We start from the raw sequence: 70,068 nt of genomic DNA, 5'->3' as shown, positions 1-70,068 counted from the left end.
GTGTGTCCTTTTTGATACTGCCACTGGGGGGGGTCCTAAATGAATCAATTCGACACACTTTAAAAGTTTTGTTTATGCTAAAAATGTTTCATATGTTTACGTATTTTATTTTAATTTTATTTTATTATATATCAGTCTTCATCAGATTCAGTTTTTGACTTAACTTTAATTTAACAGTGGTAACGTATGTAATTCATTTATTTATTTTTATTTAAGTGAAAACTAAATCTGCATGAACCTTCTTTTGTGTTTAAAACACCACTAGTTACATTTTAAAAGACTCTATATGGTCATCATGCTAAAGATAGTCTTCATTCAAAAAAGCTTTTATAAAGTGTCCTCCTCCACTTTCTTTTTCTCCCACATAACTTTCCAAGTGGAGTAGATATTTTGTAGAGTTTATTTATAACAAGCCAAGGGAAAGCTAGCTTGTTATCGTATAACTTTTCCTGTTGCTTTCTTGGAAGCAGCCACACATACAGTATGCACCATACGGGGGGTTTGGTGGCCTTGCTCAGGAGCACGTCGGCAGTGTGTGGTGCAGTCAACGCCGGCAACAGCTTCCCCACCTGTGGGAGAGGGGGAAAGCCACCGATGGGAATGGAGTGAGGTGAAAATATACTAGTCAGATTTCGGGAGGAAGGTGTCAGAGATATGAGCAGCACTGGAAAAAAAAAGAGAGTGTCTAAGAGACAGAGAGGCAGTAAAAGTTAATCCAGCGAGGGACAGAAACTTTTACGAGCAGGGTGGGGGTTAAGGGCTATCCCCGAATTAATTCACACAACCAAGCACATGGTGGAAAAACCCCCCCATTATACACATTTTCCCTCCCCTTCTCTCTCCAATCCAGCCAACATTAATTATTGAAGCCTTTTCCAAAAAAAAGTCAGAATGGATTTCACCGTTAAACCCAGAGCAAGTCCACTATTGGACACCTGCCAAAACCTATTGTGCGACGCCTGAATGCTTGGTCATCGGCCAACTGCAGATTTATCCTGGATTACCATCTCAAATATACTGGCATTTATCTATATGTAATGCTACCCACCCTCCCACCCACGGGCCCCCACCCACCCCACCCCACCAAACCAACCACCCCACCCGTCTGTTCATCACAGGCCACAAGGCTCTGAGAGAATGTTTTATTTAGGTCTGTTCGGGAGAGAGAAAAACACAGGGCCCTTGTGCTGTGTGAACTCATAGTCATGAAGACAGAGAGTCGTCTTAACTGAAAGGTGCACACAGTAATTGCTGAGCCTCCCACCAATCTGATTCAGACCTACTCTGCCTTGAAGACTAGACCGGGAAACACACGGAGAGCTCATATCGCCCCGAAGGCTGCACAAAATTCTAGTTTTGTTACTTAAATAAAAGGTAAATGTTCAGAAATGTTCAATGTTGCATCTGGATTTGTATTTTACACATGGTGATAGAGAATCAGCCGATACAATCATGTGGCAGATGTTTGGTTTTTTTTGCACACAAGTGCAGTGGTTCGTGAGAAAATATCCCAAAGTAAAAAACCAGAATACATGTAATTTCAATCAAATCGTGGTTGGATCAGGAGGAGGAAGATACAGGTTAAATGAATCAAGTAGACCTCAAACACATAAAGATTTTTTTGACTTGTTTAGCGTATAACAAGAGATAGATGAACAACACAGCGAAACAGGATTAGAATATGGAAAATGTATTCTTCATTTCACTGTCTGTGAGAAATGCTCTTAAAATTCCTACGTATGCCCTTGAATCAGGGTCCTAACGAAAAAATAAGCCCTGGTTCCTTGGCCAGTGGACTAGCATTTCACAAAATATCCTAAAATATCCTGGAGCAAACACATAATCACCTTAGTGGAGGTAATCAAGACTCCCAGCCACATATGGCAAAAAAGTGCTGCTTTCATACATGTCTCCATATAAGTTTACTTCTTTCCACAGTTCAAAGTGTGACATCAAAGTAGGTATTTTCCATTAGCTTTGAAAGGAAAAATAATATCTGCAACATCGCTGACTGGTGCATGGACAGCAGATAAGAGGGCAGCGGGCCAGAGGACGTCAACCCTCTGATTGGATGACTGACCACCCCAGCGTGGCTGAGCCAAAGGGAAGCTGGGAGCTGTGTGATTCGGTTTCAGTGCACGACTCTTTCCAATTAAAAAGCAAAAAAAAAACCCTTGCATTAAAGTTGCATTAGAGCATATCTTAACTCAAACCCAAATTCCCTACAAAAACTTTGGGGGAAATCATTATACCTCAACGATAGAGGAGCAGGCCCCGGAGCGCAGGGTTGAGTCTCTCAGCCAGCCGGGAAAATGTGAAACGGAACAATAACTCAGCGACACCCTGTCTTTCTTCTACAATGACCACTGAGATGACCTTGAGCAAGGCACTGGTTTTACAGGGCAGCTCGCCTGTGTTAATGTGAAGCAGGGCTGTGCGATGCTGATAAAGTACACATGGTTAGTTGACCTTGACTGGAAAAATAAAAACTCAAACCATTATAGCAGTACAAGTAAGTATAAAAATTCTAAATATATACAAGTAACCTTCAACATGTGAACTAAACAGAGGAATGTTTCCACGATGGGACAGATAGCTCTCTGCGCTCTCATCCGAACCTTAAGACTAAACAAGACAACACTGATCTTGCCTGAGCACTTCCCGTACTGTTAACATCTGTAATCCCTCTCCGTGTGTAAAGTCAGAGAGCCGCTCCCACGGGGTCTACGTCGGAAGACAAGGACGTGACAGCAACAAGGGCAACGAGGCAATGAAATTGACGCAACGGATTAACGCTCCACTACCAGTTCCCTCCTCACCGTATTTCAGACAAGAAATATTAAAGTAACGATCCGTGACATAAAGGAATGCTTTACATACCGCCGCCTTTGATTGATAAAACACAGACCAATTTTGGTTCAGCTCTCCACTTCAGATGCTCCATTAAAACACAGAAACAGTGGAAAATTTTTCCAGGACTCAAACTGAGGTGAGGAACACGACAAAAGCAATAGAAAACAACACGCCCGGTGCCGCTGGCGAAGGTTTAGCTCATCTTCGGAGCTTAATAAGCTTAATTGCACTCGGCATTGGTGCCAAATGGATTGGATTTTGCTTGATCTAAACACCACTGAGTGGGATTTTGCTGGGAAATAATGCATTCGATTTGGCGTTGACACTGGTGTGTTTTTGAACGAACTGAAGAAAGACTCTCTAGTTAGCAAGGACAACTAGTGTCACGGTGGAAGAAAAGAGCTGCAGCAGCAGAGACTTAGACGTCGTCAACAGAAAAACACATGGAAAGGGACGTCACAGAGATGGGCCCCATTTATGGCGCTCACTGTTGTGAAAAAGGCGGTGATACAATAGCCACTGTTGAAAACACTGCAGAGTTTCATGCATGACTAGATGGAATTGCAGTGGTATAGTGTAGAATTCACATTCACAGCTGTAATCGTAACAGGAGTAGTAGTAGTAGTATCAGTAGGGGTAATGGTAGCAGCACTAGTGTCAGGGCACCCAGGTCTCCCCCTTCCTCCGCTATTTACAGCTCTGTCACATATTAGCCCGTAATTTTGTGTCAAACCATTACAGACCCTGTCATTCCTAGCACGCCTGCAAGTTGCACCCATTTGGTTTCCTGCTCTGTCACCTGATCCCGCCGACTGCACGCTCACCTGTTCTGTACCGGTAAATCAGCCGCCCCCGGCGCATACAGTCCAGTTCGCCTCAGCTCGCAGCTCCCTGTTCGTCAGACCGTCTACGTCGCTCCAGCGTTCTTTCCTGCCCGCTCGCATTTTTTAAGATGTGTTGCCCTGCTTTTCCTGCCCGGCGGTAAACCTGTCTGAACTCTGGGTGAAGCCTCATTTTAGCACCTCATAAATGCCTCAAGAGTCAGCATTCGAGCCCGAGCCCCGTCCAAGCCCTGTAAGAACCAGTAGTAGCAGTGATAGTTACAGTAACAGAGTTATGAATGTGTAAAACAGAGACGTATTTGCGGTGAAGCTCTCCCGGGTGGTATTTCAATAATCTTTTCCATTTTGCTTGATTAAAACCAGCTGAATAAACCACAAAATAACCATTAGTTCAGTCTTTCAGGTCTCTTCATTCTGTGGTACCTATGTCAGCCTGTATTACCTGGAAGACACGCAGTGGCGCTCCCAAGGTGAAAGTTTCTACTAAGGTGCTCCCATCTGGGGTGAACTGACCTTCCTGATGTTAAGTTTAGACATGATTCCTCAAGATCTTTGTATCACCGTATCTTTCTCTACCCGTCATTTGTGTTGATAGGCAGTAGATCAAACCACAGAATCAAATGGAAAAATGAAAAGTCACAATCTCACAGTATTATTTTCTAAACCATTTTAAAACACATAAATCTTTAGGCTTCGTAAAGAGCCACAGTCCTGCGAGGAAACGTGAGCAGGGCGGCCCTCTGAGACATTTACCTGGGTTATTAACACAAATGGATCAAAATACAGTTAATTGCAGTCACGCTTGCCAGAAGGTTAGAAAGTCAAGCTTGTGAATATCTGATCACTAGGTTGATTCCGGGGTCAGTCGGGAAAATGTGAGTGGGTTGGTGAAAGGGTATTCTCCAGCTGCTCCAGCGGAGCCGCTCATTGGCAAATGGATCAGAATGTGGTTTTTCTGGGCTGCTTCCAGGTATGAATGTGTGTGATTGTTAGGGAGGTTGTTCCTTAAAAACAGCAGTTGCGTTCAGCTAATCCGAGCTGGTTTTCAGCTTTTTTCCAGGTCAAACAAGTTGGGACGTAAAGATCAAGTTGTGTACAGCCCTGCATTTTGCTGGGGTCAGTGCGGTTGTTGGTATTTTCTCTCTCTCTCATTTTGTCAGTCCAAATCAAAATCGTTCATGTTGAAGTGCTTATTAATCATTCATCAGAACTATCAGTTACGGTGTGTTGTTACATGTGAGACACATCATCTTAAAATAAGTGTCAAATGAGGGACAAAAAAATTGTATCCGTGAAATGAAACCATGTGATACACTGAAACATTTATAGAATTTTTTTTTTTTTTTTTTAAATAGTCCGCTAATGTGCGCCGAGCCTGACAGTCTCCCACTTCCAGCCAGCTGCAGCAGAAGGTTAACACCTCTTCCCTTTTCCTCTTCCTCCAATTCTATCACCTCTCCGTCCGATGCTTGCCAATGGATTTATCTGATAAGGTGATGGTCAGCATACAAGTGGTCCACAACGCTGGGGCTGAGCGACCAAAAAAAGAACATAGGAAGAAAACAAAGATTAGATTGACAGGGCCTGTCCAGCTGACAGCTGTTAGGGAACTATGACTGTGTGAAAACAGGCTCTGCTGGATCATTTGACCAGTGGAACATTTGATTCAAATGTTCGTCCTTCCCCGATTGTTCATCGTTTCAGTTGGGAGACTTTAATCTCCTCTGCGGAAATAATTGGGAGGCGGTGAGGGAGTTAATTGTGTTTTCCACTGATGAATCATCAGGAAGTGTTCGGGAACCCCACTGACCACACAGAACACACACACACAGAACACACACGCACACACACACACACATGCAGAAGTATACACGGGCCAACTGTACGCAAATCCATAGCCTACATATTAACACGCACACTCTCACACACATGCACATTATTTCACACACGTACACACACGCGCACATATATACTGACCACACACCCCTACACAGAGAAAACCCAGTCACATCCACATTCACAGATTCACTTACACAGACCACACGCACACACTATACACACTTGCAGAGACCACATGCACAAGTATGCACACCGTACACTCCAACACATAAGCGCAGATTGCTACAGTGCATAACCCCCCCCTCTCTCTCTCTCTCTCTCCAGATCATTTTCAACCTCTCTCACCCTCTCTGCTGCTCTCTTTCGCTGCTATTTCAAAAGATTAAGAGGCCAATTAGCAAAGCTCTCACGGCAGTTGTTACCATGCTGGGAACTGGAGAGAGAAGAAATCCCCTTCTCTCCTTTTCCAAAAGAAGGATTTCTCCCTCATTGTCGACGGGTTGAGAGCGAAGGATGTGGAGTGTATTTGGAGGGCTGCTGATGTGGTGATTTTGGCTTGGGAACAATGCTACGCTGTCTAAAGAAGGGTAACGGAAGGGAAGTAACGGAGGTGGTGTTTGCCCTGTGAGTGTGTGTGTGAGTGTGTGTGATACACACACTCACAGTGAGCTGACATCATGGCATCCCTCTGAAGGCCACGCTAGCTTCCAGACGGAGGCCGCATCGTATTAACTCCGAATCAGAACGCTGACACGGCCGCCTTGTGTGATCGCGGTGAGAACCAGGAAAGACAGAGTGGAACGGAGAGTGAGGCTGTTCCTGGTGTGAGTGTGCTGAAGTTACTGTGAGGGTAACACCGACCCTAAATACCTTGCAGTATTTACTTTTACATGACGTTCTCTGCGGAATCAGAGACTTGGCGCGATGCATCGAATCCATTTGAACTCAGGCATCATGGAGAGAAGGACACAACAGCATTGTCAGTTGTTCTCTGTAAAATGACCTTGAGAACGTCTGCTTTTAAAATGTCATGAAAACAGGACAGAGGGAACATTTTGTCAGATCTAATACGTTCATTTCCCACAATCCACCCCATTTATATCAATGAGGGAAAGCTAAATGACAGAAACACCTCTCTTTGAAATACAATACAGTTCAACACCACCACAAACTACATACGGTTGTATCAACCCTGCCCTAAAACAATTTCAACTAAAACAATATAGAACTTTACGGACTTCGTGAAGGTAGGATTTATTGCGGGACACTTGTACTAGACTGCAACAGTTTTGGCTAGGTGTTCCTAATAAACTGGCAGTGGAGTGCGTGTTACTGAACGTACTGCACTTCTTTACATTTTGCAAACGTGCGGCAAAAAACCAAACAAACTGGACAGAAAACATAACCCCCTCGCTGATGGCAATGACACGCTGTGTAACAGGACTCCAAAGCCGAGAGACGTCTCTCATCTCTCATTTACTTCAGTGAGCAGTACACAAGGCATTACCAGAAATGGCCAGTCAGGAGCGAGAGCCAGGTTGTTACACAAGTATGTGTGTTCACAGTCAACATAACATCTTTGTTGCAAGGCTGCCACTAATGGCTTTTTAATAAAGCATGACGCTCACAGGTATTTCAAATTAAAAAAACAAAAAAACCAATGCCAAAGTTTACACTGGAATGCAGTCCCAGACACAGTATTATTTTAAAGGCATTTTTGGCACAGAGAACCAAACTCAAGCATACTTGTGTGTGTCTATGTGTTAGTTATACAGTGTTGTTATTACCTGCTTGCCAACTCTCCGGCAGGTGATGGTGGGAAGACAGAACTTCTCTCTTGCGTTGAGATAGGATGTAGCCTGGCTCCGCACTCCTTTTCATCAGCCCGCATTACTATCCTCTTTATCTCTGCGGAGAAGTTATTAAAAGTCCAGGGTGAGATAGAGACAAGTGCTGAACAAGCCCTGAGCCGGCAGGGCTCAACATTATAGTGGGTGGAGGGTGAACCACAGAGGGGAAACTTATAAAAGCTGATGAGGCTTTGCCCTGGTATTAAGAGGCTCTACTTCTTACTTTGCCTTATTAATCCGTCTGGTTGAGTTTGGCACTGAGACCTGCTTGGAGAGAAGGCCTCTGTTAAAAGTTGATAGTACACTTGAAAGATATCTACACCTGAGAAATAGCAGTACTGAGCGAAAAACCGAATAAGTCACACTTTTGAAATGAACTGTTAATGTTAATTAACCCGTAAAAGCCGATCTGAGACTGAAAGTTGCTCTGATCCGTATTTTTACACTAACAATAGATCGAATGACTTAAGGTGCAATGTGAAAGGGTTCATTCGTAGTGATGAACCAACCCAACTCTGCAGTTCCTCTCTATGGAACATTTTAGCTTCTTTCAGCTCATTTTTTTCATGGCTCGCAATTTTACTGTTTCGATTAACTCTCAGTGTTCTGACCTGTGATGTTTTCGGCCAAAGCACGCAGCTGTTTTCATCGGGAAAGTCCTAAAGAACCACTGTGTGCTACCTGCTTTGCATCAAAAGGCAAATGGACAGAAGTTGGCAACAAGCTCCTGAACATAGTGTAGCATTTAGCAGCTTAAGAGCTGAATTTTTTCCCCTAAAGAGATGGCGGAGAGCAGAACAAAGCTAAAATAAGAGTGAATATTAACTTTACATTTGCCAGGCGGCCACGAACATGACTCCACATAAATGTTAATGTTGCTCTGTGCCTGCTCAACGCATCAATAGACCACCTCTTGCTATCATGTTCGTTATATCACCTTTATAAAGTGATAATGTGTCAGTGTTGTCTTTATGGCTTGTTGCACTTCTCCCAGGTTGCCAAAAATCTATTCATACCTATTCATACCTACTTGTATATTATTTGTGGTAACAGAACAGAAAGCTTTCAAAAGTTTACAATACATAATCGAGCAACAATATTATCTACATAAGAGTCTTCCTGGAAAGGCTTCTGAGAAATCATGATATTATAAAACTTCAGTTTATCTCAAGAAGTTATCAGTTGGTCTCTTGATAAGATGAGTTCACCTTGAAATACTGATAAACTGTATAAACAGATGTAGATATGCTATTTTATTTTCATGTTCTTTTTCAATGTGCTCACCTGCTGTTAGCATCGTGGCTGTGAGGCCAGCATGGCCAGCGTGCACAAAACCTGGGTCCAAGCACTGACGCGCTTAAATCTAATGTTTTGAATGTATATCCTGATATTTTTATGATAGCACCGTATCAAATGACAATGTGAAGGAAATGCGTCAGTGTGAAAAGTGTCACTCACAGTGGTAAACCTACAGAGAATCGTTACCAATATCTGCAGCTCCACTTGGCAGAGATTTATGGGATGTTTCAGCTCATTATTGGCTGTCTGCCCCACAGCTTTACCCCTTTGGTTCACTCTCACAGCATCGTTTTCAGCAGGCAGGCAGCTGTTTCTGGGTGTGAAAGCTCTAAAAACCCGCTGTGCACCACCCGCTCAGCACCAAACAGCAGACAGGCACAGTTAGCAACTAGCAGGCGAACATAGTGGAGAATTAAGCTGCTAAAGAGCCAGATATATCCCTCAGGAGTTGGTAGTGACCAAAAACAGAGCTAAAAAGAGAGTGAACATTCAAATTATATTCAACAAGTGGCTAGAAACACTATAAAAAAAATATTATACTGTTGGTTTGTAACTTCTGGATGTGTAAATAAGCAACTGTTTGCTAAGAAGTTTCCCATGTCAACTTAAAAGGTGATGCTCTCATATACCAAAAAAGGAACTTGTTTCCGCAGGCGAACACAATAATGATAATGTTGTGTGTCCTTGCTTATTTGCTGCAATTATGATCAAATTCATAGCTCTTCTCTCCAGTCCTGGAAAGTTAATCCAGTGAATACATTTAATATATTTCATTCAATTTAATTCATTTAGATTATTACCCAGAGGGCAGCAACCTACTTGTGCTAAACAAAGAACCAATGAAGAACTGTATTAAGTTTAAACCCCGGTAAGATTAACCTTAACTCAGATGCTGAATACCAACAACTTCACAACTTAGTGGACTTCTTAGTCACTTGGTATTGAGCTGATAACAGGAAATGGACTGTCCAAATAAAGTGGGACATATATTCAGTGGTGTGATGCATGCAAAGCATTAACGTTGGTCCCAGGTTCATACAGTCGGGTCTTGTCATACTGAGCAGCATTTGAACAATCAGTCACCTCTCGTTTTCTGTCCCACATCTGTTTTGTTAGAGGTTGTCAAGAATGCTAGTGTGTTTTACTGGTATACCCACAGTTAAAACACTTGAGTCATGTTAAAACACAAGCAGGCTTATAGTGGCTGGATGCTCATACATGACAGTTCAGCTTTTCAGCTGCTAAGCTGCATTAATAACTGTGATCCATTTTACCAGGCTCCATTGTTGTTCTACACTGTTTTCCACACTGACACGATGGTAGTAAAATAAAGGTGATTAATATGCTTGTTTTTTTTTTACATACACACATTTACTTAAACTGTTGCCTTCATTATGATGAATCTGTACCATACAAAATAGTTATTGTAATTACTGACCTGCACAATACACAATATTTATACAGGCGTATAAAATGTCTCAGGCATTTACCAAAGCACCTCATCTTCACATAGCCTGCCTCTCTTTTACTGCACAGACGTCTCCCACGCAAACACACGCACCCACACACGCAACCACACACACACACCCACACACACACACACACACACACACACACACACACACACACACACACACACACACACACACACACACACACACACACACACACACACACACACACACACACACACACACCCCATGGCCTTGCCTTGCTTGCAGAGGCTTCCTGTTTCTTCACTATGTTATGACTGGGCACTGAGCAGTTCTGTGCAGCTGCAGCGCTATGGTTGACAGTTAAATATTAACCAACTCACACATGCATACACACACACACACACACACTGCCCTTGTTCTGGGTATAAAGCATTTTCTCATATTATCTGTTGAATTTTCCCCCTCTGATAGACTGAGAACAGGCACATTAGAGGAGAGATTTCTGATCTTAAAACACATTTCCCACAAACTGGATTGTATCAGCTAATCGGGTAAACAGTGGGAAATGCTATTGAATACACAACCTGCAAGGCTGTTGAGAAAAGGTGACCAAATGCCTGAGATTTATTGTACTCTGATTTTGTCTCACTGACTGCCAAATCTCGTGCAGGGATTGTGTGCTGTAATGATGGCGCCCTCCGAAGGAGGTACTCAAACTGCTAAAGAGCAGAAAGAGGAGTCAGTCATCGTACTGGATGTTTTTTGTGAACTGATGAATGTATACCATTTTGTCTCTATATACATAGCAGACAAAAACACCTTGTTGATGAGAGAGGTCAATAGGAGAAAGGCCGGACTGGTTGGAGCTGACAGCCTTGAGGCGGATGGGCCACAACAGCAGAGGACCACGATGGGTTCTTCTTCAGCCAGGAACAGACACCTGAGGCTGCAGTAGGCTCAGACTCACCAAAACTGGACGGTTGAAGACTGGAAAAACGTAGCCTAGTCTGATGAAGCTGGATTTCTGCTGAGGCACGCAGATGGTAGGGTCAGAATTTGGCATCTGACAGCATGAATCCATGGACCCAACCCTTCGGGAATTTTTTCTTAGCACACTTTGGGCCCTTTAATGCCAATCAATCATCATTTGAATGCCACAGCCTATCTGAGTATTGTTGCTGACCATGTGCATCCCTTTATGGCCACAGTTTACCATCTTTTAATTGCTACTTCCAGCAGGATGATGCTCCAAGTCACAAAGCAAGAAATCGTCTCAAACTGGATACATTGACATGACAATGGGTTCAGCGAACTTCAATGGCCTCCACAGTCACCAGATCTGAATCGTGGTAAAATGGGAGATTGAGTTGTGTTTTTCTGGGTTAATAAAGAATAATATAAAATAATGATCATTTTAAACTGTGAGAAAAAAAAACAAAGATAAACAAACAAACATAATAAAACATAAATATGATACTATATGTCATTCACGTGTATGTGTCAAATTGTAGAAAACTGTTGAATGACTGAAAAATCCAGTGGATTGCACATTTATTTATGTAAAAGTAGAAGAAAAAGATAAAAGATGTTATTAGATATAAATTCTAACAAAGTATACTATCATTATTCATTGATTAGCATAGAAATGCAGGAAGTATAAATCATTCCAGCTGTTTGCCAATGAAAACGTCTGATAAAGGTCTTTGGGGACAAGAACCGAGCACGTTGCCTTAAAAGGCTCATCAGTGGATCTGCCCCTGCTCAGCAGAACATCCCATTTCAAGCATCAACTGGTTCACTGTACACTGGAATGGCTACGAGTGTGTCCCGCATGACGTCTCTGCATACAGATTTAACTACTACTGTAACTTACAACATGTCTGAAGAGAGTAACTTCTAAAATTCCTCCTTCTAAAGAAGAAATTTCAACAAACCCCTTGCACAACATTGAGTCATACTGACAGGGCGGTAGGTCCTGACTGGAAAGGAGCCAAAAAAAATCCCAGACATTTTTTGGTCACTTGTACTCATTTTCTTAGAAACAGACTCAAGTATCAGACTCAAGCTGCATTAAACTACAAACCAGAGGTTTTAAGCAAGTGCATGACTGCAGCAACAAAAGCAGCAAATCACTCATGGATACATCTTAAGTAAATATTAATATAGTTTATTACCAGACCAGTATACACTTCAGTAATTAATCCAGATACAAAAAACATATTAAATAATTCGTTTCCTCAAGTTTACGTTGTGCAAGTAGCAGTGAGTCTTCAGTTTCTTTGTCTTTCAAGTAAGTTGATAATTCAAGTCTAGTTTCCAGTTCCGTTGTAACAGTAAGTTAAATATGTGCCCAAGACTCATTTACAATACATCAGTAGGATGAGACACTTCAAATTGTGCAAGCAAGTTATCAGTGCATGTGAGGTTAAATATTGGGTTTAAAGTCAGTATAAATAACTTACAAAGGCATGAAAATGTGGTGATAGGAAAGGATACAGTACAAATTTGGGTCCCAGACACATAAGGCAGAACTTTTTACCACCATCCATCATCCAAGCCCTACAGTATAATGCAGATTTTGCAGTGGCACTGCAGGGTCGCTTCGATCATACAGCCTCATGCAAAATGCCTGTATACTGAAAGTCTTTTAAGCTACTTTAAAGGATGACGAGGAGTGTTTTCGTTTTATCGCAACCAATAAGAATTGGATTCGAACATGCTCTGACTCTATTTGTTACCAAACACTATGGAGAGGGGAAAAACCACCATTAGCTGACACTACCACAATCAGTGTGTGCTACTTTTTGTTTGATTTGAGTGATACCATTTCTTGGTACATTTACCCTGTATTCACATACTCACGAAGGTAGACTCTACACTCACTGGTTTATATACAACAGTAAACGTGATAAACCACGATAATGAGAAGTTCAGTGATAAGGTCACATGATGCTACATTACTTGCAATACGTCTCGTATCAACGCCTCGTCCAACCACTCTTGTCTCTGACTCCACTCACGGGCCTCCCCTTTGATCTCATATAGGCCATCACTTCTGCTCTCATAGTCCCATCTTCGCGGCCTCTGCTTGTGATTTTCTTGTGCTTTCAGTTGTCCAGTAGCAAATTTGCTAGGGATTGGAGGATCTCTCTCTTCTCATATAGGTACATCTGGGTTTCCCACAGCATGTTCACCAGTACCGCGTCACTCACCTCATCCAGCATCACCTCCTGTGACAGCTGGGGGCTCAATCTGCACAAAAGACAATGAACACAGTGATTTGTTAAGAGTTTCAAGGTACTTTAAAGTTAATAGACCATAACAGGTGATTGCAAATGAGACAAATACTAAAGATAAGAAGAACAAAATTAAATGTATGCAAGCCCGTAGAATCGTGTTTGAATAAAAGGATTTACGCACTTTTAATTTGGTTAAACTGAACTTAATGGCACTGAGAATGAAACAACTAGTACAAGTTTAACAGTCTATGATGTGATAAAGCTGCAGTCATATCTTCTCTGAGCCAGGTGCATAGCAGACAAGTGGATCTCCGATTCCCAAATAGGTTTTCTGAATTAGTGCGTTAACATTAGTCCAGAGGACTGACACGCTCACATTTGACTGCTGTTCTGTGCTCCCAACCTCTTCTGGCAACTATGAAACATTTGCTCGTATTTGAACTAATGTCAGCTATAGCACCTCAATGTTTGCTCTCTGCAGTAATCACTTCCTAATGCAACACGTCCTAATTATTTGATACACTGCAGGAGGAAAGTGTGAGTGTGTGAGAGACAAAGAGAAGTGAGCCAAAGGGGAGATGGAGTGATTCCGATGTTTAGTCAGGAAAACGGATGAGGGCAGGCTTAATTAGATGAAGAATTAAAGACAGAGAGCGGAGGTGGCAGTACATAAGAACCGAAGCGTAGCAGGTTCATAGTCAGCAGACCTGTGATAGATGGTGTCGATCATGTCACACCAGGATCTGGCCCTGTCCACTGCACAGCCATCAGAGTCTGTACACTGTTCAGTCAGAGAGACCCATTTTTGTATAATTAGAGAGACGTCCAAAATATGAAGAAAAGTGCTGCAGATTGAAGAAGGTGCTGTAGCTGTACTCACGCAGTCCACCAGCATCTTGCCCAGCTCCTTTGCTCCAACAAAGCTCTTGGCCAGCTCCAGAGGATTGGAGGGCCGGAAAACGTCCACAGAGCTCACCACCACCTGAGGGGGTTTACCTGGAGACACGCAGGAGCACATACACAGCGCAAGTGCAAAAACAGTAAGGGCTTTGCTCAGAGACAGTGATCTCAAGTTATTTCATTCACAATGTGCTTTGACAATTTTCTTGTTTTCTTGTGCTCTGTGGGTATAACTAAGTAACATAGTATGAGTTAAGGATGCAATTCACACTCCTGCCTCCCGTCTCAGGAAAATGTGATTTCAGGGTATTTATAGAGCATCTTGGATAAACGCACTGTATTAGGCTAATTAGTCAAAATTTTTGACATTTTACAATGTCATGGAATACTGAAGCGGACATTCAAGCAAGTGTAACTTCATCTCAAAGTGCCAGTGTATCTGTATTTGTTTGAAAAACATTGTTTGCTATGATCAGACACAGTGAAGTGGCTTACCTGTACCAAGGGAGACCACTATACCCAACTTCTTGATCTCCTCCTTGTGGCCCTGAGAGGAAGGAGGGTTAAGAAGAGTTAAAGAGGGAGGGAACAGATAAATAAATGACCTATGAATATCAATAAATACTTTGAAAATCCATATGGGTAAGTGATTGAAGGTGCAGTCCAAGGAAGACCAAGGAAGAAATAAAAACAGAATGCTGTCATTTTTCCTACCTCCACTTTTAAGGCTTTGTTGTATTGATGGATTTCTGACATGGCGTCCAGTGTCGGGTTGTTGGCCAGCAACCCTCCATCCAGAAAGCGGCCCATTGGTCGGAAGTAGGTGGGAGCAGCGCCGCTGGAGCGGGCAGCTCGCCACACGAGTTGTTCTGATATAAAAAGAGGAAAAGGGTATGACTACAAGGAAACAAATTGGAGACTTGGAGTGTGGGTACACATTTTTAGACTCCATATTGCACAATAAGATGGTAACACTCACAAAATGAATGCCATTGACAGCTTTTTTCAAACAGCACCACCGCAAACAAACACATTCATCCACGGTGAAAAGGGCCGAGCACTGAGGCATTTTTCCTCGCAGCTGTGCCATTAAAAATCTTCAAAAGTATGTTGTCTGTATAGGATGTAATTCAAACATGAACTCATTTTAATTAGTGAGGTATTGAAACTGTGACTGTGAAAGTTAAATTCTTTGTGAAGCTGTTCCTTTCAAAAGCTCGTAGTGTCCCACTCACAGACACACATGCATACGTCCACACACCTTCATCGGTCACCTTCCTACGCTTTCTGAGTGGATCCTCTGTGTATCCTACTATCAACACATCCTCATCCTCCCATCCTGTAACAACAACATGGCTGGCACTCAAACATCAGGGCACAAGTGCAGCTGTTCATAGATATGGTGACATATGAACACAGATATAGGTTTTGCATTCACCCAGAGCTTTTCTTATTAGGTTTCATTTCCTGATTGAACTGAGGCCTAGTTTTAGTATTGAGACAACCTAATCACTGAATTTAAAGTCACTTAGTGTAGGTTATGAAGACTGCTTGCTTTGACGCCATCCAGTGGTAGTATGAATGCACTCCACTCTCCCTCCCATACAACCGTCTGTGGTCTAGTGCAGTGGGCCAACAAACACAACTGGCCATTTCTGAATTACCTTGTGGGATGGTGAGGGGCTTGAATGTGGCAGTGGTGGCATATGGGGGCTCTCTGTGGATGGAGGGAGGGTTATAGTTCCTGAAAATGTGCAGCTCGCCTGGATGTCTGTCGGCCAGAACACTGGTCACCATCACCCTATACACAAAAAAAGATGTAAGGGGAAAGAAAAAAAGAGTAATTGTTAGAGAGTGGAGAGGTAAATTTCCAGTCAGCTGCATAAAAAAAAAGATCTTGGACTTGTTATTCTCTTTAAAACCTTTGCACCAAATGACACAAAAATTTGTTAATTTTCAGAATCTGGCTACTTTTGAAAATTTTTCTTCAGTGGGTTCAGAGATTACTTGCTGACATTTCTAAGCAGTGGAGTCATTTTTTCCAGAACACTGAGGCTTTTTGGGGCACCCCAGGGTGAAATCTGCTCAAATTTTCAAAGGCACTGTACTTGGCATGTTTTTTTTTTTTCTCAAACTGACCAATCACAGCGAATAAGTACCGTATTTAAAGCTGGTGGATGTTATTTTTCCAACAGCAGAAACAAAGGAAAAATCACAAATTACCACAAGAAAGACATAAAGCCTGCTTTATGGGAACTCATTGGCTGAACACTGAATCTTCCAGGAATGTTTTTATGAGTGTTGGTTTTTCTATTTGCATAATTTCTTGTGGTACCATAGTGCTGGCTTACACTATCGACTAGCTACCATTACACTACTTTACCACTTGCTAGTGAGTATGTCTGAGGAGAGCATTTTTTCAGCAATTTTTCTTCCTTTTCTGCCTATTGCCTAGTGGACACATTTTGATGAGAACAGTTACCTTGGGTATCGGACGTCTGTCATCTTGGTGTTCTCGCCAAACTCTTTTTTCAGGAAGTCCTCCAGCGGTGCTGATTCGTAGGGTCGTGACCCCTTGAACACCTGTTCCTTCATCCTAAAGTATAAGCAGCGCAGGTACTCCATGGACTTACCTGCATATAAAAGAAGCGCCATTATTGTTTTGATGCTGCGTTATAAAAACAACGTGAAGTGTAAAAGGAAACACACGAACCGTGGATTATAGCGAGGGCCAGGATGCCCCCAGTGCTCGTGCCGGCTACCCAGTCAAAGAGCTCTCTGGTGGGTCGACCGGCTTCTTTCTCCAGGGCGATCAACATCTGGATCAACACGAGACCCTTAATACCTCCGCCGTCCAGACACAGCAGTCTGTCCATCCTGCAGGAGAGGAGAGGAAAAAATTCACAGCACATATTGTAATCACTAATCACTAATCTGACTGCTCTGTTGTCTCCAAATCTTCAATGTTCATGTAAAAATACCGATAAAATGTTTAAGGTTTCTCAGGGACTGAGACAAAGTTACGGTGATAGGGAGGGGGGCTAAATCTTATATTTAATCTGACAAAAATATACAAGAGGGACCTCCCCTTATCTTAAAAAAAAAAAAAAAAAACTGCAATATTGTCCCCTTAACATCTCAAAATGATGTATTTATGGCAAATTTAACAAAATAGAGAAAATACAACCACTCTCATATTTAAATAACGAGCTGCTGAATAAAGTTATTACAGCCATATTATCCCCCCGGGATAATATTTGTACAATCCCTTACTCACTTCTTTTTCTCCCTTCTGGGGCCGTCCACTTCAGATTTGCCTCTGCTCATTGCACCGATTGCGGCCCCCATATGCATGATGTCCTCAAACCCTGTCAACCAATCACAACAGCTATTGGTATGATACCAGTACTTGGGGTGAGTATTGATTGGAAAACGATGGAAGATGAAAGGGACCACTGGGTTCTCTACAAGCCACATGGGAATTTTAATATGAATGTCTGTTTGGAAAAAAATATTTATTTTCATATAATGATATTTGGTTTATTCATTAAAGTTAGGCAAACTGAGTTAAGTTTGAAAGAATGTAAGAAATAATTAAACTATACTTCTACTATTATCACCATCATTTTACCATCAGCATAAACCACTCTCTTCCACAGTATGTTGCTTATAAAATTTTTTTGGGAGCAGGGCAATGCTGCTTCCTCGCATATCCTTTTTTTCAGTCAGTGCTATTACATCAAAATAACATCACACCGTGTGGCTCAGATTTTAGAGAAAAATCTGATCTTTTTGGGTCATTAATCTGGCTTAAGTTATACTTTATTTTGTCCCTAGAGCACTTAAATATGAAAAATAAAAAACTCTATACTCTTTGGAATATGGAAAAACCCTAAACTCCATCTTTAAAATGTGGTTTTTGGTATTTTAGGGAGTGAAGATGATTATAAATTAGCACAAAAAACAAGTTTCACTGGATGAGAAAAATCCGCTTCATTGCCAAACTGTAAGATATACAATAAATAGAAAAAGAATTATGTAAAAATATAGAAGCGCTTCCCAGTAGAATTGCTTCCTTCATGACTCAAAGGGAGACATTTACATTGAAGAAAGTCTGAAACAGAGAAAAGTGAACCAGAGGTAAGGGTGAGGGTTGCTGGTGTTACCTATGCCTTGAGGCCTGGCCTTGTAGGAGATGGGGGGAGGACTGCCGGGGGAGGGAGGGAGGCAACGCTGGACCCCTACACTACACAGCATGTCCAGCAGTATCTTTCTATTAGGACCTTTCATGTTAACACAAACACACACACATGCAGGCAAGTCAATATGTTAGACATGCACACACCATAAAAAGCAGAGAGAAAGAAGAAAGAGAGAGATATAGTAGACAGAGAGAGAGAGAGGAAGAGAGAGACGGCAAGTACATAAGCAAGCTGTTAGCATCATCATGCATTTTCAAAAAAAAAAAAAAAAAAAACCCAAAAAAAACAATCAATAAATAACAGCAAATTCAATTTATCACCATTTCTGCTTCAGAGAATCAAGAGGTGGTTCTAACACAATCATCTCTATGTGCAAAATACAAATATGCTCATGCAATAATCTTACATCAATAGAAAGACAAACTCAGGAGTAACAATGTTCTTTTTCTCACTGCACTACAGACTATACATTTGGCTTGTCAACGGAAACACCTTTGCACCTTTCCAATAGGACGCTCTTGTGGTAAATCCCCATTTGTGATTGTGAATTTAATTGTTTTTAATCTTTGGCACTGTGTAAGAAAGGGTGTGGATTCAACTCAATTTCTGAACTGACGGGATGATGCAAATACTACACCGACAAAGGTGCAAGTACAAAGATTTTTAGCTTTGGTGCCTGAAATATTTTCCAGTGCCACTCACTTGTACCCCTTCCCTCTACTGTTGAGAAGGAGAACATGCGAACAGTAGTTAAGTACAACAATTAAGATTTTGGTCTACAGCATAATTAAGGGACCAACTAGTGAGTTTGTTTTCATACAGTTCTTTATCTGCTTCCTCCCTCTTTCCTTTGCTGTAACATGTAATGTTTGAATTTTGCATGTGAGGCTTAGTCTCTGGGAATCAAGTCCTATCCTACACTACATGGCAGTGTAATTCTGCTTACTGCCCCTTAGAAAAGGCACGTTGAAAGCTCTCTAACCATCTAACCTGTCAGAAAAACACTGTATTAGTTGCAGCAGCTGTAAAACGGGATTATGGGTTGATTCAAATTTGTGATTTTGTACAGTTTCAAGATCATTCATTACATACCCAACCATTTTCATGCAGAGGCTTTGCCATGGATAGCAGAACATATGCTTTTAAATAAGACTACATTACATCAAACTAAATCACACAGGCTTGTTAGTTCGAGTTCTGTAAATTTATCACTGCACTTCACTATTCAAACTCAGAGTTCCTTAATGTTCCTTATTTTTCTAATTTGCCTCTCCTTGCCGCGGCGCCTCTCATCTCTTCCCCTAAAAGCTCTCTTTCCCATCCCTCCTGCCTCATTTACCTTTGCTGGTGCGTGCAGCGATCAGTCCAGGAGTTTCTCCCAGGTCGTTGTGGATCTCCACATCAGCACCAAACACAATCAGAGCTTTGATCAACTCTATGTGGTCCATCTAATGAGCACAGTGTTGCACAAATGATACGATAGATAATAACACATTTTTTTCAAAATCATATGCATTTCAACAGCAGGATGACAATAAAGGGAAAAAAAACCCAACTTCAGATATTCCTTAAGATATTATCAATCTGTGACATTTAATACACTGAAAAGGTGTTGTAATTTAGCTTTGTGGTGTGTCCATTTAAATTTTTTAGTAGTTACATCAATGCATAGTTGAAACAAGATAAACAATTTTCCTGCTGAGAAAAAGCTTAGCTGTGCAACTTTGAATAAAGCAAAACAAACAAAAGAACCTTCTGTTCAAGAAATATCAGTAAGAACTTATATCAAGTGAGAGAGACAGACAATATCTTGTAGTGTGAGTATGCTGGTCATTAAAGAAAACCAGATCTTTAAAGGTCACCCTTGTGCTATATGTGTGATGCAACCTGATTTCCAAAGTGTCCAGCATTTTAAAACTCCTGTAATCTTGTTTGTGTTTTTCCCCTGTTGCTAATGCTGTGTTGCAACCACTTTGCAAAATCATTCCGACATTTCTCAGCCATTTCATGAAAATTCAGATTTTCAGTAAGAGGTTATTATTTTCACCTGGAAGATAAAATTACCGATATATCTTTTTACACACACCTTCATAGCTAGATGAAGGGCTGTGTTCCCATCCTGGCCCTTCAGGTTGGCATTCGCTCCGTGGGTAAGCAACACCATGGCCGCCTCAAAGCGACCTCTCTTGGTCAAAATGTGGAGGGCGCTCTCTCCGGTCTTACTGAGGTAGTTCACAGCACAGCCACGCTCCAGCAGAATACGACACATCTGAAACAGAGACACCAAGGTTTTGTTTTTTGGTTTTTTTTTTTTAAACAGCAGACATTGAGTTGGTCTTTATAGACACCCTTTGACACATTTCTAATTCCAAACACTGATGTCTTGGTTTCACAGACCAGAGCGCCCGGAGCAACACCAATCACAGGTAGTCATCACTCGCAGAGAGCTGTGCAGGATTAAAGGTTTCTCTGTGTTGCTCATTCTCCAACTGTTTGCTCACAGAGGTCATGAACGGTCAAACTTCCATTAATATTTCATCAAAGCTTCAACATGTTCACCTCTCTGGCTATATACCACTAGAATGCAAATACATCATTTGAACAGCTCATTATGGATTTCTAACCACAAAACACACAAAGTAATATTTTTCACCTCAGCAGTTTTGGCCCAGTGGAGAGGCATCCCTCCATACACAGAGTCTTCAGCCTGAAGCTGGCCTGGGTCCGCTTTGAGGATCTCCTCCACACAGCTGACAGGCAAACACAAATTGAAAGAGGACTATTTACTATATTATTAACTAAAGTACGATTCAAGAAACTTTTTTCTAAAATATTTTGTACACTGACAACTTTGGTAACCTTTCTAAAAGACTATGAGTTACCTGGATGAGACTTTCTGAAAGGTATTCTTATAGATTATTTTTACTGTTACATATTGCCCAAAGTCAATAAACCCAGATCCTGTAGGCATACTGCAAAAAACTCATAGGAGTATGGGCGTTTATCTACAATTAGAGGTCTATGTATAATAGAGGCAGCTCAGCAGGGTAACCGAGGAAACTGTTACTTCAAAACCATATGCTCCTTTGAGTCATTGAGGAAAACAGAGACACCCTTGCTGCTCACCCCGCTGTTCTGCAGCTACAAAAAGCTTAAACGGTTCATTCTAGATTGTCCATGAGCATTAAGAAACATTCATTTGAAATGCTCCAACACGGGCATGGACTGATTACGATGTACAGAGACAATTTAAAAGTTTATCAGCAGTTACACCACAGACACCTGGAGAGAGAAAAAACGACTACATTGTAAATCATCGTCCTCACCCTTTCCAATACTAACCCCTTCTCGCTGTACTTCATGGCACTGTGGATGGGGTAGCCAATGCCGCCGATGACATCGCACTTGGCCCCACCATCCAACAGAGCTTTGACGGCCTCCACGCGTCCCAGGCGGCAGGCCACGTGGAGTGGTGTTTCCCCGTTGTTGTTCAGCTCATTCACCCCCGAGCACAGCCGCGAACACAGGACCTGGATGAGGAGACGATGGACGGCAACACGGGGGAAGAAGGTGGAAGGAGGGAAAATAATATTAATACACAGTTTAGAGGACGTGAAAAAAGCAACACGGTTACAGTACAACCTGTACACATGAAGCAGAGACTTCACTTGCGCTCACCTGGATGATGGCAAGAGAATCCTGCTTGGCGGCATAGTGCATGGGCGTCTCTCCGTTGCGGTCTTTGATGTCAGTGCGAGCCTGGCTTTCCTCCAGCAGCTCCTTCACACACACCGAGTCACCACGCTCGCACGCTAGATGCAGCGGCGTCTGACCCGATGCATCCCGAGCATTGATCTGACTGGAGAAGGAAATATGAGGGGTTGATTTCAGAGTGGCGTGGCTTACTGATTCTCCAACTGTATTTTGTGAGGATTTAAAGTTCTTGCAGCTGTGCGCATTGTAGGATCATACAGGTAGTTCTGCATGTTTTGGCCACTAATCTAATTTCCCATAGTATAAAGCAGGTGTTGAAACAATTTCCTTCCTGCCAGGCAGCCACGAGTTTCCAATCATATCAGTGCTGTATGATATCCAGCTTGAGAGACTTTTGTTTTTTTTTTGGCCAAAGTTATGTTACCATGGTGTGGTAATGCAGGTCAAGCAGTTACATTTATGAAATTTATTCTTGTTTGTGCCTCTAAGTAATTCTAACATCCCAGTCCTGAAACTTGGCAAGCTGCAAGCTTTTCAGTGCAATGCCAACTCAGAGGCTTATTGCAAAATTTTGACGACAAATATAGCAATTGCATGTTTCCATTGAGATGGATTAACTCTCTCAAGTAGCTTTCCAGTAATTATTAACTGATTATCATACTGCACTGACAGATGACATAGTGTGGTAAATGGAAGGAGTCCTGTCCTATAATTTGTAGCTAACGGGATAAAACCTTCAAATTCACCGTAAGGGGTTTTAAAGCCCTGTTAACATAAAACAATTAAGAACAGTCAATAGTATTTGTTGCATTGTTTGCATTTAGCTGGCACTCTCATACAGACTGGCTCACAATCAGTGATTCTGTAAAACAAGCTTATGCAATATAGGCTAATCCTCTCTTCATTGTTTACTGATGACTTGTTGACATTTACTTATCCATGGGCAAACCTGACCCGAGCCAGAGCTACTGCTGAAACAATTCATTGTTATAATTCACCGGTTGACCTTTCTCAAATGTGAAGGATATGCTGCTTTTCTCGGTTTTATATAATTGTGATCTCTAACATTTCATAGATTAAAGAATTAACTGGATGATTAACTGATATCGAAAATGATTGTCAGTTGCAGTCCTTGCCTGAACCACCAAAACCAAAGCCAACTGAACAAAAGTCAACGCATCCAGTCTTACCTCTGGACATAGTTATGTTTGAGACACTGTCTCAGGCCTGTCTCCACGGCGACGTGGGCAGAGCTCCAGTCCGGGTGGTTGCGGATGCAGTCCACAATTGGCTGGGTGGTCTCAGCCTTCAGAGGAAGTGTCTCATAGAAGGGGCGAAGCTTGAGGGCAAACTGTGGAAACCAGTTCATGGCATCCTCCTCTGACGCCACCTGAAACAGCCTAGTTCAGGCAGTACAGCGGTTACATTGTCAAATTTTACAAGAACTATGACAGGAAATCTAAATGGGTGGCAAAAACTAAAGGCATGCAGTAAGACCAGTACAAGTGACAGATAAGATAAGTAAGAATATAAAGGCAACTCCAGTTGTACGCAACAGTTTGGCCACAGCGTAAAATTACATATTTTGTTGATTTTAGAAGTTTGTTCATTGTGGCCCTTGACTACAAAAAGTGCCTTTTGTTCCTTGAATGAGACTTTTTAAATTTCTTTTTACTTACGTAAATTAAAGATGCTGTCTTGTCAAGGTTTCTGTTTTGTTTCGCTACTCTTTACTCATGAACTTTTGTAACCTTTACATCAACCCAACAAATGTTTTTAGTTGCTGTGACACTGAGGCACTTACATGAATGCTCACGTTTTAAAAGTAGCTTTAACAATTCTTTGCTGACTAGCACAACTGTTGTAAATTTTAAATGTAACTTTAGCATGCTGTAAGTTCTTAAAGATCTCTCCCTTTATGGCTGGGCAGGGATCATTAAGTTTGCATTAGAGGAAAGCCCCATCCTTACATCTAGAACATTATCCCACGACAGATTAAGCAATTGGTTTCAGTTCTGGGAAACCATGAAACTGTCCAAATTTCATTACTTAAGCCTGCTTTTCAGATCTATGGCGTAATGACTGATGACACGGACTCACTCAAGATAAAGGGCTTTGATTTAGTTATTATTATGATGTTAATGTTTAGGTAATAGTGTAGGTAGATAGTGGTCTAAACTAAAACAATGAGATGCTATAGGCTGAAAGTAGGCACCAAATCTGCAGGTGGTCAACAACCAAACATATGCATCTCAAAAATCAACATGTAGTCATTTCAGCTAACCTCTGAACATTTAAGCCTCTCTCCCACTCCTTGATGTGATCAATACCGACCTTAGAACCATAGTCGGCATCTCAGGGCACATAAGCAGACAGTCCCATGACTGGCACTGGGTGTTTCTGTACAGGACCATGCGTCCCTCCTCTCTCAGCAAGACTTTGCCTCCTCCACCATAGTCGGAGAGCGGCACATCCCGGACCCGGTAGGGGTTGGTGAAGAGGGTTGACACAGAGGAGACTGTGTCCAACAGCCGGCCAAGGAACTGCATTGTCAGCTGAGATCAAACAGAGAGCTTAGGGAAGACCGACACCATCTACAGCACAGTCTCTATGAACTCTAACTGATAAAAACAAAACAAAAAAGTGTCTTGGCAGCTCCTGGTTTTGGCAGCATATGCAGAAATGTTCAACTCTGCCCTCTTTGGCAGCTCTTTTTGATCTACCACAGCCTGTAAGATTGTCAACATTAATGAATGATTTATTTCATCCCCAGGGAAGAATATAACCACTCAAGAATTTCAACAGGAGTTATATGCCTGACATTACATAGTATGGCTGCTGGAAGTCTCCAATTTGTGGTCAGATAAGTGGAGCAACGAACTGCACTTTCAGAAACAGTTTCCTTTGAGGTTAAGCTAATTATACCACCGTTACCTACAGTTGGGCTGAAGCATAAGTTGACAACTCATGTTAACTGTCAACTCTCGGCTTCCTGTACACTCCAAGACCTTTTAGGAACTATGAAAAACGACTATGAATTAAGCTGGTCTTCGTTTAAATCACGAACAAGTGGCTCCATTCATGCTGCTCACGAGTTTCTGGCTATCCAGAATCAATTTGACATGATACCAGAGCTAAAAGCCAGCAAACTGTCGGGGGAACCGTGCCTGTAGTCCAAGTTTTTGATATAAAAATCCCCAAACCATGCATCATTCAACTATACTACAGTTTTCTACCTGTCAAGTGCAGCTAATCGCATTAAGTAGTATATAAGCAGCCTGCTGAGGTCTCTACACGGTTACCTGCTAGCTGTCCTCCGTGCCGCCTGACTTCTGACAGCTACATCAACAACCGCGACTCTCCAACCAAACTTGCTACAAATCACGATTGACGTGAGCTCCTCCAATCAGAGCTCAAAAGACCAGACGTTGCTAAAAAAAAAATATTTTACATATATTTTTTTAATGTTTCCATGTAATAGTATACAGGACATAAACCGTTAAATTTTAGTCAGTCGAGAAACTTGAGAAGAAATAAAACTGAGAAATAAAAATTAAATATGAGAAATTAAATTAAAAATATATTTCAGTTTCTTATCTTGTCTTTTTTACTAGAGCAAGCCAACATAAGAGGCACATACAAACAGAAACTTCACCAGTTTGGGCAATTTTGAAACTAATCTTCCAATAGTAAATGTGACTTAGAAACAGTTCAAATAATCCTAAACGCACCTAAATAGGCCGATGATACTATATAAGCGTTACGGTTTTTAGTTCAGTCCTTGCTATTCTAAAACACCAATAAACACACAGATTCAGTTCCTTACGTAAAAGTGACAATACCACAATGTAAAAATACTCCATTCTCCATTTTATTTTACGCACATTATTTTAAATACTAAAAGTAGTATTTGCAAATATCAAAGTAAAAAAAAACAACCCAAAGCTACTCAGGATGCAGAATTGCCCCTTTTAAAGCACTGTATGATAAAACAAAACTCGCCAATACTCCCTTCTATAGCCATTTTGAGTGTCTTCATCGTTGCCAGGACGACCAGAGGGGCTGACCCCGGCCACGTGACAGATAGCAGGCTGACCGCACCCCCGCTGCTGCCGTATTGGTGTGTGTGTGTGTGTGTGTGTGTGTGTGTGTGTGTGTGTGTGTGTGTGTGTGTTTGCGTGCGTGCGTGCGTGCGTGCGTGCATGGGCGCGCGCGTGTGCATATGCGTGCGTGCGTCTGCCGACTCTCAGTTTGCTCAGCACTCGTCTGGAGAGAGGCGAACAGGTAGCTTAGCTCGGGCATGAAAGATGGAGCTCTCGGCGGCGGGGGATCGCATTTTCGCCGCGGAAGCCATACTGAAACGCCGCGTTCGTAAGGTGAGCCACACCGCCGCTGTCCCGCGTCTTTTGACTGCCTGCAGATGTTGGCCGCGGTCGGAACGCCACAGCGCGGCACCGATCCAGCCCATAAGCTCGGGGCTGTCTTCTTGCCCCTATGCAGTGCCATGGAGGCCTTGTGGCAGGAAGATTCCTTTACTTTGCCAGTCACAACTAGCTAGAAGCTAACTAGCAAGGCTATCAGTCATGGCTCGTATATGCATGCATTAGCAGGGCAATAAAAACAGCAACACAAAGAAGGGGCTAGCTCTAAAAGAACAAGGCAGCCCAGCCGATGGGATGTGGGCTGTGCTTTGAAATGGAGGGGCCTGAGTTCTCCGTCAGCTAACGGTTGCTAAAGCTATACGGTCACAATCTTCATTTTACAGCCTGTGGAAGAGGTGCATGTTGCACCCACGTAGAAAACAGTTTGAGGCTGTTGCTTTTCTTCTGCAGGCTGTGAGAGATGATTCCCCAAACATTAGTCTTTGCATTCATGAACTCTTGAAGAGAAAAGAAGTCTATCAACCACAGCTGTTAGGGGACTTCTGATGTCAGTGTTTTATGAGACTATTATAGCTTGTATACTGGAAAAGATCCCATAAATGTTGGTAGGATACCATCTTAAGTGACTGGTATACACAGTTAACTAGCAGGCCCACCAGGCCTCTAGTTACTTCTGAATTGCCTGCTGGAGCTTCTAAATTGCACCCCTTCTTTTTGAAATGCATGTAATCCAAGAATTTGCAGAGAGACAGGACTACCATATTTAGGTTAAGGATAATCTCTTCCTACAGATGTTGTTAAACTGACTCATCCTTTTTGGAAATGAAAATACGTAATGTTTACCATGCAGTTCAAGTTACTTCTGTGTCAAAAAAGAAAAAGTTTGTGAAAATGTATAGGGCTCCTTTTTAGAATGCATGGGATTAATGGAATTATAATTTTGCGAGCCAGGATGAGTTCACATCCAGATCAGAGCACTTACACATCCCTAATCAAATGTGAAGAAATCCCCAACTACAACAAGTGTTTTTCTTAATTGAAACATAATTAAGTTAAAAACTGATGTTGACCAGACTGATAGACTACTGATGTAGACTCACCAGGACTGTGTTGGAGAAAAAGATGCTCAGATCACGACCAGAGTATTTCTGGACCTGTCTTCCAACCACTTAACTTTTGTGAAGGTGATGGGTTACTGGAGTCTCAAAAAGCTCACTGGAGATGATCAGACCTCAATGCAACCGAGTTTATTCTCTCACAAAGAGATAAACCCGAGTTAGCTCCGCAAACCAACTGAAGAAAGCATGGCTAGACATCATGTTTTATACCCCTTGCTGGTGGGCTCCATATTTGGTCACATCCTCCATGTCTACCTGGAAATAATGGTGTCAGTCTCTTTGGGAGATCCCCAACTCTCCTTGCCTGCCTGGGTAAGTTTGGGCATCCCCTGACACCGTTATTTCCAAGGTGTCTTATGCCATATTTTTTTTAAAAACTTTAATATTTCCACACTGTGTATTATAGTAATCATTTTCTTAATTCAGATTAATCACAATACTTCTATTACTCACTGCAAACCCAATAATTGAGTCTGATTATCATCAAAATCAGTGTTAAAAGTTAAAATCTGTGTTCAGTACATTCTGGTTTACACTCTAACACAGAGTGTTAGAAGCATGCAAGATTTTGTTTTGTGTTATGTGTAAAGGACACAACAAAAACCCAGCAACTCTCAAATGTAGATTAATCTAAGACTAAAGACTGAACAGCGAAAAAGGACAATGCTGCAAATTAATTCCAGATTTAAGGGATTTTTTTTTTTTTCTTTCAATCTCCCTCTCTACCATTGTTAGATATGAGCTGTTTTTGCTAACTCACCATCTATGATTTTTATTGCAGGGAAGAATTGAATACCTGGTAAAATGGAAAGGATGGGCAATGAAGTAAGTGCTACTCTTAATGATGAATTTAATGTAAACATCACATTCTTCAGTCTCTCTCTATCTGCGTTGTTATGCCTTTTTTTAATGTCCCCACATTGAACTGAAAATGTTGATTAAGTTCAGTGTGGTGCAGAATTCTTTTTGGGGTAGAATGTTTCCTCTGTTGTGTGTGTTCTTCATGTTACTCCATCGTTGTGCAGACACAGCACTTGGGAGCCAGAGGAGAATATTCTGGATGACAGGCTGATACTGGGCTTTGAGCAAAAGTGAGTAAAGCTGGTAAACAGTGATAGTACATGCACCATGTGCCAAATATAAGTCTTACTTGGCATATTGTTGTGTTTACTTACAATTTCACAACGTATGCTATGCTTCGATTATGGCTCTTCAAATATTATGAAGCTGTCTATTTTGTTCTTTTTAGTTCTTAAGCTTCTTTTGTACATTGTTGTATCTCCCTACTTTAAGCTAGCTCCCATGTATCTTACTGTAAGTGCTTATGCTCGCTCTGTTAGTGTCATTACATTCCTTCGCCGCCTCCATCTGATTGTGGTCCATCTGAGCTGAAGTCCTTTATGTCTGCCGCCAAGCCACTCGGGCTGCTCTGCTGAGAGTACTAGATTAACAGTAAACTAAAATGGACATCATAAAATGGACAAAACCAAAATGACACGTAGAGTGGAAACAACACGTGACACGTGAAGACCGAGAAAACCGTCTTGCTTTCAAACATGGCTTCAAATGCCCTCTGTGCCTAACTGCTCTACTCTCACAGAACCACAACGTTCATCAGTCTTCTCTTTTGATCCTTTTCATATTTACTCGTGTTGTTCTCTTTTTAGCCTGTGCTTGTCATCTGCATTTTGTGTTGGTAAACTCTTTTTTTTTTTTTTTTTTTTTTAGGGAACGGGAAAGGGAATTGCATGGGCCGAAGAAGCGGGGACCAAAACCCAAAAACTTTGTCATGAAGGTAGTTTTTGATATTTGTATGTCTGCATAGATATGAGCTTTGGATTCTTACTTCTCAATTAGTAGATTACAATATGCCTCTACTTAGGTAGCAGTACCTTACAAGAAAGTGGAAAGTCCTGCTTGTGGTTTCTTATGTCAAACTAAGAATAAGGTCAACCCACTTGAGGGAGGTTTTCTTGCTTGTTTGAAGTTTATTTTAATTCTTGCACTTACAACATGCATCATTGTCGACACTATTGTGAACAAACAATGGTGTTTCTTGTCTTTAGAAAATAACATGAGTTAGAGGTCAATGCTGTAGGGAAGCATTTATGCTGAGCTAGTTTTTTTTTTTTTCTTCACACTGCCATTTTCATTTTTACAGATCAACTTGGAGCAGGCATTGTGCAGTCTGGCAGATATTTAAGCCAACAGCCTTTGGGCATAGGAAACAGCTTTCTGAAGTTTAAAAGAGTTTGGATATCTGAACTGATGTGCCATATTTTTGAGAGCCTGTCACTTGCAAGAAGAGCTGTAGTTTGAGCTGCACGGGCAATTTAGGATCATTTAGAGTGGCACCAACAACTAGTGCAACAATGGAAAATTCTGTTACATTGGATGTTGTTATATTAATCACATAGTCAATCAATTGCTGTATTGCTGAACTTTCTGGTTAGGTGTCAGATGCAACTAAACACTGCTTACTACTCACAGTAAGCATTTGATTTTGTGGTTTAGAGATCAAAACACAAAATTAAAACGAAAACTACATTAAATTTAGTTGAAAAGTGCATTTTTTTAGCCACTAGAATGAAATGACACTGTTGTCCAAACAGCATTTTGAGACGTCTTGACCTGGATATCTAAAAAAACAGTAATTTGTAAGCCAAATTTGGCAAGTTTTAATCTAAAGAGCAGGACTCTTTTGTCCTACAAAGCAAAAAAAAACCTGGGCTTATATTGGAAACAAAGTGTGCACTATGCGATCCAAATTTTCAAACTAGCAGTTCCTTTTTCTACAAAAGTAAAGCTCACTCCCCTGCTACAGTGGTGTTTTTAAATGTTTGGTTTGTTTCAGGCACGTGCTCAGAAAAGAGAGACCGGCAGCCAAGCCTCCAGTGCCCGCAAGAATACATCGCGTTCCTCTATGTCCACTTCAAGCCGAGCAGCTCCCTCCTCTTTTGCCTCACCTCATCATTTACCATCTTCGTCCTCTTCCTCAACTGTAGCACCCTCTCCTAAACTCAACTCACTCGCAGCCACCCACAAGCTGAAGAAGGACATTCACCGTTGCCACCGGATGTCCAGGCGTCCTCTGCCTCGCTCAGACCCAATGGCGCCTACTTTCTCCAACCCTGGTGGCTTCCCCTCCCGCATGCATGTGTCCCCCTTCTCCGAGACCGTCCGCATCGTCAACCGCAGAGTCAAACCCCGGGAGGTCAAGAGAGGAAGGATCATCCTCAACCTGAAGGTCATTGACAAGCCAGGTAGGGGTGGCACAGGTGCAGGCAGTAGGAATATTACAACAGGACGCCAAAACATCCCTTCCCGCAATCGCATCATCGGGAAAAAGGGAGAGGCCCCCTATAGACCTTTCCAGCCTCCCCTGAAGATGCTGGGGTTCCCGATGTACGGGAAGCCCTTTGGGCTGCAGTGTGGAGGCCCGTTCCACTCCCACCCAGGTTCATGCTCCAGCACAGGGGCCAAGGACAGCCACACCACCTCCTCTCAGTACCAGTCACCTCCTTCTCCTTCCAGCTCCAGCAGCTCTGAAGGAAAATCTCCCACTGCATCAGCTGCACAACCCCAGCCCGCCACTGGAACCTCACCTTCCAGTGAGGGTCTCAAGCCCACTAAACCTCAGATAGAGACCCAGAGGGGCCAGAGCGCCAAGCACTCTGCTCCTGCCCCATCCTCAGATGCAAACCCGGTGGCGTCAGCGTATCCCTTCCTCCCTTCCTCACCCTCTTCCTCCATGGAAGACGAGGAGGAGGAGGGTGCCCTGGACCGCTCAGTGCCCTCAGAGGGAGGCAGGAAAAATCCTCGCCAACGCCAGGCTAAACGCCAGCTGCCCACCGCTCTCCCCTCTGTTGCCCCCGGGGACCAGAGCTCTGCCCCGACCGAACCAAAAAGGGTGCCTGCTGAGGGAGACCCTGACTGGCACCCTCAAATGGCCCCCAGCTGCAAGGATGTGGTGGTCACTGATGTCACCACCAACCTCGTCACGGTCACCATAAAAGAGTTCCCCTCTCCTGCATCCTGCCCTGCCTCCCCCTCCGCTAGCCCCGAAAATGCCTCTTCCCCTCCCCCTGCCACCAACTCCGACGACCCCTCCCCAGCCAAGCCATAGGAGATCAGATGTTATGAAGCTGATTGCCATTGATGATAGAAGAATATCATGCCAGTGTTGCCACTTCAGCCCCCTCCTACCTTTTACTTAAAGGTGTGTCCATATTTGTGTAATGATTAATGAAATGTAATGTAACTTTACACCGCCCAGCCATTGAATAGTTAAAAAAAAAAAAAAAGAGAGAGAAAAAAAAAGCAGTTTTTTTTTTTTTAAAGAAAATGTATACATTCGAACAGGGGCAGCTAACATGCCCTTGTTGACACTTAAATTGCCATATTTTGTCCACTTGCACAGCACTGACTCTTTGAAGCAGACTTTGATAGAAATAGCATCTGTTTTCTTTCACTTGCTCCAGACATGCTGCATTTAGCTTGTTTGGTCTAACACAAATTGAAACCCCTGCCCATCTGGGGTGTCGGGTGAGCTTTTATCAAGCACACTTGGTGCATATGAAAGAAACAAATGCTATTTAGATACATGCTATGCTGCGAAGGTTGTTGTAGACAGCCTTCAGGTGTTATGCCAATTTCTTGCCCCCTAGTTTCATTGGAAGTCCAGCTTGTTAATGATAAATGAGGTGGTGTGTTTTTGCACTTAACACAGTTGGACTCTCATATATTGCATCAATACAGCGAGGTAAATGCAATGCACTTGACTGCATCGAAAAATGACCTATTCTATGTAGTTCATCAGTTTTTCAAGGCCTTTTCCTCTTGTTCTCTTGAACGCACATGCATATACATACAGTATGAGTAAGTATTTATATGCACGCACAACCTTAAAAGCTGCATAAGCAAATACAATAGTTTTTAAGTTATTGCTGTCCTTGCCGTCTTTCCCTGCTTGCCTTGTTTTCTCACAAACCCACCACCTTCTTCAACTCTCTAACGTCCACCAAGACTCTAAACTGGCCTGCAATTAGTTGTGAAATTTCCTCAGTATGCCAGATTAGCGCCATTTAACTTTTCAACTCGTCAAGGTCTAGAAGGTCCATGAGCTGAACACAGTTCAAATTGATGCCACCAACATAATGCAGCTAAAAATAGTACTTTATTGAACCTGTGAGCTATTTGGTAGGTGTTTGAGGTCTATGGAACATGTATCCAGGTAGATTTGGTTTGCAAAAATCAGTAGCGACTGGCAAGTTCTAACAGTGCTTCATTTGTATGTGCTAGTTTAAATAGAAATGGTTCATGTAGAATTTGTTCAGTGCTCTGCAACCTAATAGGCCTGGAGAAACCGAACCAGGCCTAAATTTTGCCAGTAATAAGGTTGTTGTCCTTTTTTTCTGTCAACTTATTCAGTAACTGTCTGTTAGGTGCTAGAAATGGGTTACTGTGCCAGGTTTTTTTTTTTAATTTTTTTTAATATATATTAACACGGAAATGTGTTTGAGATTTTTGTATTGGTGAAAGTAAGTTAAAATTTGGGGGAATATTTTGATAAATCTGTAGTCATCTGTCTAAAAGCTGCAGAGAATGGCGACATTTTCCAAAATGAAATAACAAAGCACCTAACACCACCTACATTGAGGAATGTCTGCTCCTTTCTCTAGTTACACTCAAGTACTTTCAACATCAAAGGTATCTGAGGTTTCAGTGTCTCTGGTGATGCTTACGTTGCACAGTTGGTGGTTGATTGTAGCTGAGGTCCCCCTGCTGCTCTCGGTTTGGTTGATGGTGTTGAAACAGTCAGTTAAACTTTTTTTCCATGTGTTACAGCCCCAAATAACTGCATGAAGGGTATGAGTAGCAAGAGTGTCCTTTAACCAGACAGCGTTGTTCCGGGCTCCTAATTTGGTAGCATCTCTTCTGCTGAAGTCTCTGAGTACGGCACTCAGTCCTGACTTTAGACTCTGGTCTTTGACCTGGTAATTTCTTCACTTGTGGTTACAGAGTGCTCTTGAGCACATGACGTGGAATGATGAGGAATTAAACCAAAGGGCGCACTAACGTACCAGACTCAAACACAAACAACATTCTCCCGTGCTGCTGTTTTTTCCCTATTAGTAAATTCCCTCAAGACAAATGATCTTTTTGTCTGTGGCTGATAAATTTATCTACCATGTGCTTCTCCAGCCACTTTACCAGGTCAAGATTGATAAGACGCTTTGTTTTTACTTTGCTAATGGACCAAGTTTCTGTTTCCTGCCTTGCTGCGCTTACATTTCACCAAGGCAAGGACCTACTTAGGACGGCCTACCAAAGTTGGCACAGTCTTTCGGTAGCATCGTGTTACAGTCAGAAAGCACGTCAGGTAGCCTGGTGGTTGGGGGGGGAGAAATGCTTGATCTCAGAAGGTTTGATCCATTGCCCACGTGCTCTTGACCATGAAACTCTGCTGAGCTCATTCAATGCAGGTTGTTTCCCGCTGAATGCCCTGAAATTTTTGGAAGTGATCAAAGATTTGGACCATGTTTCTGATTTCAAGAGTATCTGAAGTACTTCAAAAGAAACCTAGCCCTTTATACACAGACTCAAAACCCTCTTCTGGTGCTGCCTGCTCTTTCTAGACCTTCCCAGACCTTGGCTTTTACTCTGGTGTACCTGTGTGTTACAATGTTTTAAAAAAAACCTTCCGCATGTGTTGCCTTATAGCTGCTCCATTCAACCCCAGCTACACTCCAGGCGGCATTTACCTCGTCTAACTCAGCTACTGTCACACAGGGCGAGATCCAAAAAAAAAACAAAAAACCACTTCCTTAAACCATGACTTTAGCATGGTAACATTAAGTTTCACATTATCACAAACTGTAATAACTTTATATGGTTTCTGTTGTCGTCTTTTCCAAAAGTTGCGAGCGCAGCGTTCTCCAAGTCTCCATTAAACGCTGACGAGGAAGATGTCGCCTCCTCTCCTGTCATGTACTGAATGGTTCTAGTTGTTGTCAATACAGTTTCAATACTCTCATAGGTTACACGTGGAAGAATTTATTCCAAAATGACACATCCATTATATGAAGAAGAAGTGACAGTCACTATTATTAAGTGGTCGATAGTTCAAATTTAAATTAAGATACTTAATTTAAGTACATAACTTAAATCCTGATTAGACAAAGTGGGAAAGGAATGAGTCCTCTATATTTTCCACAAACATGATGAACTAAAGGATTATTTTTCTTCTCCAAATGGATATAACGTGATTTTGGAATAGATTTTTTTCATCTACTATATATTTAATATCTTTAAGTGGTGGATAGAAGTGACTTGCAGTTGGTAGATGTGTAAGGTATTAGGCTGCTAGGCAACCTTTCCAACTGTTGATAGCAATGTTTTTCTTCTTTTTCTTTCTCATGGGGTAGCACAACTCAACTTAGTGGCCTATCTTTCAACCAAATAGGGCTCTTGATTTTATTATTGGATTTTTTTTTTTTTTTAAAGCTTTTTTTCCCTTTTGAATAATTTTACATTTATATGTGATGTAATTTTGAGTGCTAGATTTATTTGGCACTAATTGGAAAAAAAAAGGAAGGATACTTGTTTAAATGTATTGATAAAGATGCGAAATGAATTGAAAATTGTGCTTTTTAAGCTGTTTTTTCCTTTGTACTGTACTTTTAATAGTTTTTTGAAATATGCATAATAATGTTAATGTGATGCTGTTTATTTGAATGCCATTTTTTAATAGTCCAATATGGGTTTGATCAGAAGGCAAACTCTGATTTTAATGTGTCAAGACTGCAGTTTTGTCTGGTTTTATGCTAATTTGAATTATGTACATTGTATTGATGGTAATGATGAAGAGGTGGAGGATAATGATGACATTGTAATGTATCTGAACTTCTGAAGCATGTTTTGCAAACCCTTATTGTACAGATTATGTATTCAGTGTCATGTTAACTGTTACTGTTGTTGCTTTGTGTGTTTCTTGTACAAGGCTTTTAATTAAAAGCTCTTTAAAAAGCAGCTGGCTTATCTTTGCTTTTTCAGCTGGTGTCTCATATTTTGATGTTTCTAAGTAGACTTGAACACAGCACAGCTTACAGCACTTATCTATAGAAGCAGGATACTGAGTAAACATCTACAGGAATAAAAGCCTTTATATAATTTCTTTACCATCACTATAGTGAGCACAAATGTGTGAAATGTCTCTCAGTAATTGTACGTACAAATTTGTACTTGAAAATGAAGGTGAGACGTGGGCTTGTCTTTACATAACTTCGAAGCTGTAGCAGCTTCAAAGCCGAACAAAACGAGTCGGCAGCAAGCGATGTTATCCTCTCAAAGTGTTTAGAATTTGAATGCAAGGTACAACCGTTTAATCCCCGCCTTTCATGTCTGCCAGAAACAAGCTCTCAGAACCCCCTGCACAGCAGAGCAGGACTGAAGCAAGAGGAGAGCGTGATCCTATTTGCACATCCAGAAGACATCAGCCTAATATTACTCTACGGTAGCTTCAGCGCCCGTTTGGAGTCATGGTTCTGACAAACTGATGAATCCAGGTCCGATACTCACCGTCCTTCCAGCTCGGTTTTGGTTTCCAGGTGCTCCACTGTGTCCACCGGCTAGTCAGTGACTTTGTTTGCTGCTGGGCAGGTGGTTTGCAGCTGCTGTGATTGGAAATGAGGGTGATGAGACGTTGCCAGAGAAGGTTAAAAAAAAAAAAAAAGCTCTTTAGCTTAAGGAAACTGCGGAGTCAGGTCATAATTCCCTGTGAGTTCATTGCTATGAGTAACACCTCTCACATTACATACGGTGAGTTGATCTATCCTTAATACAAATACATAATAATAATGCATAAATACAAATGGAAAAATGTTGACTAGTGCAGCTTCAACGCCTACAGCCGAGTAGACATGCATCATGCAAGACTCATCAAAGGTGTCTAGATTTCACACGTTTTTTTTTCTAAATATACGAAAAGAAAAGGTTCATATATAAGAAGAAGATGGGGGAGGAAAAACAAAAGCTAAACTAAAAATGGACTCACTACTGGCCTTCTCTTTTGTATTTCTCCTGCTACTAACGGTAACATTCCTGCTGTAGTTTCCCGACGCCTCGCAGGGGGGCGCTGTTGGGCCACTGTGAGGCGTCCGGAGCCGCAGAGCAGAGCGGCCTCCGAGCGTCCAGAGGGATGGCGAGGGGCTGGGGTGATATTAAGGTCACCCCGCCCGGGTGTTCACCTCCGAGCGTTCTGATGCTGTGATGAACACACGCATCTAGTTCAAGCAGCTTCCGTTCGTTTCATTTTATTTTCCCACTGTTCAGACCGTTGTAATGGATGTTACAAGGAGAGAGGCTGACACACACAGAGAGAGAGAGAGAGCTGATGCAGAGGTCTGGTCTCGCTCTTTCTGGTGCTGCCTCTGTTGGTCTCGCTTGCCCGTTCCCACCCCGGCGGGATCCCCCCTGGGCTTATGGGCCAGGTGGAGCCCACATAGTTATGGTGCTTCGACACACACAAGTGACCCGCATCTGTGTGCGTTGATGACCGTGGGTATGTGCGCGCGACATCAGCCACCTCTGGAGATTAAGCCCCAGTCTGGGCAACCGGTCACTGCAGGGAAGCCTGACTGGTTTGGGGTTTTAGCCCCCGATTGCGTTGGAGGCTTAGGCTTCATTTCAAACCAAACCATCCGAATATTTCCATGCGCAACGTGTTCATCAAATTTTGACACGGGAATAGAAAACACACCTTTTGTGGAATCTGTAACTGTTGTGATTCAAAGGTTTAATCTACATTTACATTTTAGCACTTCGGCTAAGTATGTGTGAATAGTACGGCCCAAAATAAGATGAATGGACCTAATGTCTTCGTCAACATTAATAGTAAAGTCCTTGCAAACTGAGAAAGGAGAAAAGCGGTAATGACTTTTTTTTTTCTCTGCTGTTTTGCAAATATTCCTGCCTTTTCACACTAAAAACCCATCTAAGGTTTGTCTAGATCTTTCAAACTGACATTCGTTTCACAAGGTCAGGTTATGTCGGGGGAAAAAAAACAAAACAACCTCACCTTTTCAAAACATCAGTGCATCAGAATCAAAGAGTGACAGCTTCCCTGCAGACTGAAATAAAGCAGTCATACAAGGGTTAATGAATCAGAGAAGAGACAGAGAATTTGTCCACCAACTGCTGGCTCTGTAGATCTCAAAGCGATGCAGGCACAAGTCATGCTTTACCTTTCCATGAACTTTTCAGCCACACTAGTGAACTGGAACATCTCAGCAACTGTTCAGCGGAACAGTTGCATCCACGGTGCCCAGAGGATGAACTGTAATATCTCTGTTCATGCCCTGGCTTTTCATCTCGCGCCGTCATCAGGTCAAGTTTGTGACTTGGCCAACACTTCAGTCTTTGGCCAAATACCTGAACTCGTGCCCCTGCGCGTTGTGTTTACCGCTAAGTAGCAAATACTAGCACGTACTAACGCGCTAAACTGAGAGGGTGAAACATTACACCTGCTGCATGCCGACGTTAGCATTTAGCTCAGAGCATCGCTGCGCCTAAATACGGCCTCACAGAGCCGCTAGCATGGCTGTAAACTTAAAAAACACAAAATTATTATTTTCTTTTTTAACTAGAACGGCTTCTGTCTTATTGTTGTCACTCAAAGTTGTTGTGGGGTATTTTGGAAAACGTCCAGAGTGATGCACGGGCAGGTCAGAGGAACGCGTGTTCACTAACCAACTGAATTTCGGCATTTCACCACAAAGCAACTCCCGGCGTTGATGAAGAGTCACGGGCTGATATCTAAGGTCGCGTGTCCGAGGTTGGATTTTTCCGTTCACGTTGTGCTAACTGGCAGATCCACCTCCCTGGCTGGCAGTAGGCCATTTCCCGTAGTTACAGTAAAGCGGACAGGACCCATCCTGAGTTGCATGTCTCTGTTTCATCTGGACTGGTGTCGAGAGCAAACAGTCTGAGGGTGGTTCATCCACCCTGTGAAGAAAAACTTTTGAGTGCGAATGTTTGTTTCCCGGAACAAGGCCACAGAGAACTACTCTATCAGGGTCAGATCATATCTGTTGGCAGTGTGCTTTAGTTAGCACTGCCTCTTGGGGAAAACACATTCTTCATCTCCTCCTACTCAAAAAAATGTAGTGTTTGAGGTCCTGGATCTTTGTTTTTCTTCTTCTTCTTCTTCCTCTGGTCTAGCCGCTCCTCTTCCTTCCTCTCCCCTCACTGTAAATTGGCTGTGAACCCTGTTTTCCCCATCATATCTGCTACGGTCACTTCTGTGTATACGTGCAGACTTCACATATTGGACGACTGACAGAAAGCACTTGACTATTTCAGTACCAAGTAGCCTGTTGTTGCAGATGTGTGTGTGCGTGTGTGTGTGTGTGCGTGTGCGTGTGTGTGTGTGTGTGTGTGTGTGTGTGTGTGTGTGTGTGTGTGTGTGTGTGTGTGTGTTGGTGGCCTGTTTGGGAGTTGGTGGCCTGTTCTTTATGTAGTTGAGTTTTTTTATCTATCTATTGTGATTTCAGCCGATGCATACATTTTTGAATTGATGTTTTTTTGATAGATTTAATCAAGGCTGACAAAAACCGAACGTGTCTCTCCAAAGCAAATGGTCAAAATGTCCCTAACCCCGTGGGGACAACTCATTGACATAATGCATTCCCAAGCCCCTTACCCGAATCCCAACCTAAATATAGTTATTGTACCAATGGTGCACTTGGTGTGTATTCAGTTTAAAGTCCCCACCAGAATATAAAAAACCAGCCCACACACACACACAAACAAACAAACACACACACACACTGCACACACTGATCCATCACCGCCTTGGCTGCTCACGCTGCGGCTGGAGGCCGACCTCTGCTCTGACTGACGCATGCCCACAGCCTCGCTCCGCCTCTCCCGCGGTCCCCATGGTAACGCGCGGAGGAGAGCAGAGCTTAGCAACACGGAGACGGAGAGGGAGCATCTCTGGTCCAGACAGCGCGGTGCCTTCACCATCACTATCGCGCACACGGGGGGAGGAGGGAGGAAAACAGCAGCGCCTCTGGAAAACATCTCCTCCGCGTAAGTGTCACATTTTCACACCCCACAGCTGCGGTGGCTAATCTGAGATGTGAGGCTGAGCTCGGTTACTCGCGTTGCCGGATCGCGATCGTGTTCGCGTGAGGCAGGCTACACGCTGCCGTAGCCTATGGATGGATGCTGCTCTCCGTAGCCTCTTTCAGAATCCCAACACACTGCATTGTTTCTGTTCCCCGCGCTGCGCACATCAGGCTTTTACTCTGAGCCCTAACCCTTTGCTTCGCTCTCCACAGTCATCATGAAGTTCGTGGTGGTGCTCGTGGGAGCGGGCACGCTGGCCTTCCTCGGCGCGGTCATCTGCATCGTCGCCAGTGTTTATCCTCGGAAACGCGCCGCGCCTCTCGGCGACAACGGCACCCTGACCTCGGAGACGCTGCTCCAGCCCCTGGAGCGCGGATCGGTGGCTCACGCCGGGCCCCTGGGCGCTCTCCACGGCGCCGAGTCCTACGACGAGGGGAACGGGCTCGGCGGCATCGGACTGGAAGTTCCCACTCTGAACGAGCTCAACCTCGGGGAGGAGACGGGAGGAGGGTCCGCGAAACAGTTCAGTTTCAGCCGCTTGATCTGCACACCCGTGCCGGTCGGAGAATGCAAGACGAAAGATCTGAGGAAACGGAGGGAGCAGCAGCAGCAGCGGCAGCAGCAGCAGCAGCAGCAGCAGGCGGACGACCCGATGTACGCAGCCAGGGATGAGGACTGGACTTATCTCCGGACCACCGCGGAGGAGCTCCGCCAGATGGTCCTGCAGCAGAACGACCAGATCCTCATGGACCAGAGGACCATCCGGGAGCTGACGGGGAAGCTGAGCGAGTGCGAGAGTGGCCTGGAGGACGACAGGGCGGTCCCGGAGCGCAGCATCGGGGTCTGGAGCGGCAACCGCCGCGTCATGGCCGGCGATGATGTGAGCTCTTCCGCCGCGGCGCAGCTGCAGACGGCGAGGGCTGTGGAGGAGCTGGCCAGGGCCATCATGGACCTGAAGGACCGCATTGAGAAACTCGAGGTAACTGGGAGGACACTGGGCACAGACTAGACAAACTTTGGCCAAAACCTGTTGTTCCTGCTGTTTGGCTCCTGTTTGAGTTTTGTGTGACAGCTTTGGACTGATTTCCTACCGGTTAACGAATCAGCCACTGTTGTCCAGTGGCTAAATTAGGCTCGTGTCTCTTGCATTGAACAGCCAGTTGTCCCAGTGTTTATTCGCTGTGAAGTGTAGTTCAAGACTGCTCTGCTCAAAGTGGACAAACAATCCCCCCAGAATATCTGATGTACTTCACCAAAAATTAGAGGTTTCGGTGTAGAAAAGTGCCACAAGCCACTGCCACGCTGGCTGCACGCAGAAACAATGGCGGTGAGAAGGCTTAGATGCTCTTGAGGTGGCGACCGTGTTCGTCGTCTTAGGTGCCCTGATCCCTCTCTAACATCCTCCCTGCCCCTCTTTATCCTCCTCTCCCTCTTTTATCTTCCCCACACATCTCCCCTGACAAGTCACTCGTGACAGAAGCGCTCTTCGTGTCTTGCGCACGCTCCCCATGGACCCAAGGGAAATCTTTCCACCTGAGGGCCCTTAACAGCCTCCCCCCACCCACCCCCCACCATCCCCTCTCTCTGTGTGTGTGCTGAGATTGAGACATAGAGAGGCTTATAGCCAAACACACATTACCACTCACGCACACACACTACTGCATCACTGCCAGCACTCTTCGAGCAGTCCGTTACAAGATTGTCTGCGTCATGTGAATTTATATCCCGGACGTCCAGATCCAGTCCTGCCTCAGCAACTCTCTTGATATTATGTATTGCCCTCGCAGCCGTCTCATCCGCAGAAAGAAGCATCTCTCTCGTTACTGCTGCTTCACCAACACCGTCTTTTTTCAACTTCTGCTATGAATACCAATATACTGCCACTGCTGGGCTACTACCATCATCAATACAACACCTCTCGCTGTGCTGCTGCTTTATCATTTTACACCTCTTCCTTCAGTTTCATTTCAGGTTATGACGGCCACTATGACTGTCGTGAACGGTAAAATGCTTCTATTTACGCAACGGCAACGTAGACAGGAATCGGCTCTACTTGCTCCTTTATGTTAAATGTCTTAAAGTCCTCTGGGGTGCAAGCGGCCGGGAACAAAGACCCGCACTATTCACAAATGAGTGGGATGAGCACTCACTATTTTTAATACTAATTAACACCAACAGTCCACCGAAACATAGACTTTCATGTTCTACCTTCAACATCCGAAGGCATCTGGACCAGATGTCCACTTTCAAAGATTATATTGACCCAAGCATTGATATTGGACACCAATGTCATTGGCTATATCAACACACAATCACCACAAAATAGGGAACGCAGAGCCCAAGATGTCTGCGTATTTATCGTGGACCGTGTGCTACTCATTTAATTTTGAGATAGGAGGGATCTGCATGCTTAAGTCCAGCACAAGGATTTAATTAGAAATACAAGATTTTGATCTTTAGACCTTTGTTGGGGCAAAATTTAAAAGGGAATCGCAGAGTTTACAGTACAAGGACGTTGAAAGGACACATGCTTTATCATGCAAGTGGCCATGGGAAATGGAGTTTTCAGCAGCCAAATTCATAGGAATCTTCTGAGATACAATATATCACAAAATGTGAGGATAAGTCAATACAGAAAGCAATCAAGAAATCGAAACAATTAAAATGTATATCAAAAGTAATAAAAGGAAAGGAAGTGCTGCACATTTTTGGGTTTACAACAATTTAGCATTGTGTCATTAGTGTGGCAATCGTCTCAAACACAATTGATTCAGTAATAGAAGAATGCAAGAATATTTTCAAGAAGAACTACTTGTAAATAACACCTTGAAACTACTAGTAGTACTCTGTACTACAACTATAAAGCCACACCACCAGCTCCTACTGCTGGATACAGTATGTGTACTAAACATCATGGTAATCCATCCAACTGTTGTCGAGACATTTCACTAAGAGATAAAAATGTCAGCCTGTTGGTGGTGCCAGAGGAAAAGTCTGGGGGTCACCGAAGTCGGTAGGAGTCATCCTCCGGGGGCCATTGATGTCCGTACAAAACGTCATGGCAACCCTTCCGACAGTCGCTGGGATGTTTCCGTCTGGAGCAAAGTGGTGGGCTGACCAACCGACCATCAGACTGACACTTCCGGCCAGATAACTGCTCTTATCTGCTATCTTCACGGCCGCTACTACAAAATTCCTTATATGAATACTGATGCCACTTCCTACAAGTGCCACTGCCACTATTGTTAGAACAACTGAAACCTGGCGGCTTCCGTTAAAGACCTCCCATGAAGAGATTGTTTTTCTTCTTCTCTCCACAGCATTTCTTTTATGAGCTCTCTGTCCCTCTGTCTTCGGGAGTTTTAATCATTTATGTTTCAGACACCTACTTTACTTTTTTTCCCCCCTTTCTCCCTCTTTTGCAGGCGGAGATAGGCCCCGCTGCCTTGAACCTCACCGACACATCCGTGGGTACAAGTAGCAGCAGCAGCAACAGCGGCAGCAGCAGCCAGGCTGGTAACACCGCCAAGGCTCCTGCTCCACCCACCGGCAGCGCTTCCTCCCCACCTGCGGCGGCAGCCCCAGGGGGCCGCCGTCCTGCCTCCCCCGCTTCCCCTGCTGCCAAGCCCCCATCTAAGGGTCCCCCCGGGCGTGGAAAGGGCACCTGGAGGGTGGAGGACCTGGAGGGGGAGCTGGAGAGGAAGATAAAGATGTTGGAAAAGGAGCGTCAGGCCATGAGGAAGGAGACTCAGGGCCAGCACGAGAAGATCAATCAGGGCATCGACACCGTCAACCACCGCGTCACCGAGCTGGAACACAGTGAGTCTGGGGGAGAAAGTAGAAGAGAGTAAAGACATGGGGTGGTGGATAAATGAATGAAGGAAGGGATGCATAGATATACTGATGCACACAGGGAGGTAAACAGCTGCATCACCAAGCTGACTTTCACGAGAGCATTGCAAGAGAAGGCTAAAATGAAACTTTAATGAGCACTGTGGGCAAACTGTGTCATCACAGCAGTAGAGAATAAACTGCAGATTAAAAAAAGGTGATTAATGAGTTCTGACAGTTGTGAAATGTCAAATAGGGCTGGGGGGCGAAAATAAAAATTATACCGCGAAAGGTAATGAAATGGAGATAAAACAATCTTAAATCATTTGCTGCCCTTTTTTGCAACGTGTAATTATAGGGGTTTATATTAAGGATCCTTAGATTTTGGTCGTCAGTAATGTAGTTTGAAAATGTCACAGTGGTTTTGAAGGGTTTAGTTGGTCATTTGTTCGTGTAACTCCTCTACCACGGACACTCAAGGTAATTGTAGGTGAAAACCAATGGAAAAAAGAGAGCGCTGATAATGGGAGAAGTGGAAATGTAGAGAGAGAGAGATTGAGAGTTCATGAGGTGCAAAGAGGAAGGTTAAAAAGGAAAGAAAAAGCACTTCTCTATTGTCTTTTAGCTCTGTCATTCTCCCAACCTCTCAAACTGTCTCCACATTGTCGCTGCTTTAAGAGCTATAATGTGGCCTCGAATTAGAGAGTCTGATCATCAACTGTAATACTTGATCTCTGGCCAGACACATAAACTGGCAGGGAAAAGCAAGAATAGAAATACCTGCATTGTCCTTCCCCATTTTCTCTCTCTACTTGCCTTATCTCTCCCCCTCTCCGCTGCCTGAATGTTTCTCTTTATCTCCTTCATCTGTGTCTCCAAAGCGCTGACAGAGCCGTCGTTCCCCGACGGCTTCGTCCTCTCCTTCCCCATGCGGACTAACTACATGTATGGCCTGGTGAGAAAAGAGATAACTGAGATGTATGCCTTCACTGCCTGTGTATGGTTGAAGGCCAAAGAAGGGGGCATTGGGACCCCCTTCTCCTACTCAGTGCCGGGGCAGCCTAATGAGCTGGTGCTGCTACAGGGAGTCCACAACCCTGTGGAGCTGCTGATCAACGACAAGGTATGGGGGCTTGGATCTTACTTTAAGTGGCTAAAAGATGAATTTGGGGTAGTTGTAGGAAAAGAAAGAAGAAGTTGTGAAATTGTATATTATGCACAGAAATTAATGGCTTCTTCTGGTAAAAAGAACATTTTGTACCCTGCAGGTTTCCTTATAATTAGTGAAGCAAAGTAGACCGACATGGAAATCATTACTACCTTATTATGCTGTTCCACAGTATAGTGCAAGCTAGTTTGTGGCTCGTCGTAATTCATTGATTAAAATGAGCAGTGAAAACATGATCTTTCTTGTGAGAGACGGACTTTTTCATGCCATGATACATGAGTGGTGAAGAGAAAAAGCTGTACAACTGAGAATGTCACAGCATCCAATTGTTGTTTCAGTCAGTATGATGTGGATTAGAGTTTATTAGAGTTTATTTTGGGGCTGGTTCTCTGGATGCAGTATAGGCTAAGGATTTTACGCGTTTTGATCCCGCTCTAAGCTTTACCGCCCATTTTATGCATCACTGGTAAGAAAAAAAAAAAACCTTTATTTTGCCTGCTACGGAAAACGTAGAACTAAAACAGATGGTGCTCTTGAGCAACACATTAAAGTTTAAAAACTACAAAAAAGAAACAAAAAAGAAAATAAAATCACTAAGAAACTAAATGTGAAGGGCAGTGATTTACCGAAGAATAAATACAATGTCAAATGGAATATTACTTTGGCTATTATCTTTTTCAACCAAAATAAAGAAACCTTGAATAAAAATGGTGCAAGAGTCCATGAGAAACCCATGGCTTTGGTTCTTTTGTCACATTTGTTGTGGTCCCACAGCAAACATACGTTATTGAGGAGACATGGCAGAGAGGAAAGCTTTCTGCAGCTGTTATTTTATGTCATGCATTAATGCTTACCTTATATAGTGCTCCCACTTATAGTTCCCATGGCAGAGAGGAGTAGGGGTTTGCAACTCTAATGGAAGGAAGGCTTGAACTGTCCACAGGGCGTAGTTTTGCTGACATAAACCACCAGTGTGTCCACATTCTGTCCTGATTACCGCCCACACTTATCCAATATCCAATCAAAACACAAGCTTGATGTGTTGTATCTCGGAAAACTTGGAATCACTCACTCATTGTGTATAGAAAAGGCGTAACCACAGCCACGGTATTCTCTGACCTTTAGGTGGCGCAGCTGCCTCTGTCCCTACCGCAGGACGAGTGGCAGCATATCTGCGTCAGCTGGACCCTGAGGGATGGAGTGTGGAAGGCCTACCAGGGGGGAAAGATGAAGGGGAGGGGAGAGGGACTGGCTGCCTGGCATCCCATCAAACCAGGAGGGGTCCTCATACTAGGACAGGAACAGGTAAGATTAATGCATGGATGATGGATGGATGACTGGTGATGGACAGATAGATGGATGCATGAATGGATGTATGAACAGTTTGATGGATGACCAAACTGATGGATGGATAAGTAGATTAATGGCTGGATTGATGGATGGATGGATGGATGGATGGATGGTTACACAGTTGGGTGGAGAGAGAGAGCTATTTCAAGGGCGCACCGATAGCTTTTCACACATGAACAGACATAAACCTAATGGTGTTCATCCTCACACTGGGCTGCCGCTCACCTTCATTAGCGAGACACCCACATTACATAACCACTATGAAATCTGTCATTAACCCTCCTCCATGGTGTCAAAAGAACAACCCAAAGCTCATTCTGCACCTCATCGTCCTTGCATAAAGGATAAAAAGCTGAGAGCAAAAGCTGCGAGTCCAATTCTGCAAGATGCTGCAATGATGCAACAAGACTTGATTTAATGGATATTTTTTAGCGAGAGAGAGAGCAAGTACTTCATTAATCTGTGTTGTGGATGAATGATGAATTGGGGCTGTGTGGATGTGTTGACCAGATTTTATGGGGAAAATCCGAGGACATCCTCCTCACAAGGGTGCTCTGAAGGAGGGATAAACATTTTTTAATCTTATTTAGGGGGAATCATCAATATGAAATATTTCTGTGTATGGATAAAGCTTTAGCTGCATTTTCATTCACACTCAACCACGAAAGACAACCACAGTAGTTTTTACTTTGCAACAATTGCCTGGGGACGGTTGTAGTTTTCAGGATCAGAGATTGTATACCAATTTCAATATACTATTTGTACAAATCCAAAAATTGTATTATTGGAGCATATTTTGAAAGTTTTAGGCACATAATAACTTAAAAAATGTAATGGTCTAACCTGGTGGTCATTTAATTTTTTTGTCAGACTAATGGAGGGAAAGCTACGAGGCTGACCTGCAACACACAAAAATGAACCAAACTGTTGGCGAAATATATTCCCTTACATACGTACTTACAAATCCTTTATGACCTTTGTTTCCCCTACATTTGTGGTGGCAAGTATTTGGTATTGTTCTCCTCCACAAATGTGCTAAATCTTCAAAATGGCTATCGCCATATGTAAATGATCTGGATCTGCCCCAAAATTTAATGGGTTTTTCCCTGTCCCATGCCTCATCCCTCCACCAAGTTCGGTGCCAATTGAGCAAGCTCAATACTTTTTGCATGATCCTGATCCTTTCCAGACACACTGTTTCACACATGACAATAAAACATAATAATCACCTTGTTCTTCTTATTTTAAGTGGTTGGGAAGTCAACAATATAACTGTTCAGTGAAGCAAATATATATATTATTTGATACTAGCAACAACCAATACTTGTTTACTGTGTGGATGAATTCTGTATTCAAGCTGTAGCTGCCTCCGGCTTCTTGGACCAGTCAGGGATGTTCAGTGCTAAAAAGGTTGTCCCAGTAGTGCCTGGGCTATTGGCAAGGGTGTAAGTGTGGTTTCAGAGGTGAGGAGAACACCTCTGAAAACCAATGAGGGTGTGGAGGACCTTATTCAGTCCTGAGTAGTGTCTGCAGCTATTCCTGTCAGGCTGCATACAGCCCTAACCACCTCCACTAACAAGTTAGGACAGCCTGTATGTGCTGGAGAGGTAAAACCCATCACAAAAATGAAGACTGATTATATCAACATTTTTATCACCTCCTCTCTTTTCTCGTCTGGACTGTGGTGGCTGGACAGTAAGAGGAGGCTGTTTAGAGAGATTTTAGTGAGACCGAACCTTGGTCTCTTGGCTATTCATGCTGGCATTTTGACATCCCTTTGTTTCTTCCATCCCTTCCTACCCAAGGATACACTGGGCGGGCGATTTGACGCCTCCCAGGCCCTGGTCGGGGAGCTCTCACAGTTCAACCTGTGGGATCGGGTGCTGAAGCCTGCGGAGGTGTCCGCCCTGGCCGAGTGCAGCTCCTCGGCGCTTGGCAACATCGCTCCCTGGACCGACCACGATGTAGATGTCTATGGCGGTGCCACCAAGGAGTCCCTGGACCCCTGCCACGCTGCCCAGAGATCCAATCCCTCCAGCCCCAAACAGTGAGGGGTGACTGGGAGAAGTCGACCATGGGTGGTCGTATTTGATAGGTCGATTTAGGAGTGGATTCAGGAGTTTAAAGGCACAGCATATTGGAGTAAACAGTATAATTGTTTCTTTTGGGTATGGGAACCTTTCTGGTGGACCAAAAGATTAAGATGTTAAATCGTTAAGATTGGTGTATCTGTTTTGTTTTCTGTGTTGGTGTCCACGCTCATGTGTTTACTTCTGCAGTGAGATACAGTGAGTTTAGTCACACAATCACGTTTCTGAATGCTGCATGGGTGGATCAGCTTCTGGCATGAACGGGATTAATATGTAAGTAATCCATAACAGATTAATGATTGGCTCTGGTTAAATGTACCACCGTCTGTTGTAGGTAATAATCTGTTGGGCCAGTTAAAAATACATGGTTATTCAGACAGAGGGCTTTGATGGGTATGAATGCAGTTATGAAAGAATCTTTAATGATGCCATATCTAAGGGTTTCTTAATTTTAAGAACAAAGTGACACAAAGTTCTGTCTTTCCTCATCATGCATCCAGTTTGTTGTGTTTAATGCTAAAACTGATTTATGAGATGCTATCACAGCTATTACTGATTTCAACAACAATGGAAAACAAAAAGAATTTTGTTCATTTTTAACTGTATATGATCCTGTTGAGTAATGTCTGTGTAATTTTAAGTTTTCTATATTGCTTACCATGACTTGGTAAAACAGCGGTCTTATAAATGTATATTGTGCAATGTATCTCTGCTAATGTTGCTCTTTGCCAGTCTGCTCCCCCTGCTGTAGCCTCTCACACAACTCAGAGTCCTGCAAAGTTAAGTTGCAGCATTTTCGTTTGCAACCCAAACAAAGCAGCACTCTCCATTGACCTCTGAAATAAACACTTGATGTCTAACTAAGCACCAATCCGACACTGTAATCGTGACAAACCTGAGTGAGTTTGATAAAATTGTGTTGTATCCTTGAATGTAAACCAGATGGAATGTAAGTATATCTGCATGACCAAGGTCACATTTCCTGTCGCTACAGAAAACAAAATCAAAATGTGTAAATTACAAACTTGGTGTCCCCAAACTACCCCTCACTCTGAAGCACATAGATTTCTTTTTGGTAAATCAGATCCTCACCGAATACTTGGCACACAGCAAAGTGTATGAAGTGGATTAGCTCTATGATGACCATTTTGTACTTTTCATCTGACTCTGTATATAAGTTCAGTATGATCAGTATGAAAAACTTGTTTTTCTTCAACACCTAAGGACCAACTCATACATTCTGTTTTTTCTTGACTTGGAGTGAGCACATGCAGACGCACCGGGATCTGCTGTCATTAGGCGGCCATAAATTCAAGCTGCTGTAAAACACACAAACAAACACACAAACAAACAAATATTTAAATAGATTTAAAATATATGATGTATTTGAATTTCAATATCAGTTTCTCGCACATCCTGGTTTTATCCCTATTTCGTCATAATGTTCTCAACTGGTGATATGTATGTGGCTAAAACTGACAAATACCTTTTCCATGATCCGTCTCAAAATCATCTAACACCATGTTTACATCGAATGGGAGAGTGTGGGAACGTCGCAATGGGAAAGGTGTCTATGGTTACTCTGTACAAGCAACTATATTATAAAGAATCATTGCGTGAAGACAGAGTTGGTTAAAAAAAATATATATTGACCACAATCCAAAAAACATTTAAGTAGGGTTATAGACAGTTATCTTGAATGCCATCCATGTTTATAGATTTTCAGACACATTATTTCCAGCTAAGTCAATTACACCGGACTTTTTAAAGTCTGTCCTTTCTGTCTTCCGTGTGACAAGAGTGTAGCCTTTAGCAGAATTAAAACCTGCCTCTATTTCCATCATGTTGGAGAAAAAAAAAAAAAAAAAACAAAACATCGACATAGGGTTCCTTCTGGCTCAAAGAGCATCAAAGTTGCCACATTTCCACCCTAAACATCACCAGATTGTAACGTCGTCACACTGCCTGATGGAGACCAAAGGTTGGTTGGTAGGATCAAGTTAGTCAGCACTCTTTTGGACAACAACTACAGCAAATGGTTGAGTTTAGCTCAGTCCAGCACACCAGGACTTAGTTAGCGACTATAGCTTTAGCCTGCGAAAGACTATATTACCCTAAGATGTGATGCCACATACTCCCACTTTGAGATCAGGTTGTCTCTTTGGCTCTCCGTGGGCTCTGTGAAATGATCATGATTCTCAAACTTTCAGCATTCGATTTGCATCTTTGTTAGTGACGACAAAACAGATGGGACACTATAATGGGACAATATAGTTCATCTCTTGTTCTCTTGAGTTCGGTGCAAGTTCAAAATGGACATCATAGGAACAGGCGGTATAACAAGCCACCCGCTGTGAGGGGTGAGGGTTTGATTCCCACTTTGGCCAACTACACTCAACATGCATCCTGTCAACACTGTGCAGTAAAGTGAACTGTGGTTAAAATACAGTCAGTGCTTCTGTTCACTTATTACCTCAAGACATCATACGTTTTGACACCCAGTTGTAAAGTGCCTGCCTGGGCTCTCACGCCTGAAAAGAATTGTCAAATGTTTTGATGTTTTCGTCTTCATCTTCTCTTTCTTCTTTCCCCTCTGTCACTTTCTCGGTCTCTCTCTCTCTCTCTCTCTCTCTCTCTCTCTTGCTTTTGGTTGTTGAAAGCTGTGACAGTGTTGCACTTGTCCTCATTTGCATCTTCATGGATCTTCTATGATATTGTGAAATTGGTGGATAAAAATAATAAAACGGTTATGACAACATTTCCAGAGTCGTAGCTCAAAAATAACATCACAGAATATGGGTGTGTGTGTGTGTGTTGGTTGTGAGCTCAGTTTATTATGACAGATCTCTTTACACCTCTCAGCTCATCTGGATTACACACACACACACACACACACACACACACACACACACAAACAGTCAGACTAGATGAGCTGCATTTTTGCTGTCAGATGAATTTGCCTTTCAGATGAGTGTGTGTGTGTGTGTGTGTGTGTGTGTGTGTGTGTGTGTGTGTGTGTGTGTGTGTGTGTGTGTGTGTGTGTGTGTGTTGATATGGAGACAGTGAGGTGATTAGTTTATCTTTTATGTAGACTAAATAGATTATTCATAGATTTAACTAAGACAGTGTTGATTCGTAACTACTGATCTGCCCACACACACACAACATTTCTTGGCGTTCGGCTCAGCTGAACTGTGATCTGATGTGTAGCCTCCCACTGGTTCCAGATTTACTTTTACTTTCAACTTTTTTCCTTAGGCCACAAAATTTCAGTCTTGTGACCAAAGAAATATGGTTCAAGTTCTACTATTTTGTTTTTTTCCAGTAAAGCTACTCATAAAAATCGAGCCCCCCTTAATACTGCGGTTGCTAATAAGCAATGCTAAAACCAGTTTTGTGGAAAGCAGGTCTATCGCTACAGTTATCTTTCTCGTAAAATTGCAGTTTGATTTCTGAACTCATTACTTCGTTTTAGGTTTTATTAAAATTCATAAAAAGTCTCTTCATTTCCCCTTGCGTCAAAAGCAGATCTTTGCCATGGATGGACAGTGTTCCCATCTGTTTAGTGTGGGCATGTTTTCTGATCGAGCGCTTCAACAGATTGCTTGTGGAGAATAAAGTCATGGACAGATGATTCTGTTTGGGAGATTGGTTACATTTTAAGGGATCTTTCACAAAATGCTGGGAAAATCTCCGCTCATCAAAGGGTCCCTCCTGTTATTTCAATATTTAGTTACCTTTTTTCTCTCTCCCATCATGTCCTTATTTATCTGAATCAGGGCCGTGTGGCAATAAAAGATTTCGGGTCCTTATCGACATCACCACCACCTCTCCCTTGTGCATACATCTTGCTCTCTTCAGGTAAAAAAAATTATAAAAGAAATATAGGAACATGGGCCATGGGAGCAAAATATAAACTTAAATAATAAAACACGTTAACATTAGTTTTCTACAAGATAGGGCCTCAAGACGAAGCAATAATCCAGGACCCTTGTCATGTCAGTTGACTTTGTAATTAGCTCTGCACATTTACAAAAGAATTTGCAATTAATCAAATTACCACAAACCAAACACACAGTGGTGGGCTCCCTGAGAGGCCCCTCGGCCCCGGGGACAGCTGCCCACTTTTCTTGTTTGGTAATTTAGCCTTGTCCCATGTTCTGGCAGTAAAAGGGGCAATAGGCAAACAAACACTGATTTTAACAGTAATTCAGCAGAGTTTCTCATACAGGGTTTTTCTTCACATGTCTTGACTTTTAGAAGATTATTTTATTAAAATTCAACTGCAACAGTTCCCAGGAGGGTTTGACAGCACGTCAGTGGTCAAGGCTAAAGAGATAAGAGGTTACGGTACGTGGGAACTGCCTTTTGGGAGTTTATTCATCGTCCAAGGGATGCAGAATATAAAGCTTTAGCAATAAGACTTTTTCTGTTGGTCCATACTGAAATATTTCATAAGCAATTAGATGAATTGCCATGAAATTATGTAGGTACATTCAGGGTCCTCAGAGGATGAATCGTACTGGCTTTGGCGATTCCCTGACTTTACTCTTTCGCCACCATGAGGTTGACATTTTTGTTTTTTAGTGAAATATCTCCACACCAATTAGATGGCTTATCATGAAGTTTTGGTGCACACCTTCATGTCCCACTCAGGATGAACTGCAGTAACTTAGGTGACCCTTCAACCTTTTACTTACCATCATCGGGTATAGATTTCATCCATTACTTTGGTTTCTGACCACATGCCTGCAAAACTAATGACATTCCCACCAGCCTCACCTGTACTATGTGTTTAGCGCTAATGAACTAATGTGGGCATGCTAGGACACTGAAATAAAATCGTGAACATTGTAAACATTAAACCTGCTTAGCATCACCAGGTCACGACCGTCATTGTGAATATTTTAGCACGCTGATGTTAGCATTCAACTCAAAGCACAGTTGTTCCAGTAGAGCCCTGCAGAGCTGTTACCATGGCTGTAGACTTTTAATCTTGTTTTCCCAAGGGCTCCTCAAAATTTTGAACCCAGATGAATCGTAAAACAACATAATTCAAGAAAATCATTAAACTAAAATAAATACACTGAGATAGAGCAAAATTGAGCAAAAAAGCCTAATACTAGGTGCCATGAAAATGATGAATTCACTCTTCACAATTCCGACCCGATATGACTGCCTGTAACCATCGATCAATTACAAAATCAATCAGTGCGTGAATGAGTTAGTGAGTCGGTCAGCGAGTCATCAATCCGTCAAGTCAGTCAGCGAATATTTTTCTGTTTTTTGTTTTTTGTTTTGTTGACGATTCTCTACTCCGTCTCTCCGTTGATCTCGCCTCTGTCACGGCTTGTTAGCGGAGTCACGTGGGGTCCTCCTCTCCCCTCCTCGACAATCTGCTTCCTCTGCTGTTGAATTATAGATACACCTTAATTACCTCTCTCCGAGGCAGTGGGATAATATGGAAATCCTTGTGTGACCCACCACCACACTCTCTATCACACATACTGTAGACACAATTACACCAACTCAAATATTAATTTTTACAGCAAATCTTCATCCCTTTCATAATCTTTCCCAACTTTTTCTCATCCCCAGCTGCAAAGACGCTCACAGCATGCGACAGCCTTCCTCGTGACTACAGACACAGGTTATAAATGAAATGTATTCTTACTGCAATGCATCACTTCATTGCTGATTGGTCTCCAGTCAGGCAATTCTTGCACATCCTCCACATCTACGCTGTAATTTCATTGTTAATCGGTCCTTCACCTTGAACTGCTTCGCTCTCAAAACGCGTCTTCCATTATCCAAACTGTTTTCTTCAACTTTCTTCATCATCAAATGAAGCAGCGTTTTTCTGTTTGTGTTCAGGACTTTCCCCCGTCCCATATTTACCACAAAATGTTTATACAATATTTTTTTCTCATGATAAATACTGTCCTCGAGGTCTTTATACCACCTCCTCCTTTCTTTCATCCCTCTCTCTTCACCTGGTGGCACCTTTTCACCACACTTTGTGTCGAAAACACCTCCATCTCCTTCTCTCCTGTTGTTTTGACATTCTTATTTCAGCTTACCTACCAGCCCGCTGGCTTTTCTTTGTGACTGTCTCACCTGTCACACCTCACCTTGAATGCTCCCTCTCTCTCAGTATATTTTAAAATGTTTCACGGTTGATCCAAGACGAGTGCACACACAACACAATGTTTGCTGTGTTTTTTTAATTAATGCGCCACCAAAAATACAAAAATTTAAATACTTGCATACATAAACAGCAAACAAACAGCCTATCGTTCAGAAAAGAGCAGATCTGTTCTTCCCTACATTTTTCCAACATCAGGGGTGTAGTTGTAAGCAGATCTAAATGGTTATTAATGTAATAGTGAACAATTTTAGCTCCTCCTGTCACAGGTCAGGTGCACAGGTATTGGGCTGCAAGCTAAAAATCATCTTCGTATCACCTCTGCTTCAATTACCGGGCTTCAACTCCACCGAGCTGCCAGATCATAGACTCAGCTGCACGGTTAGTCGAGTTCCAGCTTTTTGAACCTCGTTGCCTGTTGAAGCTGTTTGCCGATTCTGATTTCCCTCTGCCTGCCGCATTCCCCGCACCGACTCCTGACTCCGTCCCCCCCCTCTCTGCCTGAAACCTGTTCTGGGTCACCTCTGTTCTCTCAAGCTCTCTGGATGCACTCTGCCCTGCTTCCCTCTGCCAATTCCCGTGGCCTCGCCCTGCTCAGCTCCGCTGCTTCCCCTGCCTGGCCCCAAAGACTCTGCTGCCACTTTCTACAACCAACACCAGTTGGTTAATTATTCCTCGTTCTAACTCCTTGCCTCTGCCTCTGTTCTGCACTGGGGTTCTCAAAACTAGTCCCATAACATTTACACATGACCTGAATAGTTAACTGATTATTAAAATGAGTGCTGATCTTGTTTTTGTTTTATGGAAAATAGAATAATCCCTTTGTCGACTGCTAGTTTCAGCTCTAATGATACAACTTCATCCACAATTATTCACACATACTATATATATATATATATATATATATATGTAATTATCTGATAAGCATGACAGGTAATTCTCATTCTTGGAGACAGTAGTTTGACAAAGTAGTTCTAACTCAAGGTCCATGATGAAGAAGCTAAGGCCATGTGATATAGTTAAAAAGCTCTGGGAAAAAGCTAGTAAGAGGACCTTGAGTTGCTTAACTTTATGTCCAAAAGGATGAAAAGTCCTGAAAGTACAGCTGAAATCATACAGCCACTCGGTTCCCGTTTCAACAGATCCACCGCCATGACTAATTCCATCCACTGATGAAGACTGTGTGACATGGAAGCTCTGGGAAAATTAACTGGACCGCGAGTTGGGATTGTTCTGTCAAACTGTATTGATCTGGCTCTCGAACCGATGTTGTCAACAAACTGGATTAAAAGCCCTGCCGGAGCATTTCATAACATACTCTGTCGCTGTGCAATTAGTTAATGGCTAACTGTTTATCCGAGCCACACCAATCGTGAGAAAAGGAGGCTGCAGAAGTGAGGGAAGGGGCGAGGTTTAGACTTGTGGTGCACAAATGACAGCCTTCCCCCGACTGCTGAAAAAGGGGTACAGACAAGGACAGAAGAAAGAGAGAAGAAGGAGACAACGATTATCATGTGATCTGTTTGTCTGCCTCTCCAAGGCCTGATTGATAATCCTCTCTAATCCAGAGGAGAGTCGTTGTTACAGAGGCCAAACTAATCCAGATGCCTGTGGTGGTATTTTAGACTGGGTTAGACTGCGCCTGTGTCTATGTGTGCGTTTGTATGTGTTTTTGTTACCTCTGTGGGACCTTTTCCGGTATTAATATCGACCCTCTCTGGACCAGGACGGGGACCAAAGCCCAGTCCTAATGAGGCAAAATGTAATTTCCGAGGTCCCTAGCCGAGGTTAGGGGTTTGGGTTTGGGCTACGCTGTCCACAATTAATGGAAGTCAAAGCAATGTCCTAACAAGGATAACTGTGTGCAAACTTGTGTGTGTGTGTCTGGAGCTGACTGACAATTCTGGGTCACAACTCTCCACCGGGATTCCACTCAGATGTTTCCAGCTGAATGTGGGTCAGAGTCAGTGAGAGGGGCTGATTATGAGGGTTTAAAAAAAGGTTTTACTCACACACAGTCTGTTAGACACCAGTGTACTTGTGGAACAGACAGACAAATAGTTAGACAGTGGCTGAAAGTAGCTAAGTACGTTTACTCCTGCCTTCTTGCCCTCTGGCCTGTTATAGATGAATGAACCAGCACAAGGTTGGACTCACAGTGCATTAAATGTTGCTGCCAACTTAAAACCATGCACTCCGTGCGCTCCATACCCCATGCTTCCGAGCTGGCCGGCCAGCTCTTTCCATGCACCATTTAATAATCAATAGCCAATGACTAATTCATAATCTTGGATCTCAAGGAACACACCTCTGCGGTCTGTCCCTGGCGTACGCGCAGAGATGGGAAGGAAAGCTTTCATGTTTTCTGCTCCAGCCACTTGGGAAATAAAATGAAAGTACTTGGTGTCTCAGGCTGAATTCAAAGCTATATCACACTCCGTGGTGAATGATTCCTTTGCTGTCTTCTTTCTTCTTTTCTTTTTAGCTCATTTGAGCTTTTGTAATATTGACAGTTGTTTTGTAACCTTCTTTGTTTCCCATCTCATTTGAGCCTTTATACATTGTTGCCTGGTTTTCAGTCTCCTTTATTTGTGTGCCTAACGCTGTGTTGTCCTGTCCGAGACTTGCCCCGGCCAGGTCTCCCTTTAAAAACCGGTTCCTAGCCCCAGTGGGATTTATCTGGCTAGATAAAGGTTAAATAAATGAAATTAGATTTAGTATTGTACATAATGTAAATGACTTGCACTTCCCTGCAGTGTTTCAATTTTATGCCGCTCTATATTTGTACTGTGCTCCATTTATGGAGGGAATATAATACTTCTTACTCCACTACATTTATTTGACAGTTGCACTAGCACTTTTAAGATTAAGATTTTAAGCATAAATGTGCCGTTTTTTATTAGATTAAAGGTGTGACTGAGGCGTAGACTTCCAGCTTTGGTTCAACACAAATATCGCATTAACTAGGATATACTAGGAATAACAGCCATTTTTACACGGTACGAGAATTTGCCCAGGGAGGCCAACACTTTGCACACAAGTGTGGCTAGATGGGAAAGTAACAGGTGTGTGTTTGATACGCCGTTGAATACATTTGAATACATTAATTTCCAATAGAAAACAAACAAACAAGACAGATGGATGGTTTGGGTGAAAAGGGGGCGGTTTACAACCGCAATATTTTTTTACTTTCAGTTGATTGACAGCATCCGAACCAATAGGAACGAGGCAGGGCTGTGGTGGGCGGGGCTTCTCTGCACGGACGTGTGTTGTTTAAAATGTCTCCTTAACAACCGAGCTGGGAGTCAAACAGGAGAAGTTTTCGCAGGACAAACGCCTCGTAAGTAACCGGCCCCTGTGTCACTTCGCACTTATTAACCATCGACGGCACAATGTAGCCCGGGATCGTACGACGGTGGGATAAAATAAGTCGCATTCCGGGAGGGAAACAGCCACCGGTAGTATCAGCTGTTTGCTATCGAACAAGCTAGGCTAATTAGCTAGGTAGTAAGAGCCCTGTAAGCTAGTTACGGTTTTTAAACACGGCAAACCCCGGTCAAGTTCACCAGCCAGCCGTAAAGTGCGATATCTGCATATCTTCGTCTGTTTATGGGGAGTCGTCCATTTTGGCGGAAACTACGATGAGGTATTTGTTTTAGCAAGCTAGAAACGGCTAAGTGATGTTAGCTAACCCCGTCCCCAGCCGGGTCCTCTTACAGAGTGTTGTTAGCTACAGATGTGATCCCTCTCTGCAATACTGGACTTTACTCACCAAATACTTCTCTAACACACATTCAGCGGAGCTTATGAACCTGCTGGATTCGCGTTTTTTGTTAACATGTAGGAAAAATGTCCTGTTGCAGGAGTCGGAATGGCTGGGACTGGCGAGGGAAAGAAAGAAGAGGCCGACTACAAGAGACTGCACAGCTTCCCTCTCATCAGGGTAGGAGAGGAGTGGGGAAAGTACCACCGGGTACAGGACAAAAACCCCCTAACTGCGGCTGAGAGTAGCCCAGTCTGCAGTGACAACTTCAACAGTACATTTTCATTGTGCAAATGTTCTGTGTAGGTCGCATGTTTTAGGCTGCTGAGGTTAAGTGCTGCAAATGGACTACATGTGACTGAATCTAAATTTGGCTGCCTGCTAAAATCTATATCAGCCTCACGCAACTTCCAAATGACACCAGTTGCTACCTGGTTGTGCCGACTTAGTCACCAGAACACACACAAGCTGACATGCAAATGCCATCGTGACTGATCTGAATCTGATCGATCTATGAGAGAGTGTGTACTTCGCAGACTCAAATATTTCAGGGCTATCTAGCAGAGCCCATGGGGTTTGATCAAAGGCAGGCACATACACGACCCTTTTAAGGCAGTACCACACATTAAGAGTCAGACTGAATTTCATGAACAGCCAGTCTGGTATTTAAATGTGCATACTATACAACCAAAAGATAACACAAAACATGGAAACAGAGAGGGGTGGAGGAAAATGTCTAGCTCAGATTGAGGTAACGTTGGTTATTATATACTCAAAGATTAACAAACCATAGCAGATAGGCTACGCAGCAATGCTGAACCGTTTTCTGTGACTGCAAAATTAGTCTGATTGCACACACATTTGTCACTCTTTGTGCTATTGTGTTTGCAGTCGCACATGTGGACAGTCACAGCATACACACTAAAAACTGGCATGACACACCCCTTTTGTAAGACTTTGTCATGGCGCCAGGGCTATGCTAGTTTGTATTGGTATTGGTCACATATGGGGATAACGCACACATTTTCAGACAAGGTCTTCTGGGAGGCATTCTTAGTGTTGCATTTGGTTGTTCACATGAAATGTGACAGATAAATAGTCGTGTAACAAATGAAAACAAGATGGCTAGAGAGAAGTTCACACTTTGATATGTACCGTGTCTGTGTGATGCATTCATTGTGCGCTACAGGTATCAAGTGATGCAATGCGGTGTATGTGTGTAACACTTTACACTTTTGTTTGCAGCATATAGCAGACAGTTGTGCTTTTACTCTGTTTTGTAGTTTTGTCCAAATTTCTTGACTTGTATTTTGAATATCTAAAGTGAGAATGTTTGTTTAATTCTTGTTGGTCAATAGCTCTCCCACGATACTTGTATGTAACAGAACAGACCATTTCAGACGGGAAAATGCAGACCCTTGCAATTTTTTTGTTGTTCTCAGCACACAGACATGCCAGAGGAAATGAGGGTTGAGACCATGGAGCTGTGTGTTACAGCCTGTGAGAAGTTTGCCACCAACAACGAGGTAGGTGTATATTGTGCTGTCAGTTTTTGATGTTTATCCGGTAGCTTGTTCGGATATTTTTTTTGCTGCCAAGGTGTCTATAGTAATGGCCTCTGTAATGGAATTAAATCACACTCTTGACAGTGGTATTGTGTAGGGAGCTTGTTTTATTAACACAAAAAGGCTTTCATCCCTATAACAAGCTAACATTCTTGCTGATCTTTTTTGTCCTCTGCGAATTTCCCAGAGTGCAGCGAAGATGATCAAGGAGTCCATGGACAAGAAATTCGGCAGCTCGTGGCATGTAGTGATCGGTGAAGGCTTCGGTTTTGAGGTCACACACGAGGTGAAGAACCTGCTCTACATGTTCTTCGGAGGGAGCCTGGCCGTGTGTGTATGGAAGTGCTCGTAGCACCTCTTCGCTCTCCCTCCTCCCCTCTGACGTGGTCACTGGGCTGGGAATGAACACCAGCTACCAGCCAGACGCTGGTTACATTTGTGTTGCGGCAGGTCAGTTTGTTCACACTACCAGCCACTGTGGCAGATAATAAACCATCATTTGGAGATCTTGTCCAGTTAAAAATGTAGTTGGCAGGGAAAATACTTGAAAGGGAATTTTGAGAGCGGCAGTCACTTTGGCATAAAAATACCTTCCTACCTTGTCTGTCACTTCTTTCTTTTTCTCTTCAGCTGTATCCATGGCCCTAAACATTTGAGTGTGCATGTGCAAGTAAGTTCCACTTTTACAAACAATACAGCCAGCCAGGGTCTCCAAAGTCCTTTATCCTCATTCCTCTTCAGGGAGTGTGTGTGTGAGTGAGTTTATATGTTTGTGTGTGCTGGACACACACAGTTTTTTGAAATAACATTTCATCATCACCTCCCTCAGCAGTTTGTGCAACAGTAAACTGGCCATGCTGTCTGTAAAGTTTCACACGTGTCTTTCGCTCTCTCTCAAGCCGCACTAGTCTTTTAATAAAATTTGTAATATTTTTTATGTGTACATATTTTGATGCGACTTGAAAAACTTCTTTTTAAAGACCGGTGTCATCTTCTTACAACTAAAGGCTCAGAGTCTCCTGAGCCGAACAACACCTGATAAACCTGATCCACCTTTTCTCCCTTTAAAGGTGTTTGTAATAATCCCTAATAATATCACCCCGCTGAGTGATATTAGAAATGTGATTGTTTTCATGGTGATGCCGGTGTTAATGATCCAGTGCAATGGACCATTATGTGTGAACTGACCTTATTGTACAATAAACTCTGAAATGTGATGAAATAGGAACGTAGACTGTTGCCTTTGTTCTTCACACCCATTTGTTAGTGGCCGAAGGGTTACATATTACATTCATTACATTTCAAGCAAGGCATCTTTAAGACAAATTTATCAAAAGCAAATGCAATTTTTATGAGCCCTGCAGGGAGAAAACAGTAACTACCGAGGTAGAGGAGATTCCTGGTAAGTTGAGGGCAAATTTTAATGGTTGGAACGGGTGTGATATGTGTTTCTTTATTTATTTTTTAAACAGTTATGCACTTTTAGAATCATTAGCTGCTGCACCTGCATTGCAAAGAGTCAAGTGACACATTTGTCTCAAGTATTAATAGATTTGAATAATCGGTTTTAAAATGTTATAGGGTACAAGTCCTGCACACAGAGGAATAAAATGCCAGCAGCTGCTTTTACAAGGCTTTTTATAAATAGGAAATGCACAGAGGAGGCTAACAAAGATGCTTCCGAAAATACCCGACAAGGGTTTATGTTCATATGGAAAAAGAAAAAGACAAAGGATGGAGTGTTAGGGACATGGATGATAAAGACTGGCTGAGGCAGGTTTTCCCTGAGAAAGTTGTGTTGAAAAGTATCTGCTTTACAGTTTAAATGTTGCTTCCTACTAAAGGCAATAGAATTATTTGGGGAAAAAGTTGCTCAAACTGCCAGTTTTTCTTCAATGTTTTAGTAGAGCTCCTTATTGACACGACGAGGCACAGTTACACTCAGCTTGTTCTGTTCTGTGGTTCCAGTGAGGGATGCCCCAGTTCATGTAATACATTATAAATGCATCGCTACATCAGTAAAAATCAGTCTTAGTGAAATGTTCTCTGTATATAGATGCGCTCTCGAGGGGACAAGAGACAAGTAAAAAAAATCAAAAAGCTCTCACAAGCTGCCGGGACCTAGCGACAACTTTTGTACAGGCAGGAATTTTATGTACAGCGAATTAAACATGATGATCGTGTTTAAATTTTACAATAACTAAAGGTAACATGATAAAAGTAGGTGACTCATCCACTCTCCCTGAGGTACAGCGTTATTTGCACTCAACTCCTAGTATTTACTACTGAACATAAAAAGTAACGGGTGTCCGAGGTGAGCTCTCCATCCCCAGAATGCTGTTATAGCATTCTGGTGGTGGCTCCGGGAGATCTGACACACAGGAGCAGTATGGGTATTACTAACGTCCTGTCACACTTTATCGTACACTCTAATTTCATTGTATAAATCAGGTGCTAATAAAAACCTGGTTCCTACTGGTACTTCAATGTAGCATAAGTGGAAGAGAGCAAGACTACGGGGAGCAAGGGAGTACCAACTGTGAATTTTAGAGGAAAGGGGAAATAAATTATGCTGCAAGTGCTTTTGCAAATACTAGTTACCTAGCGGGTACAGTACTAGAAACAAAACTTAAAAATTGGGAAAAATTGTGTTAACAACCTCGTTCTTACTGTGTAATTAAAATAATTAAACGCTTATCACTAGGTTCCTCATTAAACATAACGATTAGCTATGTTTGATGCACCTAAATCCAGATGTTACATCAGTGCGTGACTTTATTATGTTGCGTTTTTTTTCCCTCCCGGGATGAAAACAGAAAACTTCCGAAGATGTGCATTTGAGAAAGGTGCCCTTGTCTTCCACTGCAGCCGACCTGTTGCGAGCTGCTGCAGTGCTGGACGGACGTGCCTGCAGTTTCTCCAAAAGTACACAACCACTTCTCAACTTGTCCCTATTATTGTGTATGTCCCGGCAATATTAGATCTTCCAACGGGGTACAAGACATTTCAGTAAGTCCCTGCAGGGTGGCTGTAGCTTGCCGGCACTAGGCTCACCTGTAAAAGCTGAGCATCACTCTCTCAGTGCCGTACCCCATATATATATATACACACCCTGAGTATAATTTACTTCTCCTGTCCCCTAAAATGTCTAATCATTACTCCCTTGTTTCCCATAGTCTTGTTTTCTTCCAGTGTACCTACCTCTAAGAACCAGCAGGAATCAGTAACCATGTTGTTGGTACCTGATTCGTATGACTAAATGACACTGTAGATTTCGGACTTTATTATAAAGTGTCACCTCACTTGAGTGAATTTATAGGAAGCCTAGTTGGAGTAAATGATATTGTAACTGTCTGCAAATTTGACTGGTTGCTGGTAATTGTTCCAAACTTTTGTTTCAATTTTGAACAAAGAATCAATTGATCTTTTATCTGTAGAAGAAGAAATGGGTACTTGAATACCTTTTAAAACCCATCCTTTTTTTGGTTTTGTTTGTTTTTTAACATACTTTTACCATTTTTGAAAAAAAAAATGTTTTCACCAAATATCAGTGATATTTACATACTGATTTTTTTTCCCTTCCCCGTGTAAAACAAATAAGATGCAGTAACTACATCAGGGTTTGTTGTACTGAGCTTTATTTTAAACTCAGCTCAAGGGAATATTGTGCACAACGTGCAAATATTAATGTGTGTAATTAGACATGAGACTCATGGAGGGAACATAGAGAATATGACCATGTAAATTGAGCCTTTATTTCCAGTTTCAGTTATCAGGTAACAAAAAGATAACTCTGGCATTAACACTTGACTATTTGCAGTATTTATACACTTTGAAACGACAACAACGCTCACAACCTTTAAATGTCCATAAATGCAGTAGCTTAGACATTTGAGTTGACACATTATTGTCAGTTGACAAGTTATCAGCGGTAGACCGGCCAAATGTGTGACTCGCTGTACTTCATGTTTAGAATATCAGTGGGAACAGATGATAATGCAACACATAAACGGAACAGTCCACTCCCTTTTAGAGTAGATGTGCAGGAGCAGTATGTCAAGAAAGTGTTCTTGACGGAGAAGTCCACCGCACAGCTTTTGATTTCAGTGCCGCAGACTCTAGTTGCTGAAGGCAAGAAGGGACGCTCGTCTGTTTGAGATGAAAGAACCAAAATGTTGTGCAATTGAAGTGGCCCTCCTGCAACGTGACAGTGCAGCGGTCACTCAGACCCCGCAGCGGAGGGAGGGAGGCCCTCATTATTGACAGACTGCGAAAAAATCTGGCAACTTCAACCTGAACATTTGAGTAGCCAAACACCATGACCCTGGATCAGCTCAGTCTGCACTCTGGTCTCACAAACAAGACTGTTGTCTTCAAGCCTCACTCCCACCATTTCCCTTCTGTTCACACTTACACTTATTGCCAACAGTGTCTAATTTGTGCAGGACAGAGTCAAGTCACAATGGTCTGTCTGTTTCACCTGATCATTAAGCCACAAATTAAACTATTTAAATTAGAAATAACATCCATTTAACAGGTACAAATTTAGCATTTTACTCATGGATTTGTTAATCTTGCATGTGGTTATTTTTTTATACATCTAATAACACAGAGCAGCCCTAGGTCCAGAGCTGTTGATCAATATATGTTTTTGTCTGTTATGTTTTTGTGAAGTTGCCCAACATAAAACAGGCATTTAAGGGCAGAGGTACCATTCCCAAGTCTGAAGGATACAACAACCACATTGGTTTTAATTTCCTGGCACGGTCCTGAAAAAAAAAAGCTCATGGTTCCATGGCTTTGCCAGTGAGAATTAGTGCAAAGGTCATTAAGGGAAGTAGAGGTGGTTAGCTCTTTATTGTCTTTATTTCAGTACATCCCGGTCCAGTGTGTCTCTCCCTGAAGAACAACTAAAATCATTTGCCAGTGTAGTTACTTAACAATTATCATTACAAATAATGACCCATTTGAAAGCCTCCTCTAAATTTCTTCGAAAGTTGACCAATTATCCAGTTTTGTTGTGTCGCTACAGTTAACACCCGAAAGACGGCATGGCCCGCAGACACGTGCAATGTCTGCAGCGCCGACAGGTGTTATCCCCGTCCTCGTGATGTTGCAAGATATTTCCCAAAGGGAGTTTTGACAGGAAAACCCCTCTCAACCGCACAGATGCATTCATGGCATCTTTGGCATTTCTCCATCCCGTGAACATCTACCTAGAACGACTGAAACGGATTTGTCATTGATGCGTCCAGATCTGCCGGGATACCTGCCGGTGTAACACACTGATAGCTTTCACCCAGATTCCCCTGCTTGTTCCATTTCATGTGAAGGAGCCTGCACGTTTTGCAGTTATTTTAACAACTCTCTGATTAATCCAAGGGGCCTTGTGTCAGTAAACATGGTTCCACCCTGCGATGCATGTCATTCATTATTCAGGTCAGACACTCTTTATATATCTCCTCCGTCTCACTGTGTCTCCTCTGTGCTGTTAAAAATTCATACAAAGAGCCACAGAGTCAAACTAAAGACTCTGCCAGTGTGCTCTCTCTCGCAACACTGAAAAGCTCTCCCAAGTCCGCAGGAATAGGGCTCATTATCCTGCTGTTAAGTCGGGGCTTCCGAAATTGGGAGTCTGGGTGCAGACCCGGACAAGCGGGTAGGCAAGCTGTGGGTTAAAGGATAATCTAATGAAGATGTTTATGGAGATGAGGGTGGAGACCGGCGGCAGCGGGCTTGGGAGATGGCCGGCGCAGAGCAGGGAGAAGGAAACACGAGATTGTTGCAGCAATATACTACGTAGAGATCGCCTCTGAATCAAACAATTTTTAGCAACTTGTGAAACTTGAAAATGATCACGTGAAGTCATTTACAGCAGGCATAGGTGACTTTCATTAAGATGGTCACTGTAAGACGTGAAGAATAGAGGCCATCCGAACATTTTGTTCACATATTCCGTTACTGTCGTTTACACAAGTAATGGTGAAGAATGGGAAGTTTTGCGATAAGATTTTACTGCAAAATTCTTCCCCAGCCTTCCTTCAGATGCTGAACTACAGCATTGCAACTTGTACCACTGGTTTTTACTGCTATGTCCCTGGTTGCTTTAAGTTCTTCTTCTCACCTTCCAGCTCTGTTTATTGCAAATAAGTCACAGTTGCTTCACAAGGCTTTAGCGACCATTGAGGATACAGTAATCATGTCCTCTGTATTTTTTTTTTTTTTCTGGGAATTTTGGGATCGAAAGTACATTTTACCTTTTGAAATTTAAAGCTGGCTTAAAGTAAGTACAGGTTATAAATTTCCAAGGGGCACATAACATAGATTTTTAGACCCAGGGCTATTAAAATTGACTATTTTCAGTCCCGCCAAAAGAAAAAATGCACAAGAAATAAATAAAATAATTCAACAATATTCCTCAGCAAACTTTAATTGCTGGCAGAATGGAGGAAGCTCTTCCAATCCATCCTTTACTTTTACCGTCATGTAGGAAACTCTGGGACATACAACTGTTTGTTAAATGAATAAAAATACAGAAGATATATTAGAACGGTTGAATGAATAAATATGTCTTTTTTTTCAGGTTTGTACGGGGGTTGCGGTGGTGGCCAGTAGCACAGCAAAGCCTTTACAGCAACAGGCAGTAGAAACAATGGCTTTTATTTACATAGATTAGTACTTTAACCGTTCAAATGCAGTTTTCTTGCGCTCTCACACTGTGTCCACATTCGAAGCATCTCTCGGTGTTGGAAAAGCTCAGTGCTGTATCTTAGCAACCTCCTTACCACTTGCGGTGACAGGTGGAAGGTTAGAGCATCCCTGAGTGCGTGCGTGCGTGCGTGCGTGCGTGCGTGCGTGCGTGTGTGTGTGTGTGTGGCTGTGTGTTAGCGATAGATACAGGAAGTAAAGGAGAGAGAGAAGCTGCAGGTGGTTGAAAATTAAGTGACCGACAGCTCACAGAGTTTGATTGCTGCTTACAGAAAGGGGAAACTCGGTGACAGAGAGAAGAGACGGTTTTTGAGATTTCAACAGTCGCTCAAAGCATACGGGGAGCGAGAGACGGGTGTATCGGGCAGCCATGAGTTAGAAAGGGGGGGCAGAGGAGAGCGGGAGGGATGCATTTTTCATCTGAACATCGCTAGTGGGCTTTTTTCTTTATTGAGGATTGAGAAACACAATCCAATATTAATATGAGTGTGTACGTGTGTGTCTTTCTGTAAGCGTGTATGTGAGAAAGCTCCCTTTTTGACCGTCAGTCGCTGTGACCGCGCGTTTCATTATCTCATCCCCAGACTGAAATGAAAGGGCACCGTGAGTTTCGGGGAGAATGGGGGCGGAGGGTGGTGAAATGAAGCGAGAGGAAAGAGGCGGAGGGGATAAAAGATGAGCGCTGTGTGGAGATCAAACCTGAGACAGCTTGTTTATAATACATCAGTGAGGGGCAGAGACAGAAAAGAGTGCATTAGACAAAAAGTAAGACACTTGGAAAAAAGTAAAAGGCCCAGAAGGCTATTAGTGAGGTGAAATAAGAAAAAGAAATCAAAAGGTTGGAAGAAAAGGCATGGAGAGGACAGCTGTCATGCCGGTTGCATCTGTTGTCTGATTGATTCCTCTCACCGCCTTGCTGAAGGCTGAAGATATATCCTCGAGAACTTTTTTGCCTCACCTGTAAATTTTGTCAACTAAATCATACCAGTGGTTCGTCTTTCCTGCGCCAGGTAAACAACACTGACTGGTGGCTGGAAGCAGGAAAAGAACAGCTGTCCCCCCATCTTAAACTCTGATGTCCTGTTGTTTCTGATATGCCAAAAAAAAAAACGGATCGGGGTTTGAAGTCGGAACAAGGCCATAGTCCCTCATCAAGAGAGACTAAGGCCCTGTTCAGACCTGGCACTAACACTTTCCCAAGTGGTGTGCGTCCCATATGGCCCCATTCTTAGTAGTGTGTACGCGTAAGCAGAAGAACGTACTCATTTGCGCTCTCAAATCGCATAAACTGGCTTTGTCCATGAGATCTTTAAATTTCGAAAAGCCCATAGAGATATATTACGAGTGCGTCAAACATCTTGGGTGATTTGGTTTGTCTGGAACAGGCCAAGGAATAGACTCAGTCTGTATTGTTTTGATTCCTTCTATCCCACAGACTAGGCATGGGAAGTGCATCGCTGCCTCCGGCCGGTTAAAGACAACAGCACATTTGGTCTTTGCAAAAGGAAATGATGCACTTGCTTATCTGCACACAGAGCGGGGAGGTGAGATCCAATCGCCAGTGGTCGCTCGAGGCAAGCGGTCGCACGTGGAGACGCATTCTAATGCCCGCTGTGAACTGACGTACTTAGAGCCGTCCACTTTTGATCGGATTAACCAAAACGCATGTTATTGCCAGATGTGAACCTTATGACGAGCTGCGTGAATACAGGATTAAGCTCAGACTTAATCACACAGAGACTTTAAAGAGCCATACTTCATAGAACGAGCGTATCCTACGGGACTTTCCAGGAGGTCCGAGCTGCCTGAATGAAAATCTCAGTTCAAGCACACACTCAGAATATGAAACATCAGTCTTGCCCACTGCCTGGTTATGAGGCCCGCTTCATCAAAACCTCTGAAAGACTGCACATAATTCACTGGCTCTGGTTTGGGGCACTGTATTCAATGCGAAGAGATGAATTCGTCCTGTCGTGTGTTTGGGAGGGTGTTCCCCACCAGTGTTGGAGGCACTAGGTTTTTCGCAGACTGAATGCCAATGAAGGTCAGCACAACTTTTCAGCCCGTCTCTGTGTCGTGAATATTCTGTGCTAAGTTAGTGTTGACAGACGTTATGAGAGAACAGCAGGAGTGTGTGTTGGTGGATGTGCGTGTACTAAAGTCGCTCCTGTGCGGACAGTTTAAAACAGCTCAGGCTCCCATTTAAATGACCAGGCAGATTGTGACACCTGTACTGTTTGTTCAACATCAAATACACATTTACATCTAAGTTAGGCCTTTTTTGTTTATCTGGAGTGGCTTCTGGTGACTACAACTGTAGAATAAGTTTAGCTTTCTGATCACCAAAATTACAAATCTAATCTAGTCTTCTGAAAATTGAAACTGACGGACATGGACGGACAGACACGACAAGTAAGCTGGCAGAGAGAGACCGACTTTAAAAGAGATGAGAAAACAAATTGATCCATGTCCAGATCACCTTAACCTGGCACCTCTCCCAACCTGAGCCTGGTGGCGGAAGAGTAAAGAGAAAAGTTCAAACAGCTGGGTAAAGGCTGACTGGGTACTGGATAGGGTCCCGTCTCATCCCACGGGGAAGCATCAAAAGCCGAGGGGTGACAGAAAGCATTTTTAAAAGGAAGGAAGCTGGGTCGTAAGTTGCCTTTTTCTTGCATTTTCTCTCCATATGTATAGAGACTCCAGTAAAATGATTGAAAGTCTCATGAGAAATGGAGCAGGTAGGAGTAGATTGACAAAGAATTTTAAATAAGTGTTAAAATCTTTAATATTTATTGCCTTTATCAAGGCCATGTTCTTCGTTATATTGACTATGGTTTGCTTGATGCTGTTACTTTAGTTTGTTTTTATCACTCTATACCGTACAGCTTTCTCTCATATTCTCCTACCATGTTTTTAAAAATCTTTTACACCACAATTTTCTTTCTCTCTTCCTCCCCTTCATGTGTTCGCCTCTCCTGCCCCTCCGTCACACTCTGCTCTCAGCAGGATGATGTGGCGAATGCACCGTCGCTCCAGGACAATCTGTTTGTCCTTGGCCTTCGTCACCATTTTCCTCCACCTCCTCCTGGCACTTGCCTCTCTTTCCATTTACCACCATCCCTGTGACCCCCCACTGCCGCCCAAGACATACATCCTGAGAGACCTGGCACGCACCGACTACATCTCTGTGGGGATCAGCGGTCTAGCGGAGCTACCAACTGATGCTGCACAAAGAGATTCTTCCAACAAGGATGCCAATGGTCATGTGCGAACCGCTCCTGCTTCAATCAACGCGGCAGCCAGTGTGGGCCGTTACGACGGCGACGGAGCTGAACCTTTGGAGTCTGGGCTGTCAAAACTGGAGGCGCTGTTTGATCATCCTCTATACAATATGCCCAGCCCTCCCGTCCCCGAAGAGGACTGGCTGCTGAAAGTGAAATCGAAGGTCAAGGCTAGTGAGAAGAGCTCTCAGATGTGGTCAGTATTATACAGTCAATGTGCAATGAGACTTGTGTGTGTATAAGACTTCTCCTTTGACATCATCTCTCATCCTTCTCCGACTCAAAAAAAGTACCTTCCTAAAATCCCTTCCCTCAACCAAACGTACTTGTATTTGCTTTATTTAACTTTAACTTTGGCATT

General features: G+C 42.9%; 6 protein-coding genes across 14 annotated transcripts in view; 4 read left to right on the top strand and 2 right to left on the bottom strand.

The window, feature by feature from the left end:
* The window catches only part of LOC120800741 (platelet-derived growth factor subunit A-like), a 23,791-nt gene extending 16,317 nt beyond the window's left edge, over positions 1-7,474 (bottom strand). Inside the window, exon 1 of the mRNA XM_040147039.1 lies at positions 7,322-7,474. Coding sequence (XP_040002973.1) covers positions 7,322-7,415 — 94 coding nt within the window. The 5' untranslated portion in view covers positions 7,416-7,474. The remainder of the gene's footprint in view (positions 1-7,321) is intronic.
* A 4,796-nt stretch (positions 7,475-12,270) lies between these two features.
* On the bottom strand, positions 12,271-25,586 carry pla2g6 (phospholipase A2, group VI (cytosolic, calcium-independent)). 4 transcript variants are annotated; one of them, XM_040147248.1, is made up of 19 exons: positions 25,477-25,586; positions 24,509-24,729; positions 23,365-23,574; positions 22,139-22,319; positions 21,803-21,990; positions 21,114-21,210; positions 20,547-20,729; positions 19,800-19,908; positions 18,425-18,541; positions 17,536-17,626; positions 16,972-17,135; positions 16,741-16,891; positions 15,923-16,059; positions 15,520-15,597; positions 14,973-15,127; positions 14,754-14,805; positions 14,239-14,354; positions 14,066-14,139; positions 12,271-13,371 (listed from the first exon to the last, which is right to left on the bottom strand). In XM_040147248.1, the coding sequence occupies exons 2-19, from the start codon at positions 24,721-24,723 to the stop codon at positions 13,227-13,229; spliced, it is 2,463 nt and encodes an 820-aa protein (XP_040003182.1). In that variant the 5' UTR covers positions 24,724-24,729; positions 25,477-25,586; the 3' UTR covers positions 12,271-13,226. The 4 variants fall into 4 exon arrangements, with proteins under 4 accessions (XP_040003182.1, XP_040003184.1, XP_040003186.1 ...); XM_040147250.1 differs by having other exon boundaries at positions 25,411-25,482; XM_040147252.1 differs by lacking the exon at positions 18,425-18,541.
* An 822-nt stretch (positions 25,587-26,408) lies between these two features.
* cbx6a (chromobox homolog 6a) lies at positions 26,409-35,670 on the top strand. The gene is made up of 6 exons (XM_040146943.1): positions 26,409-26,550; positions 28,456-28,499; positions 28,700-28,765; positions 29,403-29,469; positions 30,529-31,893; positions 34,595-35,670. The coding sequence occupies exons 1-5, from the start codon at positions 26,482-26,484 to the stop codon at positions 31,798-31,800; spliced, it is 1,518 nt and encodes a 505-aa protein (XP_040002877.1). The 5' UTR covers positions 26,409-26,481; the 3' UTR covers positions 31,801-31,893; positions 34,595-35,670.
* A 4,013-nt stretch (positions 35,671-39,683) lies between these two features.
* Positions 39,684-48,282, top strand: nptxrb (neuronal pentraxin receptor b). Its single transcript, XM_040146941.1, has 6 exons — positions 39,684-39,767; positions 40,019-40,785; positions 43,232-43,625; positions 44,519-44,760; positions 45,931-46,110; positions 47,961-48,282. Exons 2-6 carry the CDS (start codon positions 40,024-40,026, stop codon positions 48,204-48,206), a joined length of 1,824 nt encoding a protein of 607 aa, XP_040002875.1. The 5' UTR covers positions 39,684-39,767; positions 40,019-40,023; the 3' UTR covers positions 48,207-48,282.
* A 9,317-nt stretch (positions 48,283-57,599) lies between these two features.
* On the top strand, positions 57,600-60,950 carry LOC120799696 (dynein light chain 4, axonemal). Of its 2 annotated transcripts, none has more exons than XM_040144978.1 (4): positions 57,600-57,730; positions 58,254-58,333; positions 59,596-59,679; positions 59,906-60,950. In XM_040144978.1, the coding sequence occupies exons 2-4, from the start codon at positions 58,262-58,264 to the stop codon at positions 60,068-60,070; spliced, it is 321 nt and encodes a 106-aa protein (XP_040000912.1). In that variant the 5' UTR covers positions 57,600-57,730; positions 58,254-58,261; the 3' UTR covers positions 60,071-60,950. The 2 variants fall into 2 exon arrangements, with proteins under 2 accessions (XP_040000912.1, XP_040000913.1); XM_040144979.1 differs by lacking the exon at positions 57,600-57,730 and adding an exon at positions 57,768-58,036 and having other exon boundaries at positions 59,906-60,070.
* A 7,806-nt stretch (positions 60,951-68,756) lies between these two features.
* Positions 68,757-70,068, top strand: part of LOC120800489 (extracellular serine/threonine protein kinase FAM20C-like) — a 35,551-nt gene continuing 34,239 nt past the window's right edge. For 2 of the 5 annotated variants that reach the window (XM_040146628.1, XM_040146624.1), the window contains exons 1-2: positions 68,757-69,079; positions 69,430-69,903. In XM_040146628.1, coding sequence (XP_040002562.1) covers positions 69,434-69,903 — 470 coding nt within the window. In that variant the 5' untranslated portion in view covers positions 68,757-69,079; positions 69,430-69,433. Of the gene's footprint in view, positions 69,165-69,429; positions 69,904-70,068 lie in introns of all 5 variants that reach the window. The other 3 variants (XM_040146626.1, XM_040146625.1, XM_040146627.1) reach the window with 3 other exon arrangements.

This window comes from Xiphias gladius, chromosome 15 (assembly GCF_016859285.1).
Source record: "Xiphias gladius isolate SHS-SW01 ecotype Sanya breed wild chromosome 15, ASM1685928v1, whole genome shotgun sequence".
Taxonomy (NCBI): domain Eukaryota; kingdom Metazoa; phylum Chordata; class Actinopteri; order Istiophoriformes; family Xiphiidae; genus Xiphias; species Xiphias gladius.
Note: the sequence above shows the minus strand (reverse complement) of the source record. Positions and strands in the feature narration are given on the sequence as shown.

Bases quoted from the DNA above. Each gene is read 5' to 3' on its own strand.
- pla2g6 (XM_040147248.1), bottom strand. From the start codon at position 24,723: ATGCAGTTCCTTGGCCGGCTGTTGGACACAGTCTCCTCTGTGTCAACC. The intron at 21,991-22,138 runs GTGAGCGCAAGT...CTCCTCATCCAG, and splicing joins ATTCTCTTGCCATCATCCAG to GTCCTGTGTTCGCGGCTGTG. The intron at 15,128-15,519 runs GTGTGTGGACGT...TTTTTATATCAG, and splicing joins TAGGAAGGTGACCGATGAAG to AACAACTCGTGTGGCGAGCT.
- cbx6a (XM_040146943.1), top strand. From the start codon at position 26,482: ATGGAGCTCTCGGCGGCGGGGGATCGCATTTTCGCCGCGGAAGCCATA. The intron at 28,500-28,699 runs GTAAGTGCTACT...ATCGTTGTGCAG, and splicing joins TGGAAAGGATGGGCAATGAA to ACACAGCACTTGGGAGCCAG. The intron at 29,470-30,528 runs GTAGTTTTTGAT...GGTTTGTTTCAG, and splicing joins CCAAAAACTTTGTCATGAAG to GCACGTGCTCAGAAAAGAGA.
- LOC120799696 (XM_040144978.1), top strand. From the start codon at position 58,262: ATGGCTGGGACTGGCGAGGGAAAGAAAGAAGAGGCCGACTACAAGAGA. The intron at 58,334-59,595 runs GTAGGAGAGGAG...TGTTGTTCTCAG, and splicing joins ACAGCTTCCCTCTCATCAGG to CACACAGACATGCCAGAGGA. The intron at 59,680-59,905 runs GTAGGTGTATAT...CGAATTTCCCAG, and splicing joins AGTTTGCCACCAACAACGAG to AGTGCAGCGAAGATGATCAA.
- nptxrb (XM_040146941.1), top strand. From the start codon at position 40,024: ATGAAGTTCGTGGTGGTGCTCGTGGGAGCGGGCACGCTGGCCTTCCTC. The intron at 43,626-44,518 runs GTGAGTCTGGGG...GTGTCTCCAAAG, and splicing joins CGTCACCGAGCTGGAACACA to CGCTGACAGAGCCGTCGTTC. The intron at 46,111-47,960 runs GTAAGATTAATG...TTCCTACCCAAG, and splicing joins TCATACTAGGACAGGAACAG to GATACACTGGGCGGGCGATT.